The sequence below is a fragment of the Trichosurus vulpecula genome, chromosome 3 (genome assembly GCF_011100635.1).
Source record: "Trichosurus vulpecula isolate mTriVul1 chromosome 3, mTriVul1.pri, whole genome shotgun sequence".
Classification (NCBI taxonomy): Eukaryota; Metazoa; Chordata; class Mammalia; order Diprotodontia; family Phalangeridae; genus Trichosurus; species Trichosurus vulpecula.
The window spans coordinates 274,404,523-274,476,611 of record NC_050575.1 but is presented as its reverse complement, the minus strand read 5'-3'; the positions used below and the strand labels follow the sequence as shown (position 1 = coordinate 274,476,611).

The 72,089-nt window shown below is 39.7% G+C and overlaps 2 protein-coding genes across 2 annotated transcripts; both read right to left on the bottom strand.

Annotated features, from left to right (window-relative positions):
* Positions 1 to 40,045: 40,045 nt before the first annotated feature.
* OTOR (otoraplin) lies at positions 40,046 to 44,995 on the bottom strand. Its single transcript, XM_036748535.1, has 4 exons — positions 44,869 to 44,995; positions 44,373 to 44,512; positions 42,355 to 42,465; positions 40,046 to 40,069 (listed from the first exon to the last, which is right to left on the bottom strand). The coding sequence occupies exons 1-4, from the start codon at positions 44,993 to 44,995 to the stop codon at positions 40,046 to 40,048; spliced, it is 402 nt and encodes a 133-aa protein (XP_036604430.1).
* Positions 44,996 to 52,964: 7,969 nt separating this feature from the next.
* SNRPB2 (small nuclear ribonucleoprotein polypeptide B2) lies at positions 52,965 to 65,666 on the bottom strand. Its single transcript, XM_036752409.1, has 7 exons — positions 65,528 to 65,666; positions 63,588 to 63,676; positions 62,438 to 62,610; positions 57,151 to 57,291; positions 56,052 to 56,102; positions 54,341 to 54,429; positions 52,965 to 53,891 (listed from the first exon to the last, which is right to left on the bottom strand). Exons 2-7 carry the CDS (start codon positions 63,649 to 63,651, stop codon positions 53,732 to 53,734), a joined length of 678 nt encoding a protein of 225 aa, XP_036608304.1. The 5' UTR covers positions 63,652 to 63,676; positions 65,528 to 65,666; the 3' UTR covers positions 52,965 to 53,731.
* Positions 65,667 to 72,089: the final 6,423 nt, after the last annotated feature.

The window sequence follows — 72,089 nt, the reverse complement described above, 5'->3', positions numbered from 1 at the left end:
ACTTACTAGCTGTGTGACCCTAGGCAAGTTACAAATGAGTTGGAAAATGAAATGGCAAACTGCTCCAGTATCTTTGCCAAGAAAATCCCAAATAGGGTTATGAAGAGGTGGGCAGAACTGAAATGAGCAAACAACAACAGTCACAGTGCCTAGCACATAGTCAGGCCTATATAAATAGGGCTATTATATAATGCTAACTGTTATTATTATTAATAGTTTCTTATTTGTAATATGCTACAGCCTGTTCAAACTCATCATGTGCCTCTCTATTGCCTTCTAATTGAAATTCATTTTAATTTTTCACACCTTGGACCTTCTTCTGAAACTATGTAATACCACCAGTCAAAATTGGTATTAAAGAGGCAGCTAGGTGGTGCAGTGAGTAGAGCACCAGCCCTGGAGTCGGGAGGACCTGAGTTCAAATCCGACTTCAGATACTTGACACACTTACTAGCTGTGTGACCTTGGGCAAGTCACTTAACCCCAATTGCCTTGCCTTCGTCCCTCAAAAAAATTGGTATTAAAAAAGATGGGTCTTGATTCTGAGAGAAGTATGAAACTATTAAAAGATCTTTGGAATTTACCAAAGACAATCCGGGCTTAAACTTAATTCTGGGCCCAAATGGCTATCCATTTGCATTGTCTGTCTAAGAAAGAGTGAAAGGCTAAAGCAATGAGCCTCAGCTATCTGCATGTCACAGGGAACGGGACCAAACCTGTGCTTTCATTGAAAGGGAACTCTTAGAAGAAGAAACTCCTACTCATTCAAGTTGGCACCTCCTCTGCAATCTATAATCTTAGTGAGTTGCCTAGGGTACTGAGAGTTACATGATTTGTCTAGGATCACACAGCTAATATATGATAGAGGCAGGACTTGAACCTGTATCTTCCAGATGCTGAGCCATCTCTCTATCCAACATGTACCCCACCATGCCTCTCAACAGTCATAATCTGGAAAACAGGCACTCACATACTTGGCTTTTCCTGTGCAGATGGTACATACCTGGCCCTACTTTCCCACTGGTAGCCTCAGGCAAATCTCCCTCTGTCCTACACTTGTGACTCCCACCCAACCTCACCCGTACCCTGTCAGGAGATAGGGGTGGTCAGTCACCTAACATGCAATATGACTCTCCTCTTGTGGTGTGCCATGTAGCAGTATGACCTGTGTATCTTTCCATGGCTTCTTTGGGTTATTTTCATCCCCATACCTAGAGAATTTTTTATGAGACTGATAACTAGTACAAAGAATGATGACATGAAACTGTGTGAAGGCAGAATTAGAGTAAGAGTTTTAGAGTAGAAAGGCATGATTCTTCTTTCACTTCTTTATATACATTCCAGATTCTCTTTGGGATCAATTGCAGATATATGGGGAGAGAAAGACTTTAAAAGTTACAGGCATATAGGGGAAGCTGGCTCTTCAGCCTGTCCCTGATAACTAGCTTGTCTTCACTATACACAAGAGAGGGAAAGGGACAGAAGTAGGGCCATGTGGCCACTTTTACCAAATATAAAGAGCCCCAGGATAAGTGCTGCTACTTGTTCCTCCTATTCCTTCCTCACCAGATTTCAGGTCCAGCTAATCTACTCAGACTTCTTGGGTCTTGGCAACTCAGGGCTGCAGCAAGAAGATGGCAGCTCTGGTGGGTAGCACGAAGGTGGCATTGGTGGGCACCTTTGGCAGGTATTATTGGGTTATCCCAGTTCTTGAAGATCAACCCCTATCTGAAGTTATATGACATAGAATTTCAGTGGATAATGGCCTTCTCTTCCTTATCCTACCAGATCCTAAAGACTATGACTAGTAGCTTTCAAGAAAGATATGAAAGGAATAGGAAGACCTTTCCTGTTAACTAGAAAGGCTTCAAGGGTGGACCTTCAACGGTCATCTGAGGACCAGCTTAGTAAAGTTTGGAGAGGCTCATTCATGAAAGGTTGGCCACTAGGCAATGAGATATGGTCACAAAAACTCATAAAGATGGGTTATAGTATGTGAATAGATTGCAATCTGCTTTGGTGGAGGGAATGCCAAAGCTGATGAAACCACAAATATTTGAAATAAGAATATAACCCACAATTGTGTTAAGCTCAAGGTTACCAACTACCTGTTGGATATCTTAAACCAGAATTTTCTATAGACATCTCAGACTCAGTATGTCCAACACATATTTCATTATCCTTCTTCCTAAGCTTTCCTCTTTTTCTAGTTTCCTATCACCATTAGAGGCACCACACCATTTTCCCATTCAGCCAAGCTTATATCTGTGTAATTCTTAACTCCTCACTTCTACCTTTCCCACGTATGAAAGCTTTCGGCTAATCTTGTTTTATCTTCATAACCTCTCAAATAGGTCCTTTCCCCTCCCCCTAGCCTAATGTGGGTGTTCCTCCCCTCACACCTGGACTACAACAATATCTTTGAGCACAGACATAGATATAGATATACACTTTATTTGTGACTATTCTTTGTGTAACTACCATTTGGTAGAAAGGTGTCAAATAGGTGAATATAAGCTAATGACTGCCCCCTACCCTTTAAGGGATGGTTACCAGGAAAGCTAGCAGTTTTTTGTTCTGAACCTATTGTGTCTTTAGAATAGCAATTTTCAGGGGATCAGATAGCTATAATTCTAGTCCAGTATCCCTCTCAAAGGAGAATAAAGTAGCCCACCTTATGGTTCCTTCTGTTCCCCTCAAGGCAAGAATCAGTTTTCCTTGGAGAAAGATTGGCAAGATTAAGAGATACCTATCAATGTCTTCCCATGAGACACATTTAGACAATCCATGTGCACGTACCTGTCTTAAACAGGCACACACAAATAACTTACACGGATGTCTCCTATCAGTTCTCTGGTTCTGCTCTTGGGGAGTGAAGTTCCAGGAGAAGCTAGAGAAATGTTAAGGAAGGTTTCTCCTACTACTACTGCTGCTGCTGCTGCTAGTGCTACTGCTAATAATAATAATAATAATGACATTTACATAGCACTTTAAAGTTTGCTAAGTATTGTGTGTATATGTGTGTGTGTATGTGTGTGTGTGTGTGAGAGAGAGAGAGAGAGAGAGAGAAGGAGAGAGAGAGAGAAGGAGAGAGAGAAGAAGCCATTGTCACCAAAGAACGGATAAAGGGTTCCCTTTACATGGAGAGGTCCCCTAGTTCAGGGGTGGGGAGCCTGAAGCCTTGAGGCCACATGTGGCCCTCTAGGTGTGGCCCTTTGACTGAGTCCAAACTTCACAGAACAAATTCCCTTAATAAAAGGATTTGTTCTGTGAAGTTTGGATTCAGTCAAAGGGCTGCACTTGAGGACCTAGACAAATGAGTGGACTAGATTGCAGACAAGACTGAAGAGTACTTTCAAATACATATTTTTCAGCACTGATAGTCACCTGGTGATTCTATCTAATTTCAAATCATGGAATACTTCAGGCTTTGAATAATCAAAACTGGAGATAACCTAAAGGGAAATGGAAAGCTATGTATTGGATGTAAGTAGGCTGCAATATATTATCAATGATAAACACACAAGAAATGACTTAAAATGTATCCCAAACTATGGTCAGGAAAAAATGTATATATAACAAAAAGCACAGGATAAGAGGCCAACCTGAGGACTACAATATAGTCCCTTAATGCAGAAAGACCTAGAGAAAGACTTCCAGTACATTAAGAAGATCTCTATGAAAGATTTTGGGGAAAGATGGACAAGAATCATTCAGGATGAGAATGTAGGGATGTATTGAAATCTATACCATTTGAGGGTTTACCCACATCAGTGAGATCATTAAGCCATTGAAGCATTAAAGCATATGATTTGTACTTCAGGTCTTTTTTTGGTTAACTGTTATGTAATTAATATATTTCTGCTAACAACTTGTATCTCCTCTGCTGCTTAAATTGTGAGTCTATGAACATGTAACAAGGTGAAGGAATTTACTTCCATTTGACTCAAACCCAAGTGTCCTCAAACCTGACTTCCAAAGCTTTCCAAATCATTCCAAATGAATTCATGTATATACTACTGTTACCAAAATAGAATCTTACATTCTAAAGGCCTTTCTGGATCCCCAAGTGATGAAAACATAAACTCTGGCAGAACATCCTTTCCTCTGGTACCGTTCTCAAATGTCTTATCTGATTGTATCATCTTTTGCAAATGGAATTCTTCTCATCCTTACTTTCAAAGTGCTCAGCTTTTACATTCCTCTTTGTCTTCTGTCTCCCTCTGCTCAACTCATTCCTTTCATCCAAGTCCAACTGACCTCTCTGTTGCCTTGATTTCTCCCTCTACTGGAAAATCTTTCCTGCCATCACCTGTATTTGGAATAACTACATACTTCATTTTCCATAAATCCATTCCTTCTTCTTCACCCTGATTCTCTTATCACCTGATTCTCCTAAAGAGTCCAACTTAGGCCTCTTATTACCTTCTAAGTGCATCTGTTTCCCCCACCTTCAAATGAAAGCAGAGAAAGCAAACCTCAATCTTCAAGAAAAAAGAAGTCATAAAAAGCATACTCATTTGTCCCTGCCTTGTTCTCTGAAAGCAAAAATTGTCACTTTCGTGTTCAGCTTGGCTCAACTGCTAAAATAATTTTCACGTACTATTTCCATCATGTCATTCTCTGACCTTTATTGCTGCTTATAACAAATCAACACTCAACAATCCATCAGTTAAAGCCTTCACCCCATAACACCAATCGAATTTCTCATTACTGCATTATTCCCAGATATTCCTTGCCAGCTGAGTTAATCTCCCTGCTGCCTCTGGCCTACAACTTCTTTTCTCTCACCTCTACCCTTATGCACAGGCATAGCTATTTTCCTAACTTGAACTCTTACCTCATTCACCACCCCCCCACTCAGGGCCTTTTCTTAATTCCTTCACACTTCTGTAATGTTCTATATGGTAGTTAACTTGAATTTAAAGTCTCTCTCAAATAGAATGACCTCTCTTCTTCCATTGCCTCATCTAAAACCTAGCCAGCCTTCAAGGCCCAGCTCCAGCCTCACCTCATCCATGAAGGCTTCCCTCTCAGGTCTCAGTGATTTCCCTCTCCTCTGACTTCCTACAGCCAGTCCCACATAATTAACTACTTAATTATATGCTGTTCAAAGGTGTGCTCTAATTGTTTCATGCTCTCCAAGTAGACAATAAGCAATTTATATTCTCTACTGTCAGTCCATAGGAAATATTCAACCAATATTTGCTGATTAAATGGGGCATTTGGGATTATGAGATTTAGAGCTGGAACGGACTTTGAGATCATAGTCATAAGGTCATAGCTCTATAGAGGGAAGGAAACTCATTGGCCATCTAGTACAACCTCTTCTTTTTAAGGATAAGAAAGATATTACGTTTCAGAGGCAGGATTTGAATTCAAATCCTTTGACTCCAGAGTATGCCTTCTTTCCTTTGCTCCATGCTGCGTACCCTCTCAATTTTTAAATGAGGAAATTGAGACCCACAAATAAGTGATTTACCCAAAGTCACATAGGTGGCAAAACCCAGTTGCAAAGTTGTAAACCCAAGCAAGCCCTTGAACTCCAAATATAATGCTTTTTTCTCACTGTACTTGCTTTTTTTTCACTCAGCAGATAATCTCTGTAAAATATTTAATACAGTGCTAGCCTGGCAATAGTAGGAGCTCAATAAATGCTTTTTCCCTCCCCGTCCCTTCCTCCTTTCTCTTTCCTCCACTTTTAGGAGAAAAGTACAAATCACAAGGAAACAAGCTGATAGAAGACATTTAAGAAAAAAGAAAAGTTTCCAGGGAATGTTCTAGATTCAATATATTCCAACACCTCCCATGCATATGATCCATAGAATGACACAATGAGAACCAGTATTGAGAATAACAATCTGCTCGTGAAGCATTTCAAATCCTCTGCTCATAAGAGGAAAACTCAGTTGTGTTCCCTAAGGAAGAGGAGTTAAATCATGCCATTTAGAAAGGTTTAACACTAAAGACTGAAACAACTGTTTCCTCTCAATCAAGCAGGTCACCCCATTCAATAAACATTCTGGGTAACCAAAGTTTTGTTATGCTGTAATAACCATCTTAAGGAAGAGGATGTATGTGAGAAGCACATGCTAAAGTCAGAAATAATCTTTATCAGCAGTAGCAATAACAGAGGAGGTGGAGGGATGCATTTCAAGATGTCATAAAAGGGAAATAATAGATCACGGCTTTAAAGCTTGAAAGAGTCCTCAGGAAGCCTTTCAGTCCAACGTTCTCATTTCATAGATGAAGGAACTCGGGCCCACCCAATGATATTTAAATAGCATCAGAGGAAGTATTTGAGTGCTAGTCTTTGGCACCAGAACCAGAACCAGAGGTCTTTCCACTGTACAACTCCATGTCTTTATGGGCTAAGAATATGATTAAATACTTACTGATGTCAAATGTGCCAGAGAACATAAAGTTCATGTTCTCTACCATTTGGTTCAGATTCTAGCATTTGGTTTTCTTTTATACCACCACTTATTTGAAAAAAAAAAGGATTAAATTTTCCATATCTGGGTTGTCACTTTGATCAGTACATAGAATGTAATCTCTCTAAGATTCAAGACCATTTATTTTTACCTTTGTATTCTCAGTGCTTAGCAAAGGGCCTTATGCATGGCACGGGAGTGCAAATCAAGAGTGTAGGAGTTGCCCAGGGCAGCACATGTCTACAAACTTTGTGGACTGAAAAAAATGACTGCAAGGATATTTCTCCTCTACCAATCCTTCCTTGTTCTTTGGTCTTTAAAACCTAAAGTGGTATAAAAATTAATTTGCATCAAATTGCTCAACATTACCTATTAACCACCTCAGCAGGTGAGCCTACATCTCAGAAGAAAGCAGTATAGAACAATCTGTCTACAGAGCTATGATCCAGTCCACATTAATTTGCATGATTATAAGGAAAAAACATAATCAACTATTTTACTAGGGAGCATTTTATTAATCAAGCAATTGTTTAGTAATTTAAAAAAAAATCTTCAGTTGTTCTGGGTGTTCTATTTCCCCAATTACAAGCTAAACTCCTAGAAGACAAATGTACTGTCTTCTTTCTCTAAGGCAGGAGATTCCAGGGAGTCCATGAACTTGGATGGGAAAAATTACATTGTTATTTTCATGATAATTGTTTTTCTTTTTATCATATTTGTTTTATTTTATGCATTATTTTATTTTATGCATTGTTTCATACATTATTATCAACCATATTCTGAGAAAGGTCTACCCAAGGGTATGCTGGTATATATTTAACAGCTGGCTTTCAAAAAAGATGTGTACTCAACACATTTTAAATTTACTTTATTACAATTATCTCCATTACTTTCTCACATCTAGACAATAAATAAAACAAAAAATCAAGCTTTGATTTTAATTTGACAATTTTTGAGGTGCAAATATTCACAATGATAATCTAACAATGGCTGACCTAGCTGGGTGGAGCTGGTTCCAGCACACTACTGCCCCAGGCTATGAAAGGAGTGCATGACACAAAAAGATTAAGAAACTCTGCTCTACCCTGTTCTAGGGCAGGGCTGTCTGTCCAAAACATGGGCCGTGCATCCCCATGCAGCCTGCCTATGTCCACCACAAGCACAGAAATCAAAATAAATGCTTTAATTAAAGCATTTATGTCAGTTACCACGCCCGTAGTAAACACCGGCAGGAAGCATAAAATAACTTTCCGGGAAGTTGGGCAAATTCCTAGCTCTACTAACAACCATTAGTCTATTCAGCAGATATTTCAATATTGACTATGATTTTCTGGATGTGTGATAAAACCTTAGAGTTGTTTTTATTTGCATTTCTTTTATTATTAGTGATTTGGAACAGGCTTTTAAAAATGGTTGTTAGTAGTCTTTTCTTCTTTTAAGAACTGTACATTCTGATCCTTTGACCCCTTATCCATTTGGGAAGACAGCCCTGTTCTAGGGTAATGCAACATGGTGTAGAAAAAAGAAAATACAAGGTCTTCCCAAATGGATAAGTTATTTGGAATTATGCTAAGAAAAAAAATGACTAAAATGTCCCTATTTTCCCCTAGAATTAGCATTCATAGGCATATACCCAATGAAGTCACAAAAAGAAACATTCAATGTGCACTAAAGCAACACTTTTCGTAGTAGCCAAGAAATACTCAGTCAATATCCATTGAATAGGGAAAGGCTAAAGAAGACCCATGCTCAAGTCCTACTTTTCCACCTAACTAGATTTATGACCTAAGGCAAGTCATTTAGTGTCTCTGAGTCTCAGTTTAATCATCTTTAAAATGTAGTAATATTTAGTGCTACCTACTTCATAGGGCTGTTGTGAGTCAAGAGTCATGTAAATTCTAAAGCCTTCAATGGAAATGGTTTTTAATGAATGTTGACGGTATTAATTTTTTCATTATTTTTAGAATTATTTAATTAACAAAAATACCCTTTCCTAGAACACTGCAGAGTTCCATATCCATACTTTTATCCATCTTCATCTCCTAAGACTCATTTCTCCTCTTTGATCTCCCTTAGACTCTCCAACTCTTTTCTCCTCCCTTCCTCTTCCTCCCTTCCCCTCCTCTTTTCTGCTTTTCTCTTCTCTCCCTGTCTCTCTCTCACACACATACACACACTACTCTGCTCTCAATAAAGGTGGGAAAAAATTCTAATCTCTAAAATGATTTTTAAAAAATTATAAAGCCATTAAAACATGGCATATATATTTAACTTGTTTCTTGATTTGAGGATGTAAACTGTGAAAAGCAAAAAGTGTCACACATGGGACCTGAGAGGATTATGCTAATAATTTTTTTCTCTCTTCTTAGTCAGCTCTTGAGGAGGTAAGAGTAGGGATCAACATAGTAATTATCAAGTCATTCAACTGCTGCCTTTTCTGATGACCCTCTGAAATAGATTCTGAGTTTGCATTCCACACCAGCTGCTGGGCCACACTAGTTCCTAATGTCCTGTTGAATTCTTTTGTATTTCTCACCTGCTTCTCTTCTCACAGGGCTGTCAATTCATAAAACCTCTAAGTTTTTCTTTTCAGCGTTCACTTTTGTCCTTTTAATGGTCTCCTACATATTCTGATATCACAGTTATGAGTACTTTTAAAATCTTCAGGCACTCCATCCCGCAGGGTGAAGATAGAGATGGTGAGCAAGTCATTCCAAAGCCTATAAAACTCAATGAAGAAGTTTGAAGCTGTTCAAAATTCAATTTACTTTTGGTAAGAGTATGAAACAAAGTCAAACATACCCATATAACCCTGGAAGGCAATCAGCAAGCATTTATTAAGCATCTACAATGTGCGAGATTTAAGGCTGGAAACTGGAGATGCAAAGATAAAAATGACAAAAGTCCCTGCTCTCAAGAGGCTTGCATTCTATCAGGAGAAACAATACGAACAAATGTAAGTAAAGGCAAACATGGAAATACGTCAGAGACATATTTTTATTAATGTAATGAGGGACTGGACAAAAAGGGCCCAGGCTTAGGACCATGTAGATTTTAGGTGAGCCCACTTCTGTACATGTGTAATAGAGGGCCTTGTTCTACACTTCAGAAGATGTTTAGTTATTCTGCATCATTTTTTTCCTGTCCACATACCAAATGATAGTGGAAAGTTGTCCTTTTCTATAAAGGTAAAGGAAATAGATTGTCCTATGACAATCACAGCAGGGTCTCTCTTAGACATTGCTGGCAAGATTCTTGCCAGAGTCCTCCTTTATAGGCTGATCCTTCACCTGAAAGATGGGAATCTACCTGAAAGCCAGTGTGGCTTCAGAAAGGGCCAAGGGATGGTCAATATGGTGTTTACTGCCCAACAACTCCAGGAGAAATGCCAGAAGCAGAACAGAGGTCTGTACACAATATTCATTGACCTGATCAAAGCTTTTGATACTATCAGTCATGAGGGTTTGTGGAAAATTACATCAAAATTTGGTTGTCCAGAGAAGTTCATTAGTATTGTACATCAGTTTCACGCGGGCATGCTTGACAGCGTTCTGGATAATGGACAATGCTCTCGCACTTTCCCAGTCACCAGTGGAGTGAAATGAGGCTATGTGCTTGCTCCCATGCTTTTTAGCATGATGTTTTCAACAAGATTGTCAAATTTATTCAATGAGGACAAAAACAGAATCAAGGCCAGCTACCATACTGACACAAAACATTTAACTTAAAAAGGCTATAAGCCAACTCTAAAGTGGAAGGAAAGTGGATACATGACTTTTTGTTCACAGATGTTCATGCACTCAATGCAGACTAGGAGGCTGAGATACAGCAAAGTACAAATCGATTCTCTGCTGCTTGTGCTAATTTTAACCTAACAATTAACACCAAAAAAACACAGGTTCTCCACCAGCCAATACCTCCATACGTGGAACTGTTGGTTATAGCAAATGGAGAAATTTTGAATACTGTGGATAAGTTCACTTACCTTGGTAGTATACTTTCCAGGGATGTACACATTGATAATGAGGTTGACACATGCATTGCCAGAGCTAGCTCAGTGTTTGGGAGGATCTGAAGGAAAGTGTGGGAGAGAAGAGGTATTATATTGCCTACTAAACTGAAGGTCTACAGAGATGTTTTGCTGACCTCGTTGTTGTATGCCTGTGAAACCTGGGTACGTCTACCTGTGACTTGCCAGGAAATGGAATTGCTTCCATTCGAATTATCTTGGGAAGATTCTGAAGATCACCTAGAAAGGTAAGGTACTGATGCTGAGGTCCTTTCTCGAGCTACAGTGCTAAGCATTCAAACTGCTGCATAGAGTGCAAGTCTGATGGGCTTCCACATTGTTTGAATGGCAAACATATGTTTGCCTAAAAGACTATTTTATGGAGAACTCACACAAGGCAAGTGTTAACATGGAGGTCAGAAGAAGTAATACAAGGACACTTGCACAACATGGGAGACACTGGCAAAGGACCACTGAGCATGACATGCCTGCATTAAAGAAAGCACTATGTCATATAAATGAAGTAGAATTGTAGTAGCTCGAAAGAAACATGAGATGCACAAATTTAGAGACATTTCCACTCCAAATGTTCATGTGAACTATTTGTGCCCGACCTGTGGTAGAACCTTCTGAGTTCATATTGGTTTGATCAGCCGAGTTGGACACATTGTACCTTGACTCCAACAAAGTGATATCATTTTGGTCCTCTTTGAGAACTAAGGACAACAACCACTTTCCAAAACTTCATATGAAGCAGTGGCCCTTCATTTTTCTCTGTCTTGGGCTATGTAAATTCCTGAGATATTTCAGATTTGTTTACTGCCTTTTAGTGAAATGAATAGTTTAGTAGGTTATAAATCATGTGCCAGAACTTGGAGCTTTGTATATAATGGCAAAAGTAAAATGAATTCCCTTCTCCTGGGTTTTCTTACATGTTATTACTTATATTAGAAATATTACAGTTCAGCAGTTTTCAGACTTTTCTCTATAATAACACTTTTGGCAGGTAAGTAATGTAACTACATATTGAGGTGGGGAGGGAAGGAGAGAAGAAGAGAGAAGGGGAACGAGAAGGCAAGAGAGAGAAATGATTTTCCTTCCTTTAATGCCCTAGAGCATTCATCTTCTCAGCATTTCCAGGCTTCTGCTGTTCCAACCTGCTTTTCCAGCCTTATTTTACATTGTTCCCCTTGGGATAGTGTGTTCCAGTCAAACTGGGCTACCAGGTATTCCTGACTCAGCATCCATCTGCCTCCTTACATTTCTACTTGTCCCCATGCCTCCTTGAATTCTGTTCTGCACTGCTAGGACTCAGATCTCTATGTTTCTCTGCCTACACCAAAAGCAGCCAAACCAGCCTTACCTTCTGCGTCTTCATTCCTAATCAAACTACCTAATGCTTAAAAAGTGCTTACTGTATGGTCAGGGCAGCTGGGTGGCACAGCGGATAGAGTACTGGGCCTGGAATCAGGAAGACTTGAGTTCAAATTCAGTCTCAGACACTTACTAGCTGTGCAACCCTGGGTAACACTTAACCTCTGTTTGCCCTAATCCATCGGAGAAGGAAATGACAAACCACTTCCACATCTTTGTCAAGGAAACCCCAAGTGGGGTTGTAAAGAGCTGGACACAACTGAACAACAACACTGTATGGTAAGTATTATTAATAGATGTTGTGGGGTTTACAAATAAGTACGGACCCTGTCCTCATAGAATTTATAATCTAATTAGGGGAGCCAAAATATAAACATGTGAAAAGTTAAATGATAAGAATTTAATAAGTTGAATAACATTGTGAGATTGATCTCCCTCATTTCTTCTCCTGCCTATTTGTTCCTTCTCAGTCTCCTTTGTCGGATTATCTCTTTCCTCTCACCCTGTAAGTGTTGCAATCCCTCAAGGCTCTGGCCTGAGTATTTTCTCTCCCCACTCCTTTCCATTGCAAAAGTCTATAACGGACAGAAGGCCTGCCTGGGAGTCTCAAAGACCTGAGTTCAAGTCCTTACTCTCACAAAGAATGTGTGACCATGGGCATTCATTTAGCTTCTCAGGCAACTCTTAAGATTCCACTGCAGTCTTAGAAATAATCAACATAATTATCCATGACAATCCCAAAAGATTCATGATGAAAAATGTTATCTGCCTCCAGAGAGGGAACCGATGAACTCTGAGTGCAGATTGAAGCATGTTTTTTTCAATTTTTAAATTTTTCTTGGTTTTTTTTTTTTTTGCAACATGGCTAATACGAAAATATGTTTTGCATGACTTCATGCGTATGGTAGGTATCCTAATGTCTGCCTTCTTAACAAGTTGAGGAGGTGCTAGAGGAAAGGTAGAGAATTTAGAACTCCAAATAAATAAATATTTTTAAAAAGACTATACTGAGAGTTCTCCACACTGACAAAATCATAGGTCCAGACACCATACTCTTCCCCATAAAAAAGTTCAAATCAACAACTTAAGAAGTACCAGTGAGCAATTCATGATTATTATTAATAATATTCTTGTTGTTCAATCATCTCAGTCTTATCCAAATCTTCATTATCACATCTGGGGTTTTCTTGGCAAAGATATTCAAGTGGTTTGCCATTTCCTTCTCCAGCTCATTTTACAGATGAGGAAACTGAGGTAAACAGGGTTAAGTGACTTGCCCAGGGTCACACAGCTAGTACACATCTGGGGCCAGATTTGAACTCAGGTCTTCCTTACTCCATGCCTGGCATTCTATCCTCTGAGCCATGTAGCTAGTATTTATATAGTGTTTTTTGGTTGACAAAGTGCTGTCTATCTATCTATCTATCTACCTATCTATATTATTTCATGTAACCCTTTAAATAACCCTGTGAAGTGTTATTATCCCCATTTTGAAGCTGTAGAAACTGGACTATCGTGGTGACTTGTCCCAGCTAGAACATGTCTGCATTGAAATTCAGACTTGGGTCTTATAGACTCCAAGTCCAGCACTGTACACACTACACCACCTAGTTGCCAAAGAATATCACTGGGTTTCAGAGGACAGAGAGATGACACTATGTTTGGTCAAACTGGATTACTAGATATAATATGATCATTATAAACTTTTATGTTGTTTGTTGTTATATTTTCGGTGTAATGATTATTATTTGATGATGATGTCAATGGTTGATATTATATGATAATGGTAGGACTCCAATTTGGAGTCACTTGGGCTAAGTAGTCCTATTCTCATAAAAATATAAGCAAAATAGACAATTATAACTCTGTCAACAGGGAATCACAACTTCACAAAACTTACATGAAAATTAAGTTTATTACAAGAGAAAAGAACATGCATGTGGAACCCAGAGTTCATAATCCATACAGAAGTTTGGATGTTTATAATAGCAGGACAAAGGAAGAAGATACCAGAAATCTCTACCAGAAGAGGTGTGGCATGGGAGGGGGGAAGAGTTCGGTAAAGGTGGGAAAAGAACAAAACCCCTCCCAAAGGGGGGGAGCAAGGCAATGGCAAAAGCCACGTTCTTTTCCCTTGAGAACTGCTAGACTATGAAGACAGGATGGTTTGCTTATTTATAAGGGTCTGAGCTGCACGAGCTATTTCCCAGTCTAGTGCAGACTACCTGGAGCCTGTATTGAATCCCAAGGACACACAGGGAGTCCAGTTGGGGATGAAAACAACAAATTGTGTCAGCTGGAGGGCATCATCCTTGACACTTTCAAGGCCGCCCGCATCCTCTAGGTCCAGTGTTCCTGGAAAATATGGCAACTCAAATAGACAAGTTCAGGGACCTCTTAACATTCCTTAACATCTCTATGTCAGGAGGATGAGGCTTGCAGCTTTTTAATTGGATTCAATCTTGACCCACTACAGGGGCCTTGAATCATCTTCCTGATATCTTGGTTAACATTAGACTCTCCCACTAGTTTGTAGTCCTGAAAAAGAAACTCCCCCTGTTGCTATCAAATAAAGGACCACAAGAACTTTTCCATAATATCTGGGTTTAATGAGAAATGCCCATTCCTACATTTGGCACTGATTATCCCTTCTCAAGCAAACCCATTTTTAGGATACAAAATCTTGCCACCTGAACCCCAACTTTGAGTGTGTTCCCTCCCCAACACTTCTTGCTCACCTTCTGTTGGGATGTTTTTTCCATGTGGTGGCCAATCCTCTGTCTGCTTATGCTGCCTTATCATGTATATATGCTTAGTTTGCCTACTTATTGAGTCACATAGCAATAAAGCTCATGATTGTATCACTCCCTGAATACTAATTTTCTAGAAATCCCAAACCCAGGTATTTATTTTAACCATCACCTTTAGAGGCCAAATAAAGCAATTATTTTGGGGGATCTTAGCTTTTCAACACTCTGGGTCCTCAGCTGGGCCATGCTCACTAGCTAGTTCATGGTTAGTATTCTAAGATAAGCAAGAAGAGCTTTACAGAGAGCATAGGACTAGGCTGGTTCTTGTAGAAAGGTAGGACTTTGAGAGGTAGAGAAGTGAAAAAGCACGACCAGAAGTGTGGAAGTAGTGCAAGGTGTACAAAAGAAACTGAATCACAGACTCAGAATTTCTGTCTCAGAGTTGGAGAAAAGCTGTCAGGTACATCCCACATGTGATCTCTACAATATCACGACAAGAAATCATTCACTTAAAGCTCTCCCAGGAAGAAAAACTCATTCCCTATTGGAGTGGTCCATTCTACTTTGATGAGTCCTAATTCTTAGGAAATTTTTCTTCATATAAGCATAAATCTGCCTCCAAAACTTCGACCCATGGCTTCTAGTTCTGCCTTATGGGGCCAAAGAGAAGTCAAGTCACTTTCGTGTAAATTATTCAAATACTTGGCCTCCTATCACACACCCCATTTCTTTTCTTTTTTGTGGGGCTTCAGGGGGTAGGATTAATGGGTGGCATGAGAAAAGGCTAGATAAGGTGACACCTTCTTCCATCACATGGAAGAAGGAGTTAGTAAGAAATCATAAACTTTGTGTCAGCTTTTGTAGGGAGTTTCTACTTAAATTTCCACTTTGGTTTCTCCTACTTTGCTTGCAGCTGTTCCTATGGGCTGCCTTGTACTGTGGGCCCTGCCTGTCACAGCTCTAGCAGGTGTGGGGGTTACCCATAATGTCCTGAACTCACTACCTATGGTTGTCAGTCTGTCTCTGCCTCAGTGATTGTGATGGTCTCAGCATGTTGTTAGTCGGTGACAGCTCACAAGCTCTAACACATTTCATTTCTTCTTTTTCCTCAAGCTGAACTGGCCCAAAAGGGGGCAAAAGAGGAGACTGAAGAAAAACATCCAAAGAATCTCTAGATAGATACATGGCTACATAAACAGTAAAGAGAAGACCAAATTATGAGCATTATTAAGATTAATTAGGGAGTGGAGGGAGAATGTAGGAGAAAGAGAAATAGTTGTCAACTAGAGAAGAATAATTAACAATACTAACAGTTAACAAGCATTAATTTAGCACTTACTTTGTGCCAAATACTGTGCAAAGAACTGGGGATACAAAGAAAGGTGAAAACATGGTCCCTCCTCCAAGGAGTTCATGGTCTAATGGAGGACACAACACGTAAGTAACTATGTAAGTTATGTACTGCATAAATGGAAGGTGATCTCAGAGGGAAAACAAGATTTATATAGTCATTTATGGTTTGCAAACAATATGGTTTGCAAAATGCAAAGGGCATTATATACATTATTTGATCCTTCCAAGCTATGTACATTGGGACTAAATCCTCCACTGTAGAACAAGAACCAGTCGTTGTGTTGCTGTCACGGAATTAGCCAAGAGGTTTCGGCAAATTGGAAGAAGTACACATACCGCTGTAATCAGTTTAGCAGCAAACCATCTTCCATGTCAACATAAATATGGATGACTCCTCCATCTTTCTTACATTCTTCAATTACATCATTTTTAATCTCTGCCTCCCAGCCAAGTTCATCATCTGTTTGAGGGCTAAACATATTGGAAAGCCTATTTCAAGAGGCTGAACAGAAGTGGTTGCTGGTAGAGTTATAACCTTACTCTGTTGGGCAAGTCTGGTTTGTAAATCTGCTACAGCATCGAATGCTAAGGATCTACTTCTTTGCAAAGCCTGTTGTGCTGCAGAAGGAATCTGTAAACCAGTATCTTCTGCAAGTCTTGTCATTCATTGGAAATGACCAGTTGTTGCCAAGTCAATTTCCAGTCCATTGCAGTTCATCACAATCCAAAAATGACCTGGCACTGAACTCTTCGTCCAGCTTACTTCTTGACTTTGGACTTTGTTAGTGCTGGGATCTGTATGCTTCTGGGGGTGGGGGGAGTGTCCAGCCTGAACTTCTGCCCCACCCCCATGTCATTCTACTGCTTTCACAGCCCAGGTTAGGGGCCTGAAAGCTTTCAGTGTACCCAAAATGATGTGATTTGGGACAAAAATCTCCTCACTGCCCACCCTGGTCTGAGCTCTGCGAGTTCTTGTCCCAGGTTTGGAGCTGCTAGCTTCTCCCATGTTGGAAGTTTTAATGTATTGAAGCTGAACTTAGTCACTGTTAGCCCTCTGGGAGGTTCTGTAGGTTCAGAGTGACTAACCTGCAGGCTCCCCTTTGGTCTGGGACTTCTCCAGTTATTCTGCTGTAGGCTTCCATCCTAGACTGGAGGCTCAAACTGAGTCCCCTCCCTAGGATCAGAGTTATACAGCTACTATTTGCTTCCACACTTGTTCCTTGTTTTGTACACAGCTAGGGTTGTGCAGATCCCCTCATCAGTCTGATCTAGAACTGGATAATGGGTGACAGAGCTGCCACATGGCACTCATTCCTGCACTAGTTCAGAGATCCCCTGTTATCCCTCCTTGCCCTGGTGCTTCTTGGTGGCCCGTATCAGCTTTCTTTTAATCCCTGAATGCTGGGAATCTTCCACTTGCAGCACACTTCTAGCCAAACTCTACCCTCATGATCCACGAATCTTTCTCCCTAACCCACCCTGGGCTGGAAAAATAAAAATGACTTATTGTGACTTTTTCTTGGCTATCTCAATCTGAATGTGGCTTTATGCCTTTTCTAGATTTTTGTAGAGGAGGTTTGCTGGGGGGCTAAGTTTTACTTTTTCTGCTCTCCCGTCATCTTGATTCCACCTATTACTTCCTATTAGTCAATCAGCCCCCTATCAAAGAGGACCTTGATGGAATAGACATGGGACAAGAAAGTTCCAATGAGAGGTAAATAAGGTAGCCTGGAAATGAAGAAGCAAAGGGTACTGATACAGGTAAAGTTCTACAGCAAAGGGCTCTGAATTGGCAGAGAATAGCATAACGGCACCAGATAGCTGCTTGGCCAGTGCTGAGAGGGCAAGGAAGATCATCAATGATATACTTCTGTTGGCTCTAGGCTCTGACATTTACTTGGAGCAAATCCATCTTCTCCCTACTCTAATTTCTTGTTTGGGTCAATGGTTTCATAAATAGACAGAGGAAATCAGATCTGAAACTAAGGCAAGATATGGCTTAGTCTCAGGTCTATTAAAAATTTAGAAGGGTTCAACTTCTTCTCCAGGAAGCAATCACATACAATTTAGATGCTTACATCAGATGTAAAAACACCAAGAGTACTGCCCTTCTTTTTCCCAAACTACTCATCTAAGGTAATCCTTTTGTTGTTCTTCAGTCATTTCAGTGGTGTCCAACTCTTCATGACCCCATTTGGGGTTTTCTTGGCAAAGATACTCAAGTGGTTTGCCATTTCCTTCTCCAGCTCATTTTACAGATGAGGAAACTGAGTCAAACAGGGTTAGGTGACTTGCTCAGGGTTACATAACTAAGAAGTGTCTGAGGCAAGATTTGATCTCAGGTCTTCCTGACTCCAGGCCTGGTACTCTATCTACTGTGCCACCCAGCTGCCCCATGGTAATCTTATTTGACCTTAACTTCTGTTCTAAATACCCTTATCAACTGTTACCTCCATTTTTCTGTTCTAGTAGCAACATATTGAACAATTGAAAGATATAACAGAGTAGTTTTGTCTCCATAAATTTGGAGTTACAGTCAGCAGAAGAACTGGGTAAAACAGAATACAACTGGTTTTATCCTGTTTCGGGGCTAGAAATGAGTTAAGGAGGGCAAAGGTTAAGTCTTGCTTAGAGTACTCACAAGCAGTAAGCTCATGAATATTAATTTCTCCTCTTCTGGAAGGAGTAAAGGCTCATTTTAATGATCATGTGATGCATGTGGCGGGAGGGAAAATGTGTAATAGGTGTACCAGGAAGCTGTACACCCTGTAGTATCTGGCCAATGGGGAAAAAATGGAGGGACTTTGCAGTCAGGAACAGGTATGTAAGACTTGCTCTTGCTTATTTACGGTGTGCCTATTCTATAGGACACCCACTGCTGCAACTGCGTAATAAACTTGGCTTTTAACTTCACCCCTCAGAGTCCGAAGGAGTTATTTCTCACACAACTATCACAAGGATTCACTTCTGCATTATAGATAACTCCCCCTAGAGATTCCTCTCCAAAAGTCTATCGTCTCACCCACCTTATCACAGAGACTAGGCTTATCAATAGCAGTGGCCAAACCTAGATAAGGGAAGAGATCAGGTATAGCAAATATGGGTAGGATCCTGCAGTACTGGTAACTGGGATGATAGGTCCAACAGTTTTTCAAGGGAACAGGGTGAGGTGGGAAAACCATTATCAAGATAAAGCAATCTTTGCTTTATTAGGTCCTGAAAAGCCAGGAGTAAGGTATGAACTTCTGCTGAAAAACAAAAGAAAACAAAGCAAAATTCCTTTCAGTCCCCTACCTCCTGCTATTCCAGGCAACTAGAAAGATTTCTAGAATAGCTACAAAAGAGTATTACCTTTAAGACACCTCATCCAGGGAAAAGAATGTGTAGAAAAGATTAAACAGTAACTGAAAAGGGGATCAGAGGACATAGAATAAGGAAAGGGAAGCTTAAGGGCCTCAGGACTTGGAGAACAAACTGAGGGAACCATGGTCTCAGTTACCAGTCCCACAGAGAAGCCTACCTATATTTGCTACATTTGCTTCCCTCCCTTATCCAGGCTTAGCCACTACCCTTGACATCCAAGCCACTCTCCTGGGGCTGACAGACTACAACTTCACATCTCTGCTACACATTCTTTCTGCATTTCAGGGTCAAGAGAGACAAGTGACACCATTCCCTCCCCACCTTCTTTGGCAGTATTGGGAGTCACTGGCCATACTCTGAGGGGCACAGACTGGATTGTCTAAGTCAGGGGTGGGGAACCTATGGCCTAGAGGCCACATGTGGCCCTCTAGGTCCTCAAGTGAGGCCCTTGGACCAAATCCAAACTTCACAGAACAATTTGTTGGTTTAGTCAAAGGGCCACATTTAGGACCTAGAGGGCCACACGTGGCTTCCAGGCCTCAGGTTCCCCACCCCTGGTCTAAGGGTTACTTAATGTGTCTGCACAATCAGAAATTGTACCAATAAAAGTGAAGGCCAAATTATATGCAAGATTTGAGACCCTAAGGCCCTCCTGCACTGCAGGTGAATTCTTCCTCCTGCAAGACCACATTATGCTTCCTTTCCACAAATAACTTTCTGATATTTTCCCAAGTTTTGTCCTTTTGCCCTGAGTGCCAGAATTCTTAGCTATAACTCTGGATGAAATTAATATTTTCAGTTTTTGAACATAGATAATCTCTTCACCATGGCAGAAATAGAAATATCATACATTCAATGCAAATCATCGCAAAATATTGCCTTCTGTTCATGCTGATGTTGATTCCCAAGTCTTATCTTTCAAACTGCTTCTGGATGTTCACAATTCAGCTTTTTTAATATTTTTCATCCTTATTTCATTTCTTAACCATTTAACAGCCACACCCAACTTCAAGTCAGTTCGATTCAATAAGCATTGATTAAATACTTGCCATGTGCCAGGCTGTGTTTATGCTAAGCTTAACACAGTGCTTGGCACATAGTAGTGTTACTACCTACTAAATGTTACTACTTAGTAAATGTTCATTAACTGAATGATGAGGCAATGGGGAAAAGAAGAGAAAAATGATAGACTCATTCTCAAGTTGCTGATATTCTACCAGGCGAAAAATGAGAGAGAGAGGGAGAGAGACAGAGAGAGAGAGAGAGAGAGAGAGAGAGAGAGAGACAGAGAGAGAGACAGAGAGAGAGACAGAGAGAGACAGAGAGAGAGAGAGAGAGAGACAGAGAGAGAGACAGAGAGACAGAGAGAGAGAGAGAGAGACAGAGAGAGAGACAGAGAGAGAGAGAGGAGAGAGAGAGAGAGAGAGAGAGAGAGAGACAGAGAGAGAGAGAGAGGAGAGAGAGACAGAGAGAGAGAGAGACAGAGAGAGAAATGAGAGAGGGAGAGAGAGGTAAATAGATACAAATGATACACAAAGTGATTTTGGAAAGGTGGGTAAAATCCAGCAAAGCCTTACGTAGGAGTTGGTTCTTAAGCAGAACTTTGAATGAAAGCAAAGTTCAGTAAGTAGAGGTAATGAGAACATTCCACAAATGACAGATAGCCCTACAAAGGCTCGTAGGTCAGAGATGGAATGTAATATTCAGGGAATGTCAAGTCAGTTAGTTTGTCTAAAGTGTATAAAGATGAGGCAGCTAGGTGGCACAGTGGATAAAGCGTCAGTCCTGGAGTCAGGAGGACCTGAGACCTGAATTCAAACCTTGCCTCAGACACTTACTAGCTGTGTGACCCTGAGCAAGTCACTTAACCCTGATTATCTCCCTAAATAAATAAAATGTATAAAGGTGAATAATGTGTAAGTAGCCTAGAAGAACACATTACAGCCAAACTATGGAAGGGTTTTAAGAGCCAAACAGGAGTTCATATTTCAGCCTAGATACGACTCTCTTTCCTTTCTTTCACTAAAATGTTCTCTTGGCACATTGGGTTTTTTTTTAAATGTTTTACCTTTTCTTATTTGCATTGCCTTACCAACTATCTTTTTCTTCTTACTCCTTTTTCTTCTGTAGGTTGAGTCTTTCAAGTCAAATTGTAGTTCTTCAATTTCCAGTCAAGTTCTTCCAAATATCTCCTTCCCAAAGTCAATCTCTGGTCTTTATAGGTCTAGAGTTCTTTAAGACACCTTCACAATTTTCTTATCAATTCAATTTAATTCAATAATTCAACAAGCATTTATTAAGTGTCTGCTGTCAGACAGTGTATACTGCTGGTGTGAAAAAAGAAAGAAGGAAAGAAAGAAAGGAAGGAAGGAAGGAAGGAAAGAAGGAAGGAAGGAAGGAAGGAAAGGAGGGAGGAAGGAAAGGAGGAAGGAAGGAAGGAAGGAAGGAAGGAAGGAAGGAAGGAAGGAAGGAAGGAAGAGAAGGAAGGAAGAAGGAAGGAAAGGAGGGAGGAAGGAAAGAAGGAAGGAAGGAAAGAAGGAAGGAAAGAAGGAAGGAAGGAAGGAAGGAAGGAAGGAAGGAAGGAAGGAAGGAAAGGAGGAAGGAAGGAAGGAAGGAAGGAAGGAAGGAAGGAAGGAAAGAAGGAAGGAAGAAAGGAAAGAAAGGAAGGAAGGAAGGAAGGAAGGAAGGAAGGAAGGAAGGAAGGAAGGAAGGAAAGAAGGAAGGAAAGAAGGAAGGAAGGAAGGAAAGGAGGGAGGAAGGAAAGGAGGAAGGAAGGAAGGAAAGGAGGAAAGGAGGGAGGAAGGAAAGAAGGAAGGAAGGAAAGAAGGAAGGAAGGAAGGAAGGAAGGAAGGAAGGAAGGAAAGAAGGAAGGAAAGAAGGAAGGAAGGAAGGAAGGAAGGAAGGAAGGAAGGAAGGAAGGAAAGGAGGAAGGAAGGAAGGAAGGAAGAAGGAAAGGAGGAAGGAAGGAAGGAAGGAAGGAAGGAAGGAAAGGAGGAAGGAAGGAAGGAAGGAAAGAAGGAAGGAAGGAAGGAAGGAAAGAAGGAAGGAAGGAAGGAAGAAAGGAAGGAAGGAAGGAAGGAAGGAAGGAAGGAAGGAAGGAAGGAAGGAAGGAAGGAAAGAAGGAAGGAAGGAAGGTAGGTAGAAATCCAGTCTCTGCCCTCCTGAAGCTTACATTCTATTAGAGTAGAGTGGGGATGACATCCAATCCAATATACATTTATTAAGGACCTACTATATGTCAGGCACTGTGCAAAGTGCTGGGAATATCATTAATAAAAAGAAAGACAAGTCCCTGCCCTCAAGACAATCTAACAGGGGAAGACAAGATACAAAAAAAGAGGCAGGAGAACAGAGTTGGGGGAGACCTTGGGATATCTTATTCCATGGAGTTGAAAGCAGGCAGAGCAGCAGATGCAAAATGGAGTGAGTCGAGAAGACCTTCTTTTTCTCTGCATCCCCCATAACACATAATTTTAGACACAATAGATACCCCACACGTATAAGCTGAACTGAGTGCAATTCAGTAGCTTATTTTTCCAAGTTAATCAGATTGAACAATAAAAGAGATGTCTGGGTTCGCTTTCAATGTGAGTACAAAAACATTTTTTAATCCATTAAAGTTCAGTTTTAACCTGGTCAGGGTAAGGGAAAGATTAGAATGAACAATTGGTGTGGAGGGAGATTAAGGATCAAGTTTGGATATATTTCCCCAGGGTCTATACCCTAGTTATGTTCAGAAACTGGAACTCAGCTGGGAAAAAAGTTGCAATTTCTGAATTAAACTTTAGTCTTTCAATTAAAAACAGAGAAACAAAAACTCTAGTTCAGTTTTCCTCCCTTCATAGAAATGGAATGTACATGAAATGAGTGTCTGAAAATCCAACGAATGTTTGAGCAACTTCCTTGTGAAGGAAATGAGAAATGCCTCTGTTGAGCCGAATGTGCAGTGTTGATATTTTAAGTGGGGGTTTTTTTATGGAATTTAAGAAGAACATATGACTTTGATTGTGTGCATCGGAAGGACTCCAGGGAAAGGTTAAACTGGAAGATAGCACCAAGGGGCAGGAAGTGAAGGAAACAAAAGATACATTTAGAATCAAGACAGCTGTTGCTATTGAGACTAGCAGCATGTACATTACAGAAATGCAGGGAAGCACTATTTTTACTTGGAAAAAATAATAAGTCATTTGTAATCATTTCCTGAAGGAGGCTGCAAAGCAAGGACACCAGAGCTGTTTGAAAAGCCGTTAAGCAATTTCCTGGAGGAAACTGAAAATGAGCAAGAAATGAACTCCAGAGACACCCTTCAGGCTCCATCAGGCATTGCCACTTCACATATAATGTTCTCTCCTAGAGCTGATGAGACTTGGTGAAATGTTGGAGGTGGTAGTTTGCATAACTAAAGGCCTGTAAACAGTGATGTGCTGGTAAATGCTCAACAACAAGAAAAAATGTATGCAGGACACATGTTCAAGTTTAATATGCATCATTAATATTTTCTCCATCACTTTCTTAAGTCTAGACAGTCAACAAAACAATAAATTAAGCCCAGATTTGTTGCTTACCTGTATCTGACATATATGCTCACAGTGGAAATTTAATAATCATCTCTCAAGCCAGTTCAAGCTGGCTCCAGCACAACCCTGACTATAAATCACTGAGAAAAAATATTGTCGGCCTCTTGTCTAGATTCCTTCCTTGGGCCTAGCTGATTCCGATAGAGTGGTACCTTGCTATGGACTCATGCGCTAGCACTCCTGGTAAAACTTTTCTCTGGCTGAAATTGCTACTACGTAATTTTTTTAAAATATAAAGTTATAGACCTAGAAGAACTTTACATACATCAGGCTGATCATTATTAAAGCCTACTTCATTATGCCAGAGAATCTGTTATCTCAATGTAGACGTTCCGTCCAACAATGCAGATCTTAACCCACTTGTGCTTGCCCATCTTGAGAGACTCTCATCCATGACCTCTCATAAATTTGCTACTGGTCAGCCTAATGTGTCATCCCTATACAACAATATGCTTCTATATTTCGTTATCTCAGGGGACCAACTTTCACCCACGTGGGACTTCACCCACACAAGTTATAGATACCTGATGCTTTAATATCTGGTTTGGGGGAATTGCCATGACAAAAAAAAATCACAACCTTCTAAATTTAGCTAGACTAGTCCTTAGAAGGCAGAGATACAGTCAATAGCAGCACTCATTCAGATAGGACCTAATAAAATTTATCTTCCACTAGAATAACCTTCAAGAACCCAAGGTTATCTCTACACCAAGATGAGGCATCAGAGGAGGATTATTATAGAAGCAGCCACATCTAACCACCATTTCAGCTATTAACAGAATGTTATGTAATCAATTTTATCATTACCAAAAAGTGATCACAAATAAAATAAATACATAGGCTTCCTGACTTCTAACACTGCTCTGCCATTGTAACAAACTCTCTTATCTTAGAAAAGAGAACGCTATCTCCCCAATTATCATGTGATATTATTTACAAAATCAGAGAGAATTAGATAGAAGGGGATAGAATTATCACAGCCTATTTCAAATCCAATATTTCTGTGGTGTGTCAACCAAGGGAAAAGTTGAGTTGTGCTCAGAGAATACGGAAATTTAGGTTAAGTATATACCTTATCCCCACTACTATTTTTTATTTCACTTATACACAATGAGTACCCCATATGGAATCAGGATTTCCCAGAATGCAAGATATTTGTAACAGGTAAAGAGGGTGGAATAGAAGTTTGGATTCTGTCACCAGGAAGTACTCAGGAACAGAGGTGTCAAACACCTCAAGGGAAGCCCTAACCAGGTTAAAATGTAATTGGGAAATACTTAACAACATAAATAAAAATATAATAGGACAAAATATTAAGATATGGTCTTCTAAGTCAATATGTGGTCTACAGGGATCATTATGTATGGATTAATTGTCCTTTCTATTTACCTTTGACACAAGAGCATATGGTGGTTGGTTATTCAATCAGCATTCCATTCCCACTGCTATGGCGCTATTATACTCAGTTTCTGTTTATCTGGGTATGATTCATTATCTGGCTCATGTCTCTACCTACTCAACCATGACTCTTCCCACCACAGCAATCAAGCCTCAGAGAAAAGCTCAGTGTTGGTAAACAGTTAGGTATAAGCTTAACAAAATGCATGCAATTGACCTATGCATCTACTGAAGCAGTATTATGTTCCCTCCACTGCCCTCGGGAGAGAAGCTTATTCTTTTTTTGTTGTTTTTTTTTCCTCTTTTTTCCTTGTTTTTTAATTAGATTTTTTATTTTTAGTTTACAGTGCTCAGTTCCACAAGTTTTTGAGTTCCAAATTTTCTTCCCCTCCCCCCCAAGACAGTATGGAATCCAATATATGTTCTACATATACCTTTGCATTAAGCTTATTTACATAATAATCAAGTTGTAAAGAAGAATTATGACCAATGGAATGAATCATGAGAAAGAAGAAACAAAACCAAAAAAAAAGAGAGAAAAAAGATAAAAAAGAGAGAGCAAATAGTTTGCTTCAATCTGCATTCAGACTCTGTAGTTCTTTCTCTGGATGTAGACGGCTCTTTCCATCATGAGTCCTTTGGAGCTGTCTTTGAACCTTGTATTGTTGAGAGCCAAGTCTATCAAAGTTAGTCACCCCAGAAGCAGGAAGTCACCCTCAGAACTCAAGGGCCCTTTGTTCCAAAGTATTCTGGGAAATGTAGTCCATGGGGGGAGGGGGAGCAAACCCATAAGTCCCTGACACAGGTTTATTTGCATGTATACCTGCTTTTATATTTCCTTCACATTTCCTTAATAAGCCTATAAATCCTGGTTTTATTACTATTTATTATTATCCGGCAACCAATGGAATGTCAGAGCTAGAAAGGACCTCAGCAATCCATCAAGTCTAATTCTCTCATTTTGCAGATGAGGAAACTGAGGCTGGAGAGGTTAATGTAACTAGTTAACGGTAGAGATGAAATTAGGTCTCCTGATTTCTTAACCAGGGTTCTTTCCACCTTGAAGGTTGCTCCTCAAGTAGAGTGGTAGCTGCTTATTAGCTATGAAAGGGTTATTGAAGTCAGCAATTCAACGAATGGGCAAGGCCCTGTTTATAGAAATAAAAACAAAAATAAACTCAGCGCTCAAGCAGTTTGTTAGGGGGTAGGGGGACGAGAGGGGTAGGATTTGTAGGGAAAGAAGAGGAGAGAATATAAACAACATATCCCAGGCCTCAAGCTATTCTCTAGGCTAACAGGAAAAAAAGTCCAGAGGGGTAGAGATGGACCACAAAATAGAGTGTCGCAAATTATATATATATATATATATATATATATATATATATCTGTGTGTATAAACATGCACGTATAGTTATATATATGTATGCATGTATGTATATGTAAGTAAAGCATAGTCACATATTTCTGCCTTAGTAAATAATTGAAAGTGTCATCCTGTCTGATTGGAAACAGGTTGTATCTTCTCTGAAGTGGGAAGAGGAAAAAGAAGGGCCCCTCCATCACATATCCCCCAAGGGAGTACTCCACCTGGATTATGTGTTTTTAGTGTTCAACTGAGGGATTCTTTACCTTCTTCGTGTTGTGGACCCCTTTGGCTAAGCCTTACAGACCCCTTCTCAGAATATTTTTTTTAATTCAAAATTGAATTTTAATTCAAAATCACTAAATTTCAGTTTGAAGTTAGTAAAAATAAAGACGTAATTTTTTCCCACTTCAAATTTATGGGCTCCTTGAAATCAGTCCACAGACTCTAGATTAATAACCCCTGGTTCAATTATTAAAATAGTTTTAAAATGGATTGTATAGAATATCTGTTGCATTTAAAAAAATTGACCCTGCTAGACTAGTCAATTTTAAGATTCAGCCAATGTGGTGACACCTGAGCTGTGCTTTGAAGACAGCTAGAGATTCAATCAGGCAGAGGTGAAGAGGAAGTGTGATCCAGACACAGGGGACCACATAGGGCTATATATGTTATTGGCTCAAGGTCATATTGTTGCATTCCATTACAGAAATCTGGAGATGTGAAACCTCCTATAAACTCCACAGGACTCCATTTCAAAGGCCTATTGTGCAAGACTGTGTTAATAGTGAAATTTCCTCTTTTCCCCTAGGCCCTAATGCCTCCCACAGTCATACTGCTTTTCTCAGAAGTCCCACAGTAAAAAGAATACCAGCACATGCATGCAAGGTGTTTAATAAGTATCCATTTAAAGGCTTCTAGGAAAATAGTAGAGTTACCATTTGGGAAAGTCTTTAAATGAGTGGCAATTTCAGTTTTCACAGATCCCACTCCACACCTTGGGTTGCTTCTGCATTGGGGAAAATTTGTTTCTACAGCCACTGGGTGTCACTCCAGTCTCACTGAAGGCTCTGTAGTGCCAAGATCAAAACACTTCCATCTTCACAAGAGAGAAGACAGTTTCCTCTCAGACTCTGTCTACCGTAGCAAAGTAAAGTGGAAACCAGAAGCCATCATCACACAGGGCTTGCTCCTCTCACTCTGTATTAGTTGTTGCAGTAATTCTGGCAAGACTAAACCTAGCTTTGAATCTCACCTCTGTTACGTGCGAGCTGTGGACATTGAACAAATCACTTCATGCCTCTGCGCCTCAGTTTCCCTACTAGACTCTAAAACCTGCAGGAGCCACTCTGCATTTCTCAAAAGTATGCAGTTTCCTTATCCATAAAACCAGAGAGTTTAACTGGCTTGCCGAAGGCCCTTCCAAGTTTAACACTCTATAGGGTTTTTTGGGCCTATCCAGTAATTCCATTTTCTTTCTTATTTTTTGTGAACAGCATTTTTGACCAGCTCTCATTTAGAAAAATGGAATGAGGTGAGCAAATGAGCTAAGAGATGTCTCTGATGTCTAGAACAGGAAACCGGCCTTGCAGAAAACACGTACCCAGCTGGTGTACAACATGGGCTTTTAGCAATATGAAGAAATCAGTCTAGTTTTGCACAGAGCCATCTGGATACCCATTTGGAGCCTAAAGAAAATGCCACATCCTCCATGTGGCTTACCTGATCGCACCAAGCAGAAGCAATCCCCCTTTCCTGTGAACTCTGCCAGTTCTTTGTATCTTGCCTCTAATTTTATACTCCATTACATATTATAGTTGCACAAGGGATCACAAAAGTCTTAGTGCTGTTTTAAACTTTAATAGCTTTAGTTATTTTAAGTTGCTCTAAGACTTTTGGGAAACCCTGTATTTACATATGTATAAGTCTTATTTCTCCCCTAAACAGTTTGGAGGCAGGGACCTGTTTCAATTTAATTCAACGGGATTTTAAGTAGCACCTACTATATACTGTGCTATATTCCGGGGATACAAAAAGGCAACAGTAAATATTATTTCACAAAGTTTTTAACTGTCTCGTATTGAAATGCTCAAAAGTATATTCAAAAAGGCTGCTATGAAAAAATATACTTGAAGCTGACATATCAAAGTCAGTTGCAGAGGATGAAAAGGTCAAGAAATTCTATGAACTTGGGTTGGATTGCCTTTGGGAAATTACAAAATTCTTCTAATCCAAGCTTTTTGCTGAACAATGGCCCATCCTTTTTAATATCAATATTCTCCTAGTGCACACATGTGGCTTAAAGTCAGAGAACACTACAATCTTCAAAGAATTGAAATTAAAGATTATCCAAAGGACAATAGAAAAGCATATGGGAGATGTGAGCAGATGGCAACACATTTCAAGCAAGGAATTATGAAAGATAAAAAACGTAAAGGATGTCATCCAAGAAACGTTAAAGCCAAAAAGAGGGTCTGGTCTTAAGGCAAGAGCAAGGGATGACTGGTGAACAATCTGCTGGCTTCAGTGTTATCCTTACAAGGTCAAAAGAAATTGAGGAAGGTAGACTTCCTGTGACAATGTCATGAGAGGACATAGACAAGAGTAGCACAGGATGGGCAGGCATGAATAGGTTTCAATCTGCATGGTTGGAAGGAATGTCCACAGACTCATTTGAGCATGTCACTTTCATTAGGAGATATTGACATCATATTAAAATACTAGAGTCTGTGAAAGAGGAGGCAGTGTTGCACTGCAGGCCTATATTTCAGGAAATATATATTTTCGAGGATTAAATATGGTCTATTATTAGTTCAATAGTAATTTTTCAGAATCTGATAACACTAGGCTATTTTTTGAAGAAATAACAAGATTATATTTAGACCTAACAAGGCATTCTTGTCCCTCCTTACATATGCAGCTATAACAACCCAAACTGGGGATTTTTTTTCCTAAGTGCTACATAAATGGACTTAATATTCCTTTGTATTAAATCTGATTCATGAGGAAGATAACACATATGCTCCAAGAAATAGAGATATCATCCTATCTTTCTTCTTCCTTCGGTGTTTCTACAATCAGTGCCTCCACCACCTTTCCTCACTCTCCTCTTAACTCTTTGCAGTCTGGCTTTCTATTTCATCATTTGACTAAAAGTTATCATCGGTTTCTGAATTGCATTTTATCAATCCTCATCTTCCTTGACCTCTCTGCAGCCTGTGACACTGTCAACCACCTTCTTCTCTCTGATACTCCCTTCTTTCTAGGTTTTTATGACACTGCTTTCTCTCCTGGTTCTTCTCATTCCTGCTTGCCTGTTCCTTCTCAATCTTCTTTACTGGATCTTCATCCAGGTCATGATCAATAATCATCAGTGTCCCCCAAGGCATTGTCCTGGGCCCTCTTCTCTCCCTGCTCTATGCTATTTCACTGGGTGATTTTATTAGCTCCCATGGATTCAGCTATTGTCTCTATGTAGATGGTTCTCAGATCTATTTGGCCAGCCCTAATCTGTCTCCTGACCTCCGGTCTTGCATCTCCAACTACCTATTGGACATCTAGAACTGAATGTTCCGTAGACATCTTAAACACAAATCTGAACTCATCACTTCTCCCCCCAAACTTTTCCTTCTTCCTAACTTTCCTATTACTATTAAATGTACCACCACCCTCCCAGGTACCCAGGTTCACAACTCAAACACCATCCTTGATTCTCCACCTTCTTTCACCTCCCTTCAGTTGCTTAGTCCTTTGTAACACCTCTCTTATATGCCTTCTTCTCTTCTCTGACACTGGCACCATCCTGGAGAAGGACCTCATGACCACTCCCCAGACTATTAAAATAACCTTCTAGTCGGTATCCTGCCTCAAATCTTTCCCAACTCCAGTCCATCTACCACTGAGCTGTCAAGCGGATCTTCCTAAAGTCTAACCATGTCATTCTCACATTTAATCAACTCCAGTGTCTCCCTATTGTCTCCAGGATCAAATACAAAATCCTCTGTCTTTTAAAGCTGTCCATAACATAACCCCTTCCTACCCTCCTAGTCTTCTTATATCTTCTACCATTTCACCCTCCTTCAGGTACTCTGCTATCCAGTGACAATGGCCTTCTCGTTGCTGTTCCTTGAACATGACATTCCAGGCATTTTCCATGTCTGTTCTCCATGTCTCAAACTCTCTCCTTCTTCATCTCAGCCTCCCAGCTTCCCTGACTTCCTTCAAGTTTCATTTAAAGTCCTACCTTCTACAAACAGCCTTTCTCAGTCCTCCTTAATTGTAGTGTTTTATCTCTGAGATTATCTCCAGTTTACCCTGAATTTATTTTGTTTGTATGTAGCTATTTACATGCTGTCTTCACTATTAAACTGTGAACTCCTTGAAAACAGGGACTGCCATTTGCCTTTCTTTGTATCTTCAGTGCTGTACCAATAAGGCAAGATTCATGACCTCAAGGTTGACCATGAACATGCCTGTATGGTTCAGAATAGCAAAGTATGAAAAACTTTCTAGGTAGAAGGCAGAGGAAGTATAACATTTATTTAGACACCAGAGGATCAAATCCCAAGACCAGTAATTCCAATTGAATATAGCAGTAATTATATTCCAAAATCAGTAAGCCCACCTCAATGTAATAACAAGGAAATTATAACACAGTATTATAGCAAGGAACCAAGTCATCCTGTAACCTTCCCCCCTGCTAAGGCCTTCCTGTAAACAATCACTCACAAATCCTAACTCTGCTCAGCACTCTCTTTTGCAGCTCTGCCAATGTCTGCTCTTCAGCACCCTCTTGATGTCTGCTGCCTCGATATCTTCTTCTCAGTTCTACTGCTCTCAGTTCTGTCCCTCTTCAATCCTGGTTCTCTCACACTCTGGGCTTTCCTTATATACAGTCTTAGCGGTGTCTGATTGGCTAGAACTCAGGTCTCTGATTGGCTGAATTCATGATTGACTAGAAGTCAGTGCACATACCATTGGCTTTGGTCTTAGCAACTCCCCTTAGGGCCCTGTGGGCTTCATGCCCAAATCGGCTTAGCACCTAGTAGTAGGGGCTTCAGGCCTACTTATAAATGAAGATATAATCAAGCTTTCCGACCTAGCCCCACCTGAGGCCTATTGAATGGGTGGGGAAGATCTTTGATCACATTAATAAAAAAAAAAAAATATTGCAAGTGCTTAGCACACTACCTGGCACATTTGTTGTTGTTCAGTCATGTCTGACTCTTCATGACTCCATGGACCATAGCATGTCAATATCTCAACATGAATTTTCTTGGCAAAGGTACTGGAGTGGTTTGCCATTTCCTTCTCCAACGGATTAAGGCAAACCAAGGTAAAGTGAATTGTCCAAGGTCACACAGCTAGTAAATGTCTGAGGCCAAATTTGAACCCAGGTCTTCCTGACTCCAGGCCCAGTGCTCTCTGCACTGAACCACCTAGCTAGCTCCATGCTGGCACATAGCAGATGCTTAGTAACTGCCTGTTAACTGCCTGACTCCTTAAAAGTTGCTTCATGATAAGCATTAATGCTCAAATTTATCCAAGGACAGGAATGGATATTAATGAAAACTAGGAGAGTTCTCTTTTTTTCTGTGTGGAAAACTCCAGATTTGGAATCAAAGGACCCAGATTAAAATCCAAGTTTTAGTACCTGTATGACCTTAGACAGATCACTTAACCTCCAATTAGAGAGTTAAATTAGACGGACTTCCAGCTCTAGGGATAGAATTCTAAGGATTGCTGTATAATCCTGCCAGTTCCAAATTCTTTGAGTATCTTCCATATCCCTTTGAAGTTTCTATGCTTCAAGTCTATTCCCTTAATTCCACCTCTCATCTCCTATGACAGTACTGCACGTGGTCTACTTCCTTTTTCTGTGTATATACCAGGTCAATCATTGCATTCATCTATAAAGTGATTTACAATTTTCATTGATTTTATTGATTATAATGGTCATAGCAATTATAAAGAAATAGCATGCTTCTTCTCTGAGGGTATATGTCTCAAGCAAAGTTTCATAAAAATAACAGAGCAGCTAAGTGGCACAGTGGATAGATCACCAGCCCTGGAGTCAGAAGGACATGAATTCAAATCTAGCTGCAGACACTTACTAGCTGTGTGACCCTGGGCAAGTCACTTAACCCAATTGCCAAAGAAAGAAAGAAAGAAAGATTCTGTTAAGATTCTGTTTCTTGACTATTCCTGCCCTCTCTCATCACAGGAATTTGTGGAATTGGTTGAGAACCTACCCCCAAATGCAGAATGAGAACTATGGCAGGAGAATCAGGGCTTTTCTTCAGGGAACCAAGCATCAAGGGCACCTGAGATTAGAAGGACCTAAAAGCAACTGTAATCCTTCAACAGATTAAAAACAATGGAATTTAGTAGCTAATTAGCAAAAATAATTAGTTAAAATAGGAAGCTACAAGACGGCTCCCCACCCTCCCCTGCATCCTCTGATACTGCATATGTAAAGCAGTCTCCCTAGCGGACACATCATGTTTGGGTTTTCTGCTTCTCTATCACCAGCTCCTCAATTGACAGTGTACTTCCTGCTGCTTGCCCCAGATATGACTATTTCCTGTTTTGGCTCTTCCCAAATAATAGATTCTATCACTCTTTGTGTTCTAGAACCTCCATGGGATGCCTAGCAAAACTGCAAGAAAGATAAATTGGTACAGAATAGGCCAAAAGATAGTATTCATTTTGATTTTATGATTGTCTCCATACTAGAAGATTCCAACCTGTTATTTCAGTGTATCTGTGAATCCATATATTAACCATGCATTTTCATTTTATTACTATGTATTTTTCCAGTCAAAGTCTACCAACAATCCTATGACTATCATATTGGGGTGGAGAGGAGCTTTATGAGATTGTTTGACATTTAAACAGGGTTCTTCCAACAAGGGCATGTCATGCTATCATAAGAATGGCGTCAGGAGTGATAAAGTTCATAATACTTCCAGCCCAGCCTTCAAAGCCATCATCTGGGAAAGCAACTCCTGTAAAGAAAGGGCCAGACATTTCCACGAACTACCCTCCAGGGCAGGAAGCCAGCCTCACTGAAGCAGCAAAACACCCTGAAAGAGAGACATGAGGCAGCACATGCCAGGAGAGTTAAACCTCTACCATCACCTTCCTTAAGAGACAGCTCAAGACCCTAAACCCAAGAGTCTTGGGAATAGCAGTGCCTCCCCTACTACCAGGCCAAATTTCAGCCTAGGCCCTACTGCCATCATCCCAGGAAGCAACCTTTGTGGAGATGTTACCTGGAAACTGCTTCTAAGGTTAGCATACCCTACCTCCTCAGAGGGTGAGCCACTGAGGACCGAAAAAAGAAAGTTCCTTCTACCAATGTCCTTGGCAGTGTCAAGTGGTTCAACATCAAAGACAGATGTCAAAATATGACATCAAAATAATATGCATTACCATCTGCTTTCCTTCTGTTCTCTAAAGATCATGGGACCTTTCCATCTGACTAGCAGCTGTACCTCTTATAGGTGTTGTTTCCATCATTAGAATGTGAGCTCCTTGAGAGCAAGAGCTGTATAGCTTTTCTATTTATATACCCAGCACTTAGCACAACATTTTGCATGCAATAAGTATTGGATAATTTTTTTATTCATCCATTCAACGAATTGAAGTTGTCAAGGAAATCTAAGTTTAAAAAGTGTTTTTTTTTTTCAAGCTGTGCTGGAGAACAGAGGAGGATCAAAGTTAAGACTAGGATCATCGCTCGAAGTAGATGGGATAGTGGTAACAAAAAACCAAGAAGATGGCTGCTCAGTCATTATTTTGTTTCTGTTCTCTCTCCCAAGGAGAATGATCTCTGGATTGAAAAAGACAGAATAAAAATGGCTGAGGAGACATGCAAGAACTCCTAGCTGTCCTTGACAAATTCAAGTTATGGGGCTCAGGTGTACTTTTCCTTTGGCATCTTAAGAACTGCTCAATGTGATTGCTGAGGCTCTGTCAGTAATGTCCAAGATATGACGAGGAAGGGGGAAGGAGGGAAGTACTTGTGGGTGTGCTGGGGCCAGCTCTGGCTGGCTTTAAAAAGCTATTGTTAAGTTTTCAGGAGTAGCAATTACACCTCAGCAATCAGCAAACATGACAAATCAGGGCTTGATTTATTTTTTGTTGATTTTCTAAACTTAATAAAGTGTTAAAAACATAGATTATTAAGCTTTAAAAAGGGTTGTTGTTGTTGTTGTTGTTTGTTCTTTATTCTTGAAGAGGACAATGACATCATGGAGGTGATGCCATGACATGCAAGTGAACTGGATTTAAGTGAGGGAGGGCTGTGTGAAGTTACCAACCTCACTTTCTCCTCCAGAGTCATCTGAGTCCAGTGGCCAGATACACATCAGGACAACTGGAGAGGGCCCCAGATGATAATCTTTAAAAAAAGCTTGTGTGAATGCATCTTTTTTCAGAGAGCCTGGTTGTTAAATATTTATTAGCACAGCCCTATTGCCCTATAAACTCTATAAACCTTGCTTGAGTTCAGAAGGAGGGCAGTAGGAGGCTCAGGGAATGAAGTAATTACTGGAGCAGAGGCCTGGTGACTATAAGCTAAGAATGATGATGATGATGATGATAGTAATAATAACTGGCATTTACGTAGCTCTTTAAGGTTTGCAAAGTGTGTTACATCTGTTATCTCATTTGACCCTCACAATACCCCTGAAAGTACTGTAAAATTGCAGATGATTGAGTGCTGCTCCAATTCTCAAAAAAAGGAAATCAGCAATCTATAGGCCAGTAGGCTGTCATAGATTCCTGGCAAAATCCTATAACATATTATTAAAGAGATGATTAGTGAATATCTAGAAAACAAATCATGCCAGACTGACCTTAATCCTTTTTTGACTATGCTACTCAAGTAGCCAAACAAGAGAATGCTGCAGAGTTTAATTAGATTTTATCAAGTATTTGAGAAAATATCTCATGTTCTTTTCGTGGAGAAGTTAGAGATATGAGAACCAGAAAATAATACAACAAGAATATATTCAGAATTGGTTGAATAGCAGGACCCAAAAAATAGTTGTTGATGATTTGATGCCAGCTTGGAAGCAGATATCGAGTGCAATCTCAGATTCTGCGTTTTGTCATATGTTATTGAACATTTTTATCAATAACTTAGATAAAGGTACAGATAGCATGTCTCTTGTTCACCAGATAAATGTTATAAACTGGGAGGGATAAATAGCACATTGGTTGATAGAGGCAGAATTTCAAAGATCTTTGACAAGAAACAACATTGGGCTAGGTGTAGTAAGATAAATTTTAACAGGAATAAATATGAATTCTTACATGTGGATTTTTGAAGAAAGCATAGTCAGAAGATTGAAAAAAATCTGGATACTTTGATGGAGTGGAAGCTCAATATGAGTCAACAGTATGATTCGGAAGCCCAAAATGCTAGGCACAGTTTTTAGAGATGTGGAGGTGATAGTCCCTTTGCACTATTCCCTGATCAAACAACATCTACAGAATAGTGTTGTCTTTTGGGTACTTCATTTGGGGAAAGACATGGATAAGAAGGAGAATATCCAGTAGAGTGCTTTCAGAAAGGAGAAGAGCCTCAATCCCATGCCACATGAGAACTGGCCAAAAGACTGAGAAAAAAGAAGACTACAGGGCAAATTGAGGGTAGGAGCATAAAAGACGTCTTCAGATAATTGAAGGATTCTCATGAGAAGACAGATTAGACTTGCTCTAATTGACCCCAGAGAGCAGAACTCTATGGAAGTTGCAAAAAAGCAAATTTAAACTTGATGTAAGACAAAACTTCCTAACAATCAAAGCTATCCAAAAGCGGAACAGGCAACATCAGTAGGTAATGGGTTTCCCCTTTCCAGGGGTGTTCAAGCAAAAGCTAGATGACCACTTTTAAGTTGTGAAATGGTGGGGAGTCTTTTTTAGGAATCAGATAGACTCAAAGACTATTAAGGTCCTTTCTAACCCCAAAGTTCTGTGATTCCAATTCAAAATGATTTTTCCCAGACTACTATGGGTCATGTATCACTCATTATTGCCTTCACACATTACTCATGCTGCTTCTCTTCCTTCAATGCCCTCTTCCATCTTTTCTGCCTATCACAAACCTACCATCCTGCAAGGCCAAGTTCAAGTCCCATTTGGAAGATTTCCTTGATTACATAAGCCTGACTGACCTCCCCCTTCTCCCATACCGCAAATTGTTTTTAACATCCATTTTGGTGCTGGAAATTCCTTAATCATAGGGGACCATCTCAAACTTCTATAGCCTCAGACAGCATTTACAATAATCCTGGACACATAGTAAGTGCTTATGGTTGAATTGAATTGGACTGGCTGTCTCACATGACACAAGACATAATACTGGGGCTTTTTCTTTCTAGTGGCATTTAATCAGTTTCTGTCATCCTGAATGATCATAAGGCCAGCAAGATGCAACACTTGGGTAACCTACAAAGTGGGACTGAAGTCTTTGCCTTTGTTTCAATAGGTGCTATTCTCTAAGCATTGTACTGTGCAGTTGCCAAGGCAACAGAGTTCAGACACAGGAATTGAAAAACCCCATGTTTTAGTCAAGGCCTGTCAAGGCCTCCTGATATATAATAATGCACATACAGTCTTGGAAAGAGGATGCAAAGAACAGGACTAGAGTTAACTGGGAATTCTAGGCTTTCCTGTTCCTCCTTTTTCCTCCCAGCTGATGCCTTCCCTCTGAAATTACCATCCATTTATTTGGTATATATCTTGCATATGCATAGTTGTGTGCATATGGTCTGTCTCATTAGGATGCAAAGTCCTCTAGAGAAGGCATGGTACATATGCCTATCTTTTGTAGTTTTGTAGCCTGGCACAGAAATAAGTCTTTAATAAACGCTTATTGACTGACTGTTCACTGTAGTACAGGACTCCTTTAAACTAAAAGTGGACAACATTTCCGAAGTGGGTAGCCAAGCTGCTGGCACCTCTGTGTTCATCATACTCAGCTTCTTCTAAGACAAATTTTAGAGTTTGGGGGCAGGGAGACAGAAGAACAGAAGAGGAGGAAGTTGTTTTAATAACCAAGAAACATTTTCTGCTTAGAAATAATTTCTGCCACCCCCATTCCTCTCATTAGAGATTCTCTGGATAATAATTTCCTCTTTTAAAGTGCAAATATGCTGAGAGGGTTAAACCTACTAGTTATTCACACTAGAAAGCTGATTGCTTTAATAAGAATTTAATAACAGGTGATAGCCACACAGAGGAAATGAGAATTTTGATTGGGAATTGAATGGGGGAAAGGAAGGAAAGACTAATTTTGAAATATGAGACAGTTTCAAGGGACAACAAGACCAGAGAAGGTTGGGGGGTGGGGGGCAGGGAGAGAGAGTAGTGAGTTTAGGCATTTAGAGAGCCACATAAAGATACTGGGTATTTAAGGGGTTGAGAGAGAAGGGCACCAAAAATTAGGACAGAAGGGGGAGACAGAGAATGCTAAAAACAAACGTCTAAGGTTTTGCCCTTTACCATGCCCTTTACCACCTTTACTACCAAGGTTTTGCCCGGATAGCCTCTAGGGGCCCCACTAAAAATCATCTCAGCTACCTAGGCACTCTTTAGACGCCAGAAAAATTGTGATAGTGCTTTATTACCTAGGAAAGCAGTGGTAACACCAGAAAAATTATATAATAACAGTATACATAGCAGAATGGGCCAAATAGTCTCTTTTACACGTAGAACATAGACAAGCAGAAAATATAACTAAATTAAGAGTAAATTTTAGTAAGGTCAGCAGCACTCAGAGAGGAAAGAGTGCTGAACTTAAAGCCCAGAGACCTGGTGTGAAATCCTGCTTCTGAGACATACTAACTCTCTGATCTGTAGTCACAGACTCCATTTTCTCATCTATGAAATGGACATAATAATCCTTGAACCACACTCCTCACGGGGTTGTTGTGGAAAGATCCTTTGAAAACCACAAAGGACTACATGTTATTATATTAAAACCTTTATTAACTTTTCCATATCCAAAGGTTTAAAAAACCGCTTCCACAGCACAGAAACTATAGATTTTTTTTAAAAGGAAAACAGGTATTTTTAATTACATGTAAATAAGCAATTAAATCTACAACCATATTTTCAAAAAGTTATATTTGTGCTACAAGTCAACGAAAACAACTTAAAAATTCAATATGGAAAGATATTTGTCCTCTAATAGCGCTACTGAGGATTTCTGAAGCATCTTTTTATGGCTAAAGGTATTTGTACATGAAAAAGAAATTTCATGCAAATCGAATTACTTCAGAATACGTAAGGTAAAAAATGGAAAAGCTGGTGAAAATAAGTTGAACATGCAAGGTACGTAATTCAGTTCAATTCAGTAGGCAGAGATGGTAACAGAGCACGTTAAGCCCAATCAATGTTCTAAGAAGCCCTGGGCTAGATGCTATGGATGCAAATGAAAAGGAAACACAGTTCCTGCCCTCAAAGAGCTTACAGTCTAAAGGGAGAGGAGCTGTATGACACATATCCAAATAAGTATGATAAAAAGAATGAGGGACAAAACACTATAGGGAATTTTTGCAGGGAGAGAAAATACTTCAGCTACTACAAGGGATGGGGTGGTGAGAGGACAAGTGGAAGAAGCTTCTTGGAAGAGGCAGGCATCTGAGCAGGGTCTTGCTGGAAGAAAAGGATTTCAACAGTCAGAAATGAGGGACATGTTCCAAGAATGGCGGAAGGCAGAGTAGAGGCAGAATATCTAGTAGTCCAGGCTGGCTTGAAGAGAGTACATGAAAGGCTCCGAGCCATGTGAAATAAGACTAATAAGTTAGGTTAGAACCTATGCGCTGTGACTTCTGTAGGGTACTCTCTCCCAAATTAAGACATCCAGTCATAAAATACAACTATAAAATGCCAAAAGGTCTCATTTTTTTTTAAAAAAAGGACTTAAAACTTGGGAGGGAAAAACACAGCAGTTTAAAAGACAGGGCTATTCAAACAAAATTAATTTGTAGAAATAGTTTCTAGTCCAAAGGACAACTCAACCATTCTCATTGATTTCAACCCCTTAGCACCTTTAAATAGAGAGTAGCTATAATATGTTGTCCATCTGAGAGCTTAAAGCCCCATATAGGTAACGTCTAGTTCATCCTCCCACATGGCCTGTGAAAGAGCTGAGCAGAGAATATTATTTTTCAAACAGAAAAACAATTATTCAGATCCATCCAAGCACAGGAGTCGACAGGAGTTGGGGACCGAGACAGGAAGAATGATCCGGACTTAGCAATAACTATAAATTTACAAGTGTTTTCACTAATTTATAAGAAAGTAAGATTCTCTGGGTTGGCTGTGGGGATTTGGTTTAGTTTGAGGAGGCTATGAGTGTGTTTTATATATCCAAGGTTTTCATCAGAAATTTCAACGTCTGTAAATTTCTACTCGCAGAAGAAGTCAATGTCCTGAAAAAGAAATAGTATAACTTCAACTCGGCAAAAAAATAAAGTAAAATTAAAAAATAAGCTCTTTAGAAGTTTGTTAAACCAAAAAGTATCACGTCAGGATTCGATCCATGGTCCCCTGATTCCAAATCTAAAGCATCACAGGCCCCTCTCACATTCAATAATAAAAGTTTTCAAACAAATTTTAAGCTCTCTAATAAGTATTAGGTGATACAATGAATAGAACACTGGGCCAGGAGTCAAGAAGAACTGAGTTCAAATCTAACCTCAGATACTTCCTAGCTATGTGACCTTAGGCAAGTCACTTAACCTCTGTTTTCCTCTGTTTTCTCACCTGTAAAAAGAGCACCTACCTCCCAGGGTCGTTGTGAAGATCTAATGAAATAATATTTGTAAAGCAGTCAGCATAGTGCTTGCACATAGTAAGCACTTAATAAATGCGTGTTTCCTCCTTTCTTATCTATTTCACAGATCTCTCCCAGTCTCTCAGCTTAATACCGAAAGTAAACAACAGGTGAGAGGCAATCTTAGAATTATTAGAAAATGGTCTTAAGTTACTCTGCCCAGCAAGCAGCAGCCTCCCTCCTGGGAAGCCCATTTCCAGTCTCTGCCAGCAGAATGACTTTCCCCATGTCCAAACAACAACCTTGCTGAGTTAATGAAAAGGATTTTTTATTCCTGCCACTGGGTTATTGGGCTCTGGGACCCTGGAAGGGATACAGCTGTAATTTCATACATAAAGCAGAGTCTGTCTGCCTCAAAATAAGGCATTCACAGATGGTTTCAAAATACTTTAATTTTCTCGATACAGTATGTGGGTTAATCACTTCTTTTTCCTTTACTATCCACATAAATAAACAAATCCAACTACTGGACCTGTTTCAGAACACATGGTTTATGTAATGCTATTTGTGGCTTTTTCATGGAATCAGCAAGCTATCCTTTTTTGTCTAGACCTATTATTTTATTAGTGGGAATTCTAGATATGGAAACTCTCCACAGAAGCAGATTGGCAACCTGTCTACATCTTCATAAGACCTTGGAGATTATTTAGTACAACTCCTTCATTTTACAGATTAAGAAACTGAGGCCCAGAAAAGTGCCCATGAATTGCCCTGGGAGACAGAGTTAAGAAGTGGCAGAGCTGGGAATTGGCTCCAGGTGTTCTGACTCAAACTCAACGTTCATGCAACTATCACACCGTTTGGGTACTCAAGAGTTGCCTGAGGATAGTAAAGTTTTAAGAGCTTTGCCCATGGTCATTCCAGGTTTGCCTGGCTTTAAGCCCAGCTCTCATGGCCATTATACCAAATTAAATCTTTTTCTAATCTATATTTATAACACATATACATATGCACTTAAGCATGTGTCTCAAAAGTATGGTATTGTTAGGTAGCAATGGAACTTCTAACAACATCATACCTTTGCCATGTGTACGTACAATATAAACAAATTCGAAATAAGCTTTAGAAAAAAAGAGTCTTCAATATTAAATAGTAATTATATTAAATATATTAATATTAATAATATTAAAATAGTGTAGTACCTGGTGAAAGGTTCCATGTTTTAGTGGAAATAAGGCCAATATTAAAAAAAGGAAGTCCTGGGTTCAAGTCTTATCTTGGACCCATTCCAACTATGTGAACACAGGAAAAGGACTTTCTCAGTCCCCTCCCCCTATCCTCTAAGATTATAGGTTATCAATCTGCATCAGTGAAGGAGTTCCTTATATTTATACTCATAATTGTTATTGTCGGTTATCACTATTATAGTTGCTATTACTGTAACGCGCATGGAGCACTTTCAAGTCTGCAAAGCATTTGACACGTATTGTCTCATCCGAGTCTCATAACTTTGCAAGGTCAGTACTACAGGTATTATTATCCCCCTGTTCTGAAGATAAGGAAATTGAGGCTCAGTGAAATTAAGTGACTTGTCCATGGTCATAGAGCTAATGTGTCAGAAGTAAGATTTAAACTTAAGTCTTCCTGACTCCAGGTATGCCGCCCTAAACACTATACCAAGCTCTCTTTTGCACTAATCAAATCACACATCCAGACCAATGCATGTATGTACGCATGTACATGTGTGAACATATATGCACATGTACACGTAGTAAATATAGGCATGTGTGTTTGAACATGTACATATGTGTATATGATAAAGTATATGCAATTTTGACAAAACAATATTAAGAAGAGATAATATTATGAATCTAAGGCTACCTGTGTCATTACTATGATCATATTTTCATAAAATTACATGTATTTTTGAAAGTTGCTTACCGTTGTAGGAATTTCTTTGGTTGCCTCTTGGTAGACATGTTGCTCTTTGACCAAATTGCTGGGAAAATACCCTACGATTCCCATTTCTTCCTCATAATGCTCACCATATACCTGAATATTGAGAAAAATTAGCTATTAGACACACTGGTTCTATTTGTATCCACATTTCAATCAATTCATTCCCTTACAGGTAGACGCAGTGTGGGCAAAGCTGAGGAGAGCAACTGGAGTTTATCTAGAGCCCTAAGGCTAATGATAGATTTCCCCAAAGTAGCATGCATGAATTTTAGCAGCATGGAGCCCTGTGTCTATAAAAGTCACACAATTAGAATGATTAACAAGATCTGTTGGCTAAAACTACAGGACTTTTCCTTTTAACATTAATTAACTTGCCTTTTTTTCCATTTAAAAGGCTCTTAGATCCTAGGTGCTTCAAAGTAAGTCAATATTTTGGAATCGGATGCTGAAGTATGCTACAGTAATAGTATTTGGCTTGATGGAAAAGGACAAGTGTCTCCAAAGGCTTGGTTCAAAACCTTAGTTTTCACTTTTATCTGAATGTAGCCTCTTTGGAGAATCTTCACAAAGATTTTCCACTGTTTTAAAAAGCTTCGACTAGTACTGGAAGGTGTGGTGCAGTGGGCAGTAAGCCCATAACATCAAATATGGTTAACATGGAGAAGAATATCTTTTGGGGGAACATGAGAGCTGTTTTAAGGTGTTTGAAGGGCTGTCTTCTGCAAGAGGAATTGGTCTTGTGGTCTGCTCAAGAGCAAAGCTAGAAGCAATGGGTTCAACTTGCAAGGAGACAAATTTAGGATTTTAGGGGAAAACTTTCTTACTATTAGAGCTAACCCAAAGTAAAATGGGCTGTTCTAGAAGATAGTCCTCTTCACATGAGGTATCCAAGAAAGAGGTTAGATGACCATTTATTTCGTTACACGACACAGGGATATTCTTGTTCCCTCATAGGTCAAACTGAGAGCAATCATGGAAAAACGGAAAGCCTGCTGTACTCTGGGTTGGGAAGTCCTTGTATCAGTTCTTATTCTGTCACTTACTAGTTCAATGCTGGGCAAGGCACAACCTCTCTGAGCCTCAGTTTCCTCTCCTGTAAAATGGCTGTGCTAATACTGATGGTGACTATCTCATAAGGTTATATGGTTCACAGAGGAGATAATGGATGCAAAGTGACTTGCAAACTTTTATCACTAGATAAATTTCCAGTTCTTATTATTCTAGTCTCTGGGATCCTTCAAAGTGAATGAATCTGTGATTCAAAGTTGATGCTAAAGATATGCTGGGACAGAAACTAAGTAAATTAAGGAGTTGCCCCCAGCGACCAATCCAAAGATGCTTGCCTAGAAAACTTCTCAACCTTTTTGAAATAAAGTCAAAAGCAAGAGGAGTGGATTAATTTCCCATAATGACAACTAATACTCATATTTATATATTTATTTTAGTTTATTATTACCTGACAAACTATCATCTGGACCCTGAGCTAGGAAAAGACATATGTGTGTGTCAGAAAAGGTTTGAAAATTCACTCCCTGGGGGTTACCATCCAAGAGCATTCACTGTTAAAACAAGCAACTTGATTTATCACAAAATAAATACTTACAAATGAGAGGGGGCAGAATTATCTAGCATTAAAAATGCATACAGTATAAAAACTGTAAGAAATGTAACTCATTACACCACTGCCTCAACATTTGCCCTAGGCAGATGTTGCCTTATCCACTCTGTCCCTCGTTCTGTACTGACCCACACTGAATTTGGCTCTGTATTTGTCTATGCTTTTTATATAGAATAGTTGAATATACAAGCCAAAAAATGTTTTTATAATCTCTGAAATTTTCTTTTTGATAGCACTCTACATTGACATTCACCCTATTATTAGTATAGTTCAAAACAATGAGTAGTTTTTAATTCATCAAAATTAGACAAATTCATCAAAAATAGACAAACAGTAACAACCTTACATATCCATGATTGTGTATAATAAAATCTCATCTTACACTTCCAGCCCAAAATTCTCCAGCTTCATTTTCCTTCACTAGTTTTGAATAAACATAGATCTGCTGCCCCTTTTTAATGTTAATGAACCTACAGTCAGGGGCATTATAATCATCTTGAGCTTTAGCAAGGGAAATTGTATCTGGGGAAAAAAAAGACATGGATACATTTATTGCATAAATCACATTATAATATATACAAAGTAGTATTAAAAATATTATTGAACTTAAGTTGACAAATATCATATATAGGTCAAAATTTGCATTACATATCCTACTTAAATCATAAATAACTAAAAAGGAAAAAAAAGCTTTACTTGGCAGAATACTTAGCAAAATATATTCCCTAAAAGAGAGAAACTATTTAAAAGACCAGGAAAAATGCTAATCAAGCATATATTGGACATTTTTCATTAGAAAATACAATTAGATTTTATGCAAATATATCCACATTCAATTATATAGTGCAATAATTTGAAAGGCAAAAAATAATCCTTACAGACACACTCTTCATCAGCACAGAGCTTCTTGGTAGCAAGTTTGTCCATAAAAATTCCATGCACAACACAAGTTGCTAGAAGACTCAAAAGAGAGAGAAAAAATATCCCCTTCATGATTCTTTCCATTGTCTCTGCTAGTACCTCTCACCATCAAATGTGGACCAGCTTCAGTAGCTCCTTTCTTTTATGCAAAATCCCAACATCTGGATAAATAATCTCAACCAATGGGATGTGAGGCTAACATTCCACTACTTCCTCAGCTTACACTACACTCTGTGGACTTATTTATAAAGCATAATCCCCTCTACCCTTTCTTTACATAGATATGTTTTTTAAGTTTTAAATGACCACGGAAAGTTAGAGTATTATTTGTTTTAATTTTTTAAAACATGTATTAAAGTAGTAGTTTAGCTCTCAGTTCTTTACAACTCATGAGTGAAGACCTGCTACTTACATTTCAATGAATTTATTGGAAATACACACCTGGATTTGTTTTTCTTAAAATAAAATTAGAGCACAGTTATGTATCACACAAAAATATTTAGCCTTATGATTATTATTAACTCATTAACATTGTGTTTTAAGGTCATCAGAACAGCTAGGTGGTGCAGTAGATCTAAAGCACTGGGTTTGGAATCAGGAAAACTCATCTTCATGAGTTCAAATCCTGCCTCAGACACTTATTAGCTAGGTGACCCTAGGTAAGTCACTTAAACCTTGTTTGCCTCAGTTCCTCATCTGTAAAACGAGCAAGAGAAGGAAATGACAAACCACTCCAGTAACTTTGCCAAGAAAATCCCCAAATGGGGTCACCAAGAGTTGGACACAACTGAAATGACTGAACAAATTAAGGTCATCCAGTCAAATCAACAAGCATTTATTAATCACCTACTATACACCAGGCATTGTACTAGCACTGAAAACACAGAGAAAGTCCAAAATTAAAAAAAAAAAACCAATCCTTGCTCTCAAGGTGCCCACTGTCTAATGGGTGAGACGAATGTAAGCAACTGTGTACAAAGATATATACAGGATAAATTGGAAATAATCTCAGAGAAAAGCACTAGCATTAAGGGGGATCAGGAAAGGTTTATAACTCTCTGAAATAAGTAAAAATGTATTTCAAACTGGTTGTCCTGGGGATCTCTCCAACTCAAAATGTCCAAAACAGAACTCATCATCTTTGCCCTCAAATCATCCCCTCTTCCAAACTTCTCTGTTTTTGTCACCACCATTCTTTATCAGGTTCACAACCTCAGCGTTATCCCCACATCAGTTGTCCAATCTTGTCATTTCTACCTTCACATCGCCTGCATCTACTGTTTATCTTTACTGACACAGCTCAGGCCCTTGTCACCTCTTTTCTAGATTATTGCAGCAGTCCCCCAACTGGTGTCCCTGCCTCAAGTCTCTCTCCCCTCCAGTCCTACACAATGCTGCCAAAATAATTTCCTTAGCTTCACATCCGATCATGGGACTTCTCTACTCAGTCCTCTCCAGAGTCTTTCTTCCTATTGCCTTTTGAATCAAATACAACCCCCTATATTTAGCTTTTAAATCCCTCTAAGGCCTGACCTATCTTTTGAGACTCAGTGGACGTTACTTCCCTTCCCACACTGTAATCCAGACAAACAGAGCTTTTCCTCCCCAGGACACTCCATAACCCATTTCCACACCTTTGATCCTCCATCCATGTCTTCAGGAGGTAGCTCAAACACTACCTTCTACACACCTTTCCTAATTCTTCCCAGCTGCTAGTGTTCTTCCTCCCAAAATACCTTGTACATATCTATTTATATTTGTTTATATTTATTCATTTTATATTTATGCCATACATGTCAATCAATTAATAAACATTTATTGGGTACCTACTATGTATGTACTGCTCTCCCCTGTTAGAATGCAAGTAGGGATTTATTTTCAGTTCTTGTGCAATGGACACCTAGCACAAAGCCTGGCATAAATAAAGTAGGTGCTTAATACTTTGACTTGTCCATGGCCATCAGAGTGCAAGAGCCTTCAAACTCAGAGCTTTTTACTCTAAAGTCTGTGCTCTTTCCACCACACCATGTGACAAGTCCCCAGGTAAGACAAGGGTTTCCAGGTGGGCATTTATAACGTACGAGTCCATCAAGGAACCTAACCTGATATATCCCTTTATCCCAGTCTCTGGCCTTACCCTTATTTCTGGAGGCATTTGAAATGCCAGCTTGAAATATCATAGGCCACAAGGAGGGGGTTGAGGTCCTGCAGCTGGCTAGCATTCATGCAATAGGGAAGGAACATGGCTACAGCCATGACCCTCTCCCTTTTATCTATTTCATCCTTCTCCTGGCAGCCTCGATTTCCTGTTGTTGTCCACCTTCCATCCCTAATGGGTGACAAAGTTTCAAATGAAGGGCACGCATACACGCACGTGCACATACATACACACACACACACACACACACACACACACACACACACACATTGAAGGCCCGCATCCTAGGGCATTTTAAATATTTATATTTTCAAACCTTTCCCTAGAGAGAAGAGTTGTATAAAGCAGTAGCATAGCATGATATTCTACAACTCTTTAAGCTACAAGTAGTGATAAAAGTATAAGTCGAACTTTAATGTATCTGGACAAATAACAGCTATCATAGCTAACATCTATATAGTAATTACTGTGTACCAGGCACTGGGCTGACAGCTTTACAATTATCTCATTTGATCTTCATAAGAGCCCTGGGAGACAGGTGATGTCCCCATCGAACAGATGAGATTACTGAGGCAAACAGGGATCAAGTGACTTGCCTAGGATCGTACAGCTTTAAATGTCTGAGGGAAGATTTGAATTCAGGCCTCTGACTCTAGGCCGAGAGCTCTATCCACTTCACCACTTTGTTGCCCTACAACTCAATGTACCTTTACATTTTATGCATTCCATTTCATACAGTAATATATCAGAAATCATTATCCACACTTCGTGAAGGAGAAATGTTTATTTCCATTTCTGTCAACTGGCTGGCCTCAAAGATCTAAATTATTATAAAACCTAGTCAACACGCATTTTCTAAGTGCTTTCTATGTGCCAGGCACTGTAGCACCAGGCATACAGTTTAAGCAAGACAGTCCTTGACCTCAAGGGCGATACATTCCAGTAGGGAAGGGAGAAATGGTGTTAATGTCCAAAGTCAGGAGAGTAATGAAGAATGGCTGGCTTGGGGTTTTCCTCAAAATGGAGACTCTGGAGGAACTCATAAATGGGAGAGGTTGTAGGGGCAGAGGAATGATCCAGGGTGAGAAGGCAACTCAGGCATGGAGATTTTAGAGTCAGAAGCAGAGCCAGGAAAGGAATGAAAGTATGAATTGTTCTACTCAGCCTAACATTTACAGACAAGTCTATAAGAAGGCAAATATAAGATTGTTGTTTTGAGAGACATTTTTAGAAATGACAACAGTATGTAGGTCATAACTGGGCAATGAAATTACTAAGCAAAACTATATATAACTATATTTTAGTTAATGTTTTTTTAAGTTTGAAAGCCCATAGTAAAAGAAAAATATGCTAACGATTTTGTTGTAGGTATGGTTACCCACATGCCCCTGTTCCTCCAGCAGCCCAAGAAAAGAGCAGAATACAGAGTTTGAGGACTAGTAGGCTAGACAGAGGTTTTGTAAAGTTTTGCTTTACTTATATTAGTTTGGGTTATAAAGAAGAAAACTAGAAGGTATGGCACCCCCTACACATAGATATGGAAGGAAATCTGACAAATGACATGTGTCCCCACCACATGGAGAGAGGCCTGAAGAAACATCTTTATTATAGTGCTTACCTTGTAGATTGACTTTCTCACTCCTTCCTCTGAAGCTTCCAGATTTCCTCTCCTGCCCTCCAACTCTAAGCACAAAAATTTTCTCCCACACTCCTGGAATCAGTTTCTATGCCAAATACTATCTGCCACTGTCTCTAGGACCAAATTCAAGAAAAAATTGTGTCTGCAACCTTGGTATTCCTCACATGTGATGTTCTTTGGTAGAATGTGGGCAAGGAACCTGGTTAAAATCTATTAGATCCCAGAGTAAACAGCTTAAAAAACCTGAAAGCTAAGATTTAAAAAATGGAAAAATAGTGAGACTTACAGAAACTTCCAATTTCATGCCTCCTTGCCCTTAAACTCTCGTCATTAACCTTACTCCTTCGGAAAAAAAAAAAGCAAAACCTTATGACCAAAGCACAGCAATGGCCTAATCCTTTAAGTATTTCATAGAAGGTAGATTGGCTGAATGTATATCTAAATTTTTTCCTCTAGTCTAGTCACTTCCTACCCAGGGAAATGAACTTCTCCCAGAAGACTTTTAGGACTCATGGGAATTCACAATCCTCTCTGACTCGCAAAACACTAGTGGCAAAGCAAAGGTTCCCATTTGAATAGTATCTTCCTCTAAATTTAGAAAAAAAATCCCCATTATAGGAAAGAAAATTATCAAAAGAAGTACAAAAATAAATGTTTAATATTGTATTAAGATGTAGCTGGGTGGAACAGTGCATAGAGTGCTGGGCCTCTGATCAAGAAGACCGGAATTCAATTCTAGCCTCACATACACTCAGGCTGTGTGACCCTGAGCGAGTCACTTAACCTGTTTCCTCATCTGTAGAATGAGAATGAGAACAGTCCCTAACTCCCAGCATTTGGGGGGGGGGAGGGGCAGGGAGGACAAAATGAGATATTTATGAATGGCTTTGCAAACCTTAAAGTGCTGCATTAATCTCAATGAGCTCACAGTCTAATGGGAGAGACAACATATAAATAGCCATGTACAAACAAGATATAGACAGGATAAACTGAAAATAGTCTCAGAGGCAAGGCACCAAAATGAAGGATTGGGAAAGCCTTCTTGCAGATGACAGGACTTCAGCTGAGACTTAAAAGGAAGCCAGGGAAACTAGGAGGTGAAAAGGAGGAGGGAGACCAACCAAAAGGCTGCAGCAATAGTCTAGAAGTGAGATGATGAGAGCCTGGACCAGGCTGGTGGCAGTGTCTGAGGAAAGAAGCGGTCATAGATGAGAGGAATTCAGAAGGTAAAATCATCCCGGTTTGGCAATAGATTGAATGTGGGACATGAGTGAGGAAATCAGAATGACACCTAGGTTTTGAGCCTGTGTGTCAAGGAAAATAGAAGTATCTTTAAGAGTAATAAAGAAATTAAGAAGGGAGGGTTGGGGGGGGAAGAAGATATTGAGTTCAGCTTTGGACATGTTGAGTTTAGGATGTGTATGCAATATCCACTTCAAGAGGTCTATAAGACAGTTGGAGATGCAAGACCAGGGGTCAGGAGAGCTGTCAGGGCTGGACAAGTAGATCTGAGAGTCATCTGCACAGAGAAGATAACTAAATCCATGGGAAGTATAATAGTATAGAAGTATAACATTTCCCAGGAAAGAGCCTTGGGGGACTCCCGTGGTTAGTGGGTGTGACCCGGATGAAGACTCAGCCGACAGGTAGGAGGAGAGCCAAGACAGAGAAGTGTCAAGGAAGAGATTATCAAGGAGAAGGGGTTGATTGTCAGACTACAGAGAGGTCAAGATGAATGAGGTTTGAGGAAAGGCCATCAGTTTTGGCAATTAAGAGATCATTAGTAACTTTAGAGAGAGAGCAGTATCAATTAAATGATGAGGGTGGAAGCCAGACTGTAAAGCGAGAGGAAGTAGAAGTATCTAATGTCAATTACCATCTCAAGGAGTTTAGACACAAGAGAGCAGAGATACAGCACAACAGCTAGCAGGGATGGATGGATCAAGAAAGGATTATTTTGAGGAAGAGAAATGGGCATGTTTGCGGATAGTAGGAAAGCAGCCAGCAAACAAGATTAAAATACTAGCAGTACCTACATGAAAGCAGGGGGGGAAGGGGTTAAGAGGAGGGGATGATAGAAGGGAGGGCAGATTGGGGGAGGAGGTAGTCAAAAGCCAACATTTCTGAAAAGGAACAGAGCCAAAGGAGAAAATCGAATAAAGGGAGACAGGATAGGATGGAGGGAAATATAGTTAGTCTTTCACAACATGACTACTACTATGGAAGTGTTTTACATAACAATACATGTATAACCTATGCTGAATTGCTTGCCTCCTCAAGGAGGGTGGGTGGAGAGGAAAGAAGGTAGAGAATTTGGAACTCAAAGTTCTAAAAACACATGTTTAAAAAATTGTTTTTACATGCAACTGGGAAATAAGATATACAAGCAATGGGGTATAGAAATCTATCCTGCCCTACAAGAAAGTAAGGGGAAAGAGAATGGTGGGAGGGGGAGAGGGGTGGCGGGGACGGTGATAGAAGGGAGGCAGACTGGAGAAAGGGGCAATCAGAATACATGCTATCTTGGGGTGGGGGGAAGGTAGAGATGGGGAGAAAATCTGTAACTCAAAATCTTGTAATCTTATGGAAATGAATGTGTTGAAAAGAAAAATAAATTAAAAAATACGATCTACTGAAAGCTCAGATAAGATTTGCATTTTTTAACAACAAAATATTTTAAATTAAAAAAAACACTAGTAGTAGATGTAGGGATGATGACAGAGAGTGGGGATGATAAGATCTGCTGGAGAATGTATAATGGAATAAGAGCACTTGTGCATATAGAGGGATTTGCCTTGGCAAGAAGGGTCACCTCTTCACGTGAAACAAGATTGAAGAAACAGTGGCAGAAGGCATCTACTTTACTTGAGACAAAGAAGAGGAGACAAGGAGCCCTCTGCAAAGGGCCTCAACTTTTTCAAATATAATGATTCTAGTTGAGAAAGTTGGAGAGAGGGAGCTCTGGGAGGTTTGAGGAAGGGGAAGAAAGTTTAGAAAAGTCACTGTGGTAAGTGGGATAGTGGACTAGGGAAGTGTAAGAGGATTGCCTCCCTACACCCAAAGGCTCCGTTGAGATCTTCTCGTAGTAGACTCAGTTAATAGGGTATCATGACTTTCTCCAGCTTCGTTTAGCAGAATGTGAGAGCAATCCAGGGCTGGGATTTGAAAGGATTAAGATCATTGATGGGATAAAGGGGCAAGGGACTTGAGAGAAGAGTGTAGAGTTGAACTGGTTCACCAAGGGATTAAGATGGGAAAGGGAGAGCATACCTAATGCACTGGGAAAGAATTAAGGGTTGGAGGGATTTGGACATTATGGTAAAGATCAAGAAAGGGTTTGAAGTTGTAAAGCAGAAGGAGAGGTGGAATGAAAAGAGATGATGACCAGATACAGGAATTTAAAGTTCATGAACATGGATGTGGAATGCTTGCGGGTGATGGTAAGTTCAAGGGTTGGGTGGAATAAGTCATGGGAAATAAGTAAGCTGATGAACTGGGAAGGTGAGGTGTGGGGGGAGGGAAGGAGGGGTTATCAACATGTGGTGAAGTCCCCTATAGGAGGGTAGAAGTTGAGGAGGAAAAACCTATCCAGAAACCGAACTTCTTGAGGGAGTAGTGTCTTGTAGGTCAGTAGTTAACAGCTACCAGAATCTTGGTTGAGTGATAAATGTGGATTGAATGTCAAGGAAGGGGAGACTACTGGGTACTGCTGGTGGAAGGAGAGCCTGAAGTTGCCAAGGAGTAATCAAAATCCCCTGCTGAGCGTAGGGAGTTGGGGTGCATGAGTTCTAAGTGCAATCAGTGCTGTCACTCAGAGGCTCACAGGTCTCAGTGAGTGCAAAAGTGAGTAAGAAAGGAAAAAAGATTAAGATGAAATCTAGCTTGTTACCTCTAGAACACACGCCAGAGAGGGAGGGAAGGAGGAGAGGAGGAGAGGAGAGGAAGTGATGGGAATGAGAACAATCAGTGAGGGGAACAGGATTTGAACAGTGGCCCTCTGCAGGTTTATAATCACTGGGAAGGGGTGGTTATGATCAGTTGGGAGTAAGTTAATGACTGAGGAATAAATACAGGTAGATTATCATTGTCCACAGGAGTTTGGCCCTGGGTAGAATGTTCACAGTGAATCAAGTGGCTGTGTGTGGCTGAAAAGTGGTAAGGGTAGAGAGTGCCCAGGCAAGACAAGAAAAGCCTTGTGGAACTGTAGGCGGTCAGAGAGGGTACCCGAAGCCCAATGTAGTCGGAAATATACCCAATTAAGCTTAAAAGGAAAACTTTATTTTCTTTCCTAGAGGCATTTTAATATCAGGCTTAAAAACAATAAGCTTCTTTAGTGCTGGACTGGGGTAGGAAATGAAGGTAACTGAAAAAGAAAAGGTATTAATTTTTAAAGTTTAAATAAAATTTGAAAAAATCTATACTCATATTGTTTAGGTATAACCTCATCTAAAGACTACCATCAGATGACACTTGGGTCTCTCTTAGTCTTGAGAGTTCAAGAACTTCAAATTCATAACCCTCTTTTCACCTGTCCTCCCCAAAGGCAGGAAATAGTTACTTTCTATCATTTTTCTTTTACTCTCTCAGATAACCATTTTCTACCAACATGAAAAAAAATTAGCTGTTTACTAATTTCCTTTCTCAAATACATCTTGAGCTTTTTTAATATTTCAAATCTTGATCATTCCAAAATAAATGTGATTAGGAAAACACAAGATGTGGTCATAGAAAAAGTTACAATATAGAACAAACAAATAAAGGGGAAAATGGGCCAAAAAAAGGCATAACATTACATAGTGAATAAAACTAAGTTTTAATTATACAAAATGTCTCTTGCATGTTGCAGTACCCTAAATTTGTAGGGAACACTGGAGAATTTGAGTTTAAAAAAAAGTTTACACAAAATGTTTATTTTCACTTTTGCCCTCAGAAAGCTCTTCAAAATTTCTGATTTGTATCTTTTGAAAAAACAAAGAACAGAAGCCATAAATAAAACCAAGTCATTGAAAGAATGTCCATAAAGCTATTTCTTGGCATATGTAATCTTCATGGCATGGGATGGTGTGATCTTAAATCCTTGTAAGGCATCTCTGGCAGCGCCAGCCTGTCCATCATTTTCAAACTCCACAAAAGCAATGTCATGTCTTCCAGGTACCAACCGTACTTCTTTGAAACCAGGAAACCTTTAATTAAAAAGGAAGGAGGGAAATGAGTAATGTATCTGATGTTAATTATGAAAAAAATTGATTGCAAACAACTCCCTCCCCCTACACACAATGATAAAGGGCTTTGTGTATCTGTCCTTAACACACACTACTCTAAACAAAAAGTGAGTTGTAATATCAGTACTGTAAAAAACTATCTATCCATACATATATAAATATGTTTGTATATATAGACAGATACACACACACGTATACTAAGTTTTATCAAAGCTTTGTCTCATGTTTTATGCATGGGTATTAAGTTCAACTGACAATCCTAGACCAAATCAGCAAACTAGCAAAAAATTGTTATTCTGTAATGAACAGATAGATTAAAATCATGAAATTATAATTTATTCTATCATGGGGCTTTCATTAGAAGCAAAGACTCATTTATTAAAAAAAACACAACAACAAAACAAACTTACTGATTAAACAGCATAGATAACATCATTTCATTAGTCTCCTCTGGCAAGTTATTTAGGAATAAAATATAATTCGGTGGGTAGTCAGGCACCTACAAAAATGCAAAATAAATTTAGGTTACAAGAAAAGGAACTGGTTGTAATCTTCTTTGTTCTTATCTTAAACCAAAAACTTCGAAGAGTCTAATAGACTATAAGTGACATTAGAGTTCAGAGAAGAAAATATATATTATATAAAGAGTTCAGAAATTCACATTTTTGCTGGTAGGATTTACTGGTAGGTAGCAGATTTGTTTGTACAGAAAATCCTTCTGATTCCCAAACTTTCCTCATTAACGAAGAGGATGGAATATCTTTTTTGTGGAACAGCCAGGAGGTCAGTGTCACAGGACTGAAGAGTGCATGGCAGGGAATAAGATATAAGAAGACTGAAAAGGTAAGGGGGACAGAGAAGAGGAGGTCATAAAGGGCTCTGAATACCAAACAGAGGATTTTGTATTTGATCCTGTAGGTGACTGGGAGCCACTGGAGCTTACTGGGTGTGGGTGTGGATAATGAAATGGTCAAACTTGTGTTTTAGGAAAATCTGCTCCCTGGTGCCAAGCATGACAAGTCTGATCACATTTCCACATTACAGCCCTTCAAATGAATACAACTATCATATCCCCTATATATAATATATATGCATATTCATTAAAGAAAACTGTTAGGGATTACTTATATGGAAAAGCTATCAGTCTCAGATTCTACTTTCATCATTCAACAAATATGAGTATCTACTGCATGCAAAAAGCCATAGGGGATAAAGAAGATAACTTCAAACATTCAGATAATGCTTTCCATACATCATCTCAATTGATTTTTCACATCTCTGTGAGATAGGTAGGGTAGATTTTATCCTCACTTTGCAGATAATGAAATTGAAATTAAGTCATTTATCAAAGATCACAAAACTTCCAAGTTAGTGGTGAACTGGGACTCAAACCCAGGTCTATGGACTGTAAGTCTAGTGTACTTTCCACTATGTCACATTATCTGTCCAATAATCCCTATGCATCGCAAAGATGAGTAAGTCTCAAATCATAGGAGCTGGGTTCAAATCCCACCTCTGATGCTTACTTCATGTTTGACCCAAAGTAAGTCATCCTCAGTGGGCCTCAGTTTTCTTGTAAAATGAAGAGAATGCACTAAAAAACCACTTAAGTCCCTTCTAGCTCTAGATCAGAGGTACTAAACAGAGTACAGTGGAGCCAGATATTTTAATCCACATTTAGATTACATTTTAATTTCAATTTTATTTAACAAAATATACAATAGAACTGATAATGTTAATATGTAATTTTCTAAGTCAGAGATATTATGTACAGTTTAGTGGCCTCCATTTCTATTTGAGCTTGAGTTCGATACCCTGCTCTGGACCATAGACCTATGATCCCAAGATATGACTTATGTTCTAAAGGTGCTTCTGCTCTAACACTCTTGACTCTGACATTAGCTTGACCTGTGAGATAAGAGAAGAACTCTACACCTTAGTTTTCTTCCCCTTTAAAAGGAAGAGTACTCTATTTCCTTTTAGAAATGTTTTTCTTCTGAGGCAACTTGCTATGTTTGAAAAACTTCTGCCCTTCTTGATATGGTATTTTCTATCTTCATATAATTTATCCTTGGACGGTTCTTTTTTTTTTTTTTAAAGGACTCTATAAAGAAAGGTTACCTGAGGATTTGGGGTTGAATTTCCTTGAGTGTTAGTTGAATTTGGTGTGGCCTAACAAGAGAAACATAAAACAAGGTTACAATTTCTCAGGAGCTCAGATTTATAATTACTTAAGTACTATAATAGCTTCAGGAAGCTATTATATTTTGTGTTCCATTAAGAATATAACTTTTGATGCCAGATCTAAAACACATAAAGCCCAGTCCTGACCTTTACAAATCTTACATAAATGAAGCTTGTAAAGTTTCAAATTTTCCAACCAAAAGTTTCAATTTTATCTTCGATTAGAAGAAAAACCTTGACATAAAAGAAAAGATAAACACTTCCAGAAATAGCCACCTATTGTGACTAAAGGGAATGTGACTAAAGGGAAAAAAAAACTGCACCCAATGAAATTTATTTCTAAAACATTCAATAGTTGTTTTCAGAGTGATAATCTTAAATTCTGCTGTATAACCTACATTAAATCTCTCACTAAAGTTACTCAAAACATTCACAGAAAAGGGGCTTGAATGAAGTATTTAACAGTAGAAAGACCAGAATTTAAGAATGCCTCAAAGGAAAAAGCTGCTTAACACAGTGCACTTCTTTAAATCTAGGAGGCAAAAATAAAGAGGCTGAAAAATCTTTGTTTCTAAATAAAATTATAATATATTTTATGTGAATTTATGAGCCTGGTCATTCTAGTGTTAAAAATGTCAATGATTTACTCATATACATCATAATATAATGAGAATCGTAAGAGCTTGAGACTTCAGCCACTCAGCTTGTGAGCTGGCAATATACATTTAAAACCAATGAAATGAAATGTTATGTAAATAATTTGGCTGACACATTTTCATGGTCAATATCTATGCAGTTGATTAGCATACCTATTTCTGAGTCTTTTACCTACTATGACACAAATTTTATTGGATTTTCAGAATTCCAATACTTCAACATTAACAATAAACCTTTAAAAAAAATGACTCTTCAAACACACAATAATATATAAATCCTCTGAGGCAAAAGTGCTAATGAAAAAAAAAACCAACCCTGAAATCTTTACATGAAAGACGATTATTCTTACAAAGTTTTTAATGCATTTTTCTCAGCTTACCTGACCAGGCTTTTTATTTGCAGCATTGGCAGTCAGTTCCAAAGATTTAGCCTTTTTCTTCTCTTTTTTCTTCTCCTTATCAGCAAAAGTGCCACGCATTTTAGAGATTACATCAGAGTCTGTTTTTGCATATTGAATTCGCTGTTTAAATTTTTAAAAAAGATTGAGTTTATTATTCTAAATGTCATAAATATTTCAGACTTCTTTACTAAAATATTGCTGCTCATTTAGATACAACATGTCTAAGAAACCTGTATCACAATTAGAAAATTTTTTCTTGCCAGATAGAAGTGTCATTGTTTTGTTATTCGCCATTTAAGAGGTATGTTTTAGGCTTGTATCAAATGAGGTAATAGTACAAATATACTTAGAAATGAAACCTCAGCATAATCCATCAACAAGTATTTGTTAAATGCCAATAAGCTGATCTTGGATTATCTGTACAACTTCCCTTTCTGCATAAATAGCTCCTAATGCTCTCCTTAGACAACAGAACATAGAAAATCACAAAAGGTTAGCGATATATTTTTGTCATAGGCCATTTAGTTCACATAAGCAAGTTCTGCTTGCTTTGAGACATCTTTATGGCATTTAAGTATACTTTACTAAAATAAAATTTATTATCTTTTCCCCAAACCCTACTTCCTCATTTGTTGAGAGCACGCCACCAATTTTCTCAAAATCACCTAGGCTCACAATCTCAGTATCACTTTCAATTCCTCACTAGAACTTACCCACATAACAAATCCGTCACTAAATCTTGCTTCTACCCTCATAACACCTCTTATACAAGTCCCTTATTCTACTCGTACAGCCAAAATCCTAGTTCATATCTCACATGGACAACTCCAGTCTTCTAATTCTTCTCCCTATCCTAAGTCTCCCGCCTCTCCAATCTGTTTTCTACTCAGCAGCCAAGGTGATTTTTATAAAGCACAGGCTTAATTAGCACTCCTTCACTCAAAGAGCTTCAGTGGTTCTGGCCCCTTCTTGCTTTCCAAGACTTCTTACACCAGTACTTCCCTCCACTCTATGTCCCAGCTGTACTGACCCAATTAAAGTTCCCAGAAAATGACATGCCATGTGCCATGTTCATGACTTTACATTGGCTGTCCCCGTGGCTCTAGAATGCTGACACCTCTCCTCTTAGGATTCCTGGCTTCTCTCAGGACTTAACTCAAATGCCAATGGCAAGATGTTTTGCCCTACTGGCTGCTAAAGTCTTCCCTTTTTTGGATTACCCTTATTTATTCTGAATGTATCTTGCATGTACCTTGTATTGGTACACTGTTTTCCCTATTAGAATAGATGCTCCTTGAGAGCAAGGATTGTTTTTTGCGTTTTTTTTGTTTTCCCAGTAAGCACTTAATGTCTGTTGACTACGGACATTAACAAGATTAATCAAATTATTTAGGTGCACAGAGAATACAAGTGCCTACTTGCTGTGGGGTTTTTTCAGTCATGCTCAACAATTTGTGACCCCATTTTGGGGTTTTCTTGGCAAAGATACTGGAGTAGCTTGTCATTTTCTTCTCCAGCTCATTTTACAAATGAGAAAACCGAGGCAAACAGGGTTAAGTGAATTGCCCATGGTTACACAGCTAGTAAGTGCAAAAGGCTGCATTTGAACTCACAAAGACATCCACTGTGCCATCTAGCTGCCTCCAAGCTGCCTACTTATTTATTTATAAACTAATGTTATTCCCATTTCAAAGTGGAACAATTTCTAGTTAATACCTATTTTTCTTGCTTATAAATTATTACCTGCCTATTTAAAAGCCAAGAATTCTGCCCTGGTCAAAGAGAAGCTGATGAGAAATTTAAAGTAAAGGCAATGGTGTGAAGTGGAGTAGAAGGGAAAGATGATGTATCAAATAAAAGAAATTTTCTTTTTTGCAGAACCGTGTAATATCTTTGGTGGGAAACAATCTATGGATTGGTTAAGAAGGAATTAGGAAAAGTCTGAGAAAGGCTGTCACTAAATTTTGTCATTAGATATTCTCTTAGGATACAGTCTGAATCTGTGTTCCCAAATAACGTTTTTACTGTGAGTGTTTCCTATGTATTTATCCTTCATTTCCCCCAAATATCTAATTAATAACAACAGCAGCTAACATTTATATGGTGTACACTGTGTGCCAGACACTGTGCTAATAAGCACTTTACAAATATAATCCCATTCAATCCTCACAACAACCCTGGGAGGTAGGTGATAGTATTATTCCTATTATAAGGAAACTGAGGCAAACATAGGTTAAGTGACTTACATGTCCAGGGTTCCATAGCTAGTAAATTTCTGAGGCCTCATTTGAACTCAGAACTTCCTAACTCCAAGCCTGCTGTTCTCTCCATTGCACCACCTAGCTGCCCTCAAAGCTTAAACTTCATAATATCTATCCCTACATCCTGAACAGTGTGATTAAGTATTCTAGGAACTATTACCTTATTTATATGTTTATATTAGAAGAATGTAACACAGATAAATTGGCCTACTATTGTTCCTCACATAAGATTGCTGATTGACATTGAGAATCAGCAAATATCAGAGCTGGAAGGAATGTCAAATCATTTAGCTGCACCTCATTTTACAAATAAATAAAATGAGGCCTAGAGACCCACCCAATGAAGCTAGTTAGGATCAGTCATGCCTAGAACCCATGTCTCCTATTCTACAAAAGGCAAGGGTGGTGGGAGGTGATTGGGATAAGTGACACATATTAAAAGCTTTAAAAAGCTCGGCTGAAGGACCTGGAGATATTTAGCCCAGAGAAGTGAGGTAGGGGTAGGGATAATAGAAGGGTGTACCTAAATAGATAGGATAGCAGTCTTCAAGAATTCAAAGGCATGTCATGTAGAAAAGAGTATACTTATTTTCCCTGGCATTAGCAGGCAGAGCTAGGAATAATGGGTAGAAGTTGCTAAGAGGTAGGACAAACAGCTTAACAATGAGAGATTTTTAAAGAGTAGAATGGGATGCTTCAGGAGGCAGTGGTTCACCAAAGAGAAAAACAAAGCTAGATGCCTGTTGAGTATGTAGTAGAAGAAATTTCTGTACAAGTTTAGTTTCGGACTTTGGACTAAGATCCCTTCTCATTCTGAGATTCTGGGGTAAGCATAACGCTGGTTGGGTAGTAAGGTATGAAGGAGAGAAAGCAAAGACCTAAAGAGCTCTAGGAAAATTTGAAAAAAGGAGATCTGGTCAAGCAGAGACAGCCAGGAGAAGCTCCCCATGGCCTGTAGTGAAAAAAGTTTTAATGTCTGACATTTACGTTAATGAGTAGTATAAATAATGTACTTGGTTCGCTCAATTTCCAGGAAACCCACAAATGGGGTGGTTTTGACAGGAATGAATTAGAATCATTATCCATTCTGTCAGTCACAGAACAGATTTAAAACTGGGCTGATCGGGGTCTTGTAGGTCATCTAAGTTCAACTCTATCATTTTATAGACTAGAAAAAAAACAGAGGAATGAAGAGTTTCAGTGACTTGCCCAAGGCTATTCAGGCATCCAGTAAAACGGAAATAGTATGTGAACTCTGACCCTCTGCGACCAGTTGGTATACCTGCTGTACCCCACTTACTCTTCCTTGTCCACATACCCCATCTGTTGCCTAATCTAAGCATCTTCCTCAACATTATCTCTCCAACCACTCTCCTTCTTTCTATTCCTACATATATCACCTTCTTCAGGGTCTCATCCCCTCTTGCCCCGATGACTTCGACAGCCTCCTCCTCAGTCTTCCTGTCCCCTTCTGTCTTTTCCAAGGCTGCAGATCTGGCCATTGTCATCTCCGCCCCTACTCAAACTCCAATGGCTCCTTTGGTTTTCTCCTATCTGATAATCACTGCCATCCATGCACTCTATGGTCCAGTCATTCTGGTCTCCTTGTTGTTCCCCATTAGCCATGAGGCTCCCTTCTCCTTTCTTTGTGTCTCTGCAATTGCTCTTCCCTATGTCCAGAATCTTTTTAATTTTTTAACCTCCGCCTCTCAGAACTCCTTCAAAATTCAGCTTACACACTAACTCTTACAGGACTTTCTCTGTCCCCAAGCAGCTAATGCTTCTCCTCTAAGATTACCTTGATTCTACTCTGTACGTAGTTCATATTTACTTAATGATGCACCACTGTGTGTTCTCCACTAGAACATCAGCTTCTCGAGAACAAGGAACATATGTCAATTTTTCTTTGTATTCCCAAGGCTTAGCACAGCACAGCACACAGTAGAACTTAATAAAAATGCTTGTTGACAGATTTCACTCAAGTGAAAGACACTTGCTTCCTCAAGCTAAACTACTACCATCCCTGGTCCTGGGGTTCCTAAGCACAAGGACAGGATTCCCTTTGATGACGGCCCTAGAGTTCTGGCAAATTACCTCCCATCTCTAGACCTCAGCCTCCCCCTCTGCCAAACAAGCAGCTTTGTTTAGATACAAGGTTCTTAAATTGAGGTCCACAAACATGTTTTTTAAATATTTTGATAATTTTAATTTAATACAATTGGTTTCTTTTACAATCCTATATTTTACTTTATGCATTTAAAAGGAGCTAAGAGGCTTCAACAAACAGCCAAAGGTATCCATGACACAAAAAAGCTTAAGAATCCCTGAACAGGTGATCTTCAATTAAAAATCTTATGATCCTATGATTCTCTCACCTACAGGAAAATCATTAGCAGGTGACTATCTAAAACTGTACTAAGTTGACTGAGAGATGCAAGAGCCCAGTGGGACCATTCTATCAGAAAAGGAGACTTCGGGCATTATCTCATTCTCTTTGAAAAGGAATAATTTATCTAGTTGTAAAATTGCTTTATATAACATATTAACCTCTGCTCTTAAAGAACGTGAAGAGTTCAATTATATCCCCTACTCACTCAACTAAACTCATTTGAGAAAAACAATAGCTATTAGTGACTACTTTCTTCAGGCAAAATGAAATCACAAACTAGCATCCAAAACTATGTCTCGAGCATAAAAGTTTCAACCTCAAATAAAGATAATCTCAAGTACATGTAAATCTACGGTAACAATTTTAAGGTCATAGGACAGCAGATTTATCTAGAGGCTGGCCATCTAGTCCAGCATTCTCATTCTAAAGATGAGGAAATGAAGCAACAAAGAAAAGTGACTTGCCCAATCACACAGGCATTACATGGGTGTGGAGGTTGCATACATTCCCAGGTCTACATGAAGGCAGGTCTAGCACTTTTATCTAGTACCTTATGCTTCTTCTTCATAGAGAAAATGAAAAAATAAAAACTAAGGTATGGGCTGAAAAAACTTACCATTGGTTTACCATAAAACGGAAAGCCTTGTAACTGTCTCAAAGCATTTGTAGATGAGCCGAGTTCTTTAAATATCACAAAAGCTTGCCCTCTCATCTTCATGGTCTTTAAAGCTACAATATCCACTACATGGCCAAACTGAGAAAAGAGTGCATACAATGATCTCTTCAGTTCTATGCAAAATTAGAAAAGAAACAAGTTAACTATAAATGAAAAAAGTATGTTGTACAAAGCTAACAACATTACATATACTTTGTGCTAACCCCATTCTCTATTCCAGGCAAAGGAAGAATTTAAGCTATGAAGGCTTAATTTTGCTTTTGAGCATTTGCTCGTTTTTTGGCCACACTGCCAATTAAGACTCTCCCACTGAGAAAAGAGCCATTATAATTGACTAGACAGTATAAAGATTTTGTAAGATAGAATAAATTCAGTCTCTCCACTTATAAGCTTCAAATAGCAACAGCAGGAGGCAAGTTGTCCTTGAAATTCAATCTGTAGTTAGTTTCAAATCGTTAAAATTAGATTTAATGTACCTTCATCTCTCTTTGCAGAGGTGGGATTCTATGGGTGTGGAATAATCCATATATTGTCATATTATGACTGAAGTGCTGTTTGGTTTTGCTGAACTGTTATTTTCCCTTCTTTTATAATCTTTGTTACTTACAGTGGTTCACTGGATAGGTGAGAGGGGTAACCATATATTCATAAATGAAAGTAATATAATAGACAAATGACCTAAACTAATATTTCAAGCAGAGGAATAAGCAATTGGGGTGAAGGAGGGGAAAGATATTTTAAAGAAACCTTTTGTAGTGTTTGTTTTCTGCATACAAAATCAGTGCTATTTAAAACATATGATTATATGGGAAAAGTTTGAGAGAATATAGCTATTTTTGCTCATAGTAAAATATTGATCCTCATTTAGGAGTAACAAGAAAAAAGCATAAAGAGTACAAGTAAACTTGGCTAACATAAATTCTAACACAGAAAATAAATACTTTTTGAAATGAGGTCATTTTACTTGGTACATATGAAAGAATAAAAACTTATTCAGTGCAGAGTTTATATTTTGTAGTCAATTTCACTATCAACCAACCAAAGATACACAACCTAAAGCTAGCAGCCAAACAGATACACAAAAACCTACCTTCTTTTTTGATTTTATCATTCATATTGTTGATATAAATTGTATGATTTGGTCTGATATCCATGTTTTGGATTAAATTTCAGAGAAGCCTAAAAAGAAAAAAAAATTCATTTTAAAAAATTCTCATTTAAAAATTCACCTGTTTAAAGCAGTGAAGCATTTGTCTATACTTCTTTCTAATGCATTTTACCTCAGTTTGTTTGTTAAATCAATGAATCAACCCAGCATTTACTAAGCTCCTGTTACAAAGGAGGCCACCTCGGCTAGGTGTTTGGGTTGGCTGGTTGTTATCCTTCATTCTTGAGGACCAAAATGATATCACTGTTAGTGTTACTGTGGCTGATCAGACCAAGAGGAGTTTGAATGCTCTACCACAGATCTGCACAAACAGGACACTTGGGGTGGATTCTCTAAATTTACCCATCTTGCATTTCTTTCCAGCTACTTCAATTCTGCTTTGCTCACAGAGCACAAAGCCTTCTTTGATGCCAACATGTCACCTTCAGCAGTCCTCTGCCAGTATCTCGCATGTCCCACAATCAATTCCAAAGTTCTTCAGAGACACCTTATTGACTGAAGCTAAAAGGGGAAGAATCATCTACCTCTAGGAGCTTACTCAAGTAAAGTAGGGTCATTTCTTCTCAGGCCCAGAATCTGTGTACTCAAAACTCTGCTTCTCAAGGGCAGGGATCATACAGTTATTTTTTTCATCACTCTCTCCCCACCCAAAGAAGGATTCTTCTCCAGCAAATACACATGATTGGATACCCAGGCAGTGAGTGCTCACTAAACGGCTTCCAACAAGACACCCTCCTCTAGTTCCCACAGCTCAGGTCCCTGGTCCCCAGGTGACTCCAGCTGGGGACATAACCAAGGTGGTAAACCTCTGGCTGTCCCCCATGCCTGAACTCCTTCCCTCTTCATCTCCCCTAGCCTCTCATAATGCCAGTGCCTCCCCTCTGTTAATTACTTCCTGGATTTCCTGCATATAGCTTGCACTGTACATATTTGTTTGCAGTTGTTTCTTCTATATTAGACCGTAAGCTCCTTGAAGCCAGGGGCTGTCTTTTGTCTTTCCCTACGGCCAGCTGGAGTCACACACTAGGCACTATATAAATATTAGCTATTATTGCTACTAATTCCAGTGTCTTCTCTGTTATTTACAATTAATCCTGCATATAGCTTGCTTTGTATATATTTGTTTACACGTTCGTCTCCCCCACTATATTGTAAGCTCTGGAGACTAAGAACTCTTATCTTCTGCCTCTTTTTCTATCCCCAGCACTTGGCACACTGCCTGACACACAGTAGGTACTTAATATTTACTGGCAAAATGATCGTCTCTTCCTCCTGGCCTCCCTGAAGTACCGGCTTAGATCTCATCCTCTACAGGAAGCCTTTCCCGATGCCCCTTAATTGTAGCGCCTGACACACAGTAGGGGCTTTTTACTGATTGATGGTGCCTCCAGACTGTGGATTATTTCCCATTCAACCTGTGTATAGCTTGTTTGCACAGAAGTTGTTTGCTCGTCGAATTTCCCCTCAGACGCTGGGCTGGGCCCGTCCTCTGCCTCTTTTTGTATCCCCAGGGCTTTATACTTAGCACAGTGCCCCGCACCTAGGAAGTGCTCAAAGCTTACAGGCTGCCTGCCTAAACAGAGGGCGTCCGGGGTGAGGAGGCCGCCGGATGGGCTCAAGAGAACTGGGGTCCTCCGCCTCGTAGGAAGCCTCGGCCCCGCCAGCTCCAAGGCGGCCTCCCCCCCGCCAGCGAGACCACCGGCTTTCCCCTCCTCAAACCCCACGCAGGCGAGGCCGGGCCAGGAGGGAGGGGGAGAGGACACCAGCGGGGCCGTCCTCCAGGGAAGCAGCGGCAGTGCCCCAGAGTGAGAGAGAAAGGATAAAAAGAAGGTGGGTCTCCATCACGCAGACCCAGATCCTACCTAGCGGGCTTCGGTTGCCTCTCCCAATGCTCACTCCGCGCCGAAACACCGGAAGAGAAATGAGAACAGCCGGAAATGGAGTCCATAGAGAGACAGACAAGTCAATCGAGCGCCGAGCACCGACGCCGGGCTCGTGGAAGGGTAGAGCGCCGAGTGTGTCGATTCTCCAAGGGGCGTGAGCCTCGGGCTGCACTCTGCGCAGGCGCTCAGTGTCGGAGTGGCACAGTAGGAGAACCACATTCGAGGAATAGAACGGGTTGGGATGGAGAGTGTTGGGCGTGAGGGCAGAAAAAAAGAGGAAATTGGCTGGCCTGGAGACAGGGAGACTCATCTGTCTGAGTTCATAGTCCGGCCTCAGGCATTTACTAGCTGTGTGACCCTGGGCAAGTCACTTAACCCTGTTTGCCTCAGTTTCCTCATCTGTAAAACGAGCTGGACGAGGAAATGGCAAATCACTCCAGTAGCTTTGCCAAGAAAAACCCCAGATGCGGTCACGGAGGGTCAGACCCAACTGCAGAAATGACTAAAAAGAGAGAAAATGGCAGCCTCTTTGACCTCTAAATCAGACCTTGTCAGTGTTGTTACGCTCACCTCTCCCTCTGTCCTTTTTAGGTATTCAGATTCTCCCCATCCTTCAAGGCTCTGCTCAAGCCTATCTCTGCCCAAAAGCACCTCCCTCCACTCCTAGTGCCTTCCCTCTAAGATCGTTAGCATTAGACTGTGAGCTTCTTGAAGGCAGGATTTGCCCCTCCTTGTATCCCCAGCAAATAGCAAAGTGCCTGGCATATAGTAAGCACTTAATAAATGCTTATTCTGTCTCTAAATCTACTTGTTTGCTTGTCTCCCCTTTTAGACTATAAGCTTCTTGAGAGCAAAGGTCAACTTTTACTCTTTTTAGAAGCCCAGGGCTTAGCACAGTGCATGGCACACAATAGGCACTTAATAAATGTTTACTGATTGACTGACTAGTGCCCTTAATTTGACTTTCAAGGCAATGATTAAGCATTTGTTAAGTGTCCCAAAGTGAAAAAGGCTGCTGGGGGAGATAGTGGTTTCCCCATAAGAAAGGTCTTCAAACAGACTGGATGACCACCTGTTTGATAGTTGACAGTGAGGATTCTCTGGGCTATGAGTTGGTTTAGACTCTAGACCATCAGGGCTGATGAAGTCCCTGTATCTTATCCCAATACTTTTCCAAGCTGAAATTCTGTGAGTCTAATACAAAATCTGTCTAAACCCCCCCAATTCTCTTTAATAACCAGATGACATTAGGAGTATATACCTGGCCTCTATTTATTTCCTTATATATTCTTTCCCTTCTGGGGAGTCAAGTCCTCCAAGTAGTATCATCAGGCTGAATGCATGGGTCTCTGTTTCCTTCCTACAGGAGTCCCAACCATTGGGTACCCCTGAGTTTGCAGGACTTTAGGATGCTGTGAAAAAGTAGGAACTATCAGAGAAGGACTAGTTATCTGAATTGTTTAAGGGTTACTGTGATTCCTATTTGTGTTTTCTACAGTATTTATGGACTAACCTGAGTCTTTTATGTGTTTACTGAATTATTTACAAATGCCTTTGAGTACGTCGCATTTTCTTTATTCAGTATTATAAATCAATAAACATTTATCAAGTGCTCACTGTGTGCCAAGCGCTGTGCTAAACACTGAGGATACAAAAGGAGGCAAAAGGCATTCCCTGCCTTCAAAGAGCTTAAAATCTAATAGGGGAGACAACATGCAAACAAATATCTACAAAGCAAGCTACATAGAGGATAAATAGGAAATAATTAAGAGAGAGAAGGCACTTGAATTAAGAGGGGTTGGGAAAGATTGGATTTTAGTTGGGACTTAAAGGAAGTGTAGGCTTCATTCACATTTTAGGAAGAATATCAATAAAAGCAGCCAGGTAGTTCAGTGGGTGAGGTGCTAGACTTGGAGTCATGAAGACCTGAATTTGAATCCTGCCTCAGACACTTTCCCACCTGGGAAACTGTGATGGATAAAATCTTGGCCTTGAAGTTCAAAAGTCCTGAGTTCCAACTCTGTATAATTTATTTAACCTCTCTCAGACTCGGTGAGGATAATGATAGCACCTATATCACAGGGTAGCTTTAAGGATCAAATGAGAAAGTACATGAAAAATGTTTTTAAAAACTTAAAGTTCTGTATAAAAGTTAGCTATTATCATTGCATGTGATCTGGGGGATCTTTTCCACTCCCATTTATGGTTACCTAGGAAAAAATTATATTGAGACTCTGGGGGTTGGAGGGTGTAACAACAATGTTGCTAGCAGTTTCTGCGGAGGTGAAAGACCAACAACAAAAACACACGGGAGGGCTGCTAGCACAAGTTCTTTGATCTGCTTTTCTAAGGAAAGCATCTTTAAGGAGTTTACAATCTCACTTTAATTAAACATACATATATCATTCACTTAGGTCAGGAAAAGCCAGCACCCTGAACTTCAGAAAAAACACAAACAGAAATTACAAGCAGAAATTATATAAACAGAACAAATAGATACAAATCAACAGACAGGCCTGTCTGACCATAGCAATATATACACAGTTACCAAAGAAATAAGCACCAACATCTGGATTTTTCATAGCCAGGGGTCTCCTTACCAGCTACTCAGAGTCTCCACACCAACACTCTTCCAATGAGTGAGCCTCCAAAGGCAAAAAACCCACCAACCTCAGAGCTCTTATACCCTGTTCAAGGGCCTGAAGGCTCGGAGCCTACTTAGCCCACACCTAGTTAGTGAAAGGGTGTGGGCCTGCCTCTAATCAGGCCTTCCTTTGTTGGCCCCGCCTGAGGCCTATTTAATGGGCGGGAGAGATCTTTCACTTACAGATTGGCCAATATAGATGGCCAACATAAGCTAATAAGTCAGTGATATTTCTTGAGTATGCCCAAGATTGGCCTCAATCTGTATAGATCTGGGACTCAGGGTATCTGGGCCACAGGTCTGATTCTGGGGTACTTACTGCTAGCCCCCTGAACCTCTTCACCAAAATAAATACCCATTGGGAAATCTCAAATGCAGCTGGCAGTTATACACTCCACCCAGCACCAGAAGGAACTTTGGAAAACTGCCAAGCTTTCTATGATTCTTGGAGAATAACCTTCTATTCTCCAGCTTTTCCTCTTCCTAGCTCCCCCTGTTAGTCTAATGGGTGGGACAGCAGAAGGAGTTCTCTGTCTGGAATTCAGAGGATCTGAGTTCTAATCCCAGCTCTGCAGCTTACTTCCTTTGCAACTTTGGGCAAATCATTTAATCTAGCAGGGTCTCAGACCCTTATCAGTAAAATAAATGGGTAGGACTAGATGATCTCTAAAATCCCCCAGCTCCAAATCTCTTATCCTATGAGCCTACGAGCCCAAGAGAAAACCCCAGTTCCCTCCTGGAATCTGTCATATAGTTCAACAAAGAACCTTAATCATGTAAACACAGGAAAATTGTGTAATCTGGGGCTCAAACCTGGTGCATTTACACAAGCCAGTCAGTCAAGGAGTGTTGACTAAGTAATTACTGTATTCCTAAAACCTGAGGGTATAAAGAAAGGCAAACACATGACCCCTGTCCTCAAAGAGCACGTATTCTAATGAGGGAATAATTTAGATCCAGTTTTGGAATTTGCAAAGTACTTTACAAACCTCCCCAATGAAGCTCCTCCATACTTTGGACTCAACTCATTCCTCTGTACCTCCAATTCGGGCGCTGTTTAGGTCCTGACCACTTATGGAGTAAAGAAATGGAGTTAAGGCCAATAACTGAATGCCATTTTCTTCCTTTTATTATCTCGCTACCCTTGAACTCTGGATATTTACTTATAGCACTAACCCATCCCTTTTGCTGCTAGTCTTGTTCTTCCTCCCCCTACACCCCCCAGTTCTTTGGCTATTTCCAAAAAGAGTACACATCTTCTCAACTTTATGGGTGAAGTTCTCAGTTCATTAAGTGAGGCATAGATATAATCGCTGTTACATTTCTAATTGGATTCATTAATGTTCATAAGATTTCAAGATTTAGAAGATAGAATCCAACTCCCTTATTTTACAGATGAAGAAATTGAGTCCCATAGAAGGGAAGTAGCTTAGTTCTAGCTCCAAACCTTCCCACATTGGTGATGAATAAGTTTTTACATTTGGGTTCAAAAAGTCAGCTTCACAAGTGTAAAATGGAGAAAGCCTGGCTTCATAGCAATTCACCTGAAAAAAATCAGGGAATTTGATGGCAAACTCAAAATGAATCAGCCATGTGATATAGGAGCCAAGTAAGATAATATTGTAAGCTACAGTAAGAGAGGCATAGTGTCTAGGACTAGGTAAGTGATAATCCTATTCTACTCTGCCCTGGTCAAACCACATAAGGGTTCAGTTTTGGGTGCCACAGTTTAGGAAGGACATTGATAAACTGGAGAATATCCAGAGGGGAAACAAATAGAAATAAAGATCCTTGAAATTATGCCACATGAACATCAGTTCAAGAAACTAGGAATGTTTAGTTCAAAGAAGAGAAAATATTGAGGAGACATGATAGCAATCTTTAAGTATTTGAAAGGCTGTCATGTGGAAGATAGATTAGACTTTTCCAGTTTGACGTCAGAGAGCTGAATTAGAAACTGGGTGAAAAAGGCAAGGCATATGAAAGGTTAATGTAAGGAAAAACTTCCTAATTAAAGCTATACAAAAGTGAAATAGGCTACCTATCTCAGGAGGTAATGAGTACCCCTTCTCTGTAGGTCTTCAAGCAACAGCTCGGTGATCATTCATTAGTTATTTTGTAGAGGGGATTCTTGTGTAGATATGAGTTGGACTAAATGGAATCTGGAGACCTTCCTATCTCTGATGTCTGTCAGGAGTATGCTTTAAGTAACCTACCATCAACCAAATTAATTTCAACTTATCTCTCTCCAGGTTTATATATCCCATGTAAACTTCTCAGTTTAATCAGGTCCAACTGTTTGTGCCTATTTATGATTTTCAGAGGGCAGAAGGAGCTAGAATTTGTGTCTTATCTGGGGGAAAAAAGTGAGTAAGTAGGATGAACTGAACACCTACTGTGTGCCCATTTAGTTCTTAAAGGCCATCTTTAATCAGTCCCATATTCCACTAGCCCAGATGATTGCAATAACCTGTATCAGTAAAATTGTTGAGGGAGAAATGATACCCAGAACAGTACTTCTGTATGCATGGAGGGCAGCAGGCAAAGGGCGCCAGTATTAACCCCTTCCTGGGGTCCATGTTAATTCTCCTTATTTTGTAAAATTGCCAAGGCCTCTATAAAGGATGTCTATGGCTAGCTCATCAGCCCCGGAAAAGAACTTGTTTGATTTATGTAGGTCCTAAACAATGAACTTAGCTTGCTGAAAAGCCACAAGTTTATGTACAATATATGCAAAAGATTCAATTTCTGAAGTATCTCTTTCTTCCAGAGTAAATACAATCAGAAAGGATAAAGAAACTTGTGAAACAGCAATGTGTGTCTATTCACCTGTAAGGTTCAAGTTAGGAACCTCTTTGTTTAAGGCAGTATAGTTATGTTAGTGAAGAGTAATAACTTATGAGCTATCCTGTCTATGGTAGAAATATAAAGGAAAATAATTGTTTTCTCTCTCCAGCTTGGAACCATTTTCTTTGTACTGATAGTGTTAACCATTATCTTCTCCTTCTCCCTGATACCCTAAGTTACCTTTGCCCTTGCAAGCAGGAAGACAACTACTTAGTTAAACTGGGAAATTCTGTAGGCAAAGGGGGAGCCAGAGACTGCTGGGTATGTCACCCCCATCCACAGCGCAATCCTCACCTTCACCCAGAGGCAGATTTTGGAAAAGCCCCTCTCCCCAATGTGACCTCCTCAGAGGTTTTTGCCACTCCTATAGTACTGGCTGCTCCAGAATGGGCAAATTTATCCTCCTCCACCCCCTGTTTAGCAGCGGGGAATTACTCTCAGGCTTGGAAGATAAACTGTACAGCCACTGAACTGGTAAAGACCCCTGTTAGGGAAGGGCTTGTAAATGTCTCTGCTGGTTTTTTAACTTGTTCCACCTGTGAGGATACTCAGAGTGAAGAGTGCTCTCGAACCTTCACCTCTGCCAGCTGTACCTCTTGTACTGAGGGAATATTTTCTACTTGTATCTATGACCATTTTCCTCCTGCCATTCTCCTAGTAGGTTCTCCTTATCTAGCTTTCACTTCTCAGCCAATACAAAAGGCCACAGCCTCCTCTGGCTATGAAGCTCTTGTTAACTTGTTTTCTTGTCCCCCTCCTGATCGTAATTCTTTTATTTCTTTTTGGTCCTTGTTTGTTAACTCTTCTTGCCAGATTTGTCTCTTCTAGGCTCAGTGCACTGCACTTGCAGATGACAGCTCAAGCTAGATACCAACATCTGTCCAAGGCCACAACCCATCACCCCCTGGACCTGGAGTCAACCAAGTTCCAGACACTGGCTACAGACCCAATTCCTTGAATCAGGGCCCCTGGGAGGCAGGACAGCTCTATGTCCTCTCTCAGCATGAAGCAGTTCCAGAAGCTGAGACCTTCATCCCTTACCCCAAATGA

Bases quoted from the DNA above. Each gene is read 5' to 3' on its own strand.
- OTOR (XM_036748535.1), bottom strand. From the start codon at position 44,995: ATGGAAAGAATCATGAAGGGGATATTTTTTCTCTCTCTTTTGAGTCTT. The intron at 44,513-44,868 runs GTAAGGATTATT...TTTTTTCCCCAG, and splicing joins TGCTGATGAAGAGTGTGTCT to ATACAATTTCCCTTGCTAAA. The intron at 42,466-44,372 runs GTAAGATGAGAT...CTCAATATTCAG, and splicing joins GAGAATTTTGGGCTGGAAGT to GTATATGGTGAGCATTATGA.
- SNRPB2 (XM_036752409.1), bottom strand. From the start codon at position 63,651: ATGGATATCAGACCAAATCATACAATTTATATCAACAATATGAATGAT. The intron at 57,292-62,437 runs GTAAGTTTTTTC...AAATTTAAACAG, and splicing joins CGTTTTATGGTAAACCAATG to CGAATTCAATATGCAAAAAC. The intron at 54,430-56,051 runs GTAACCTTTCTT...GCATTTTTGTAG, and splicing joins ATTCAACCCCAAATCCTCAG to GTGCCTGACTACCCACCGAA.